The sequence below is a fragment of the Cyprinus carpio genome, unplaced genomic scaffold (genome assembly GCF_018340385.1).
Source record: "Cyprinus carpio isolate SPL01 unplaced genomic scaffold, ASM1834038v1 S000006579, whole genome shotgun sequence".
Lineage (NCBI taxonomy): Eukaryota > Metazoa > Chordata > Actinopteri > Cypriniformes > Cyprinidae > Cyprinus > Cyprinus carpio.
Window position 1 is genome coordinate 149,377 of NW_024879234.1, and position 72,089 is coordinate 221,465.

Here is a 72,089-nt window from a genome sequence, read left to right on the forward strand (position 1 = left end):
TTTGCATATGGGCCCGGGGCTGACTTGCTACGCAACTGGTTCCAAGGTTGGCAGGTCTGCATTCTGGCTGAGAGCATATTTAGCAATGGCCTTGTGAATTTCTTTTTCTATCATAATTCTTTTCAGATGATGAATGAGACGATGAATGCCCTCAGAGTGCGTTTAATTCAACCGTGACATTTCAGGAGCATGAATGTGCAGAAAAATAGAAAGCAGTGTAGCTTCTCTCTCCCCTAGCGTCACTTTTAGTGGATTTGCTTATAAGAAAGAGCTTCTAGCTTCTGCATGAGAAATTTGGCCTTGCTCTGGGTAAAACGAATGAGAAAAACAAGTTGCTGTTATGTAACTGCTTTTCTTTGGAGTTTATAAACCTGGTAAATGCTGTTTTTATTATGCTGGCTAAAGTAGACATAAGTTTCATTTCGATAATAGCCTTCACAGTGTGCAAATCACTTCTTTGGATAATGTACAGCGGCAGGGGGAGCAGCCCTGGTGTTTCACAGATCTTGAATGTGAGTATTATTAAAAACAGCAGTTATTACCCCCAGATAAAGCTCTTTATGGCTCTTAATTACATTATTCCGTATTATACCTTATTATTCTGTTTGTTTTGATCACATGCTAGGGTGAGATAAGATTATAATGACATGCGCATATATATATAAATAGCAGGGCTCTAGGTTAACTTTTCGCACTGGTGCGCCTAATTTTTTTCTCTAAGGTGCACCAGCACAAAAGTTAGGTGCACCCAAATTTTCGACCGCATCACATTTAACACCGCAGTTTTACTAGTTCACTTTTTTTTTAAATCGCTGTCCATATAGGCAATATTGACTTGTAAATGATTAACTAACAATCTAGTCAACATAAAGTTTTTTATTTGAAGCACAATTCTACAAGAAAGGTAACTTACTGAAAAAGTGTTGGTTTCATGTAGTTTGGCCTTCTTGATCTTTGGCCTTGGCTAAACCAGCTGGCCACACTCTCTCTAGCATCAAAATCTTCCAGACTTGGACCCTCTACACTGATTCTTATCAGATCTTTCACTGTGTCTGAATGAAGGTATGCTATAGTGACTGACTTGAAGAGCTAAACACTCCCTAAACAGCTTATACTACTGTCTCAGCTATTACAATAGTTCAGTTTTGTATGTAATAGCAAAGTTGTTATATTTCCTTTCGTTTTTTTATTAAGTTAATTTAGAAAAACGTTTGGAGCAGTTTTTGTTTGTTAAAAATAAATTTTAGTAACGACCAAGCGGCCAGCGTTAGACAGTGAGCCTATGTTTGATCAATTTAGCCTTCTCAAATCATCACGACTCGCCTAAAATAAAATCTACAGATATAAAAGTTCAAGCATATAACAATGTTTAAATGTTAGACCCGAGCGGCAACCTCCCGCTCTCTCTCTTGTGAAGCCAACAAGGAAGTGACTAAAACTGCAATTCATCGACTGGCCGCTTGAGGCTGGCTGCAAAAGGGTCCCATAGACTCCCCATGTTAAAATGTCCAACTTTACAGCAGAAAAAAAAACATGTTTACAGCCTGGTTCAAAAAAATTATTTTGGTCTATATAGCTAATTTTGCCCTTCATGACAACTGTGAGGGGGGTGAATTTTTTTATAAATACATCCGTTTAAATTATATTAAGCCTTAAAGTTCTGCATAATTAAGGGCATGGCCACTTGAGTGACAGGTGGATTACCGCTGCTGACAATGCCATCGCGCTAGGTGGGCGTGGCTTCAGCAACCAGCTCCCGCCTTTTTTGCCCATTTTCGATTTTCCGGGAGAGTCGCGCGGTGACGCACTGCCACGATGGCGACGGCCCGCTCTGCACACTTTGAGCTTCAAAACCGCTATTGAGGAGTCTGTGGGTGACGTCACGGACACTACATCCATATTTTTTTACAGAGACGCGTTAGACCCAGATAAATGTGCGCTATATCCAATAGAATGTGCGGAGACGCTTCAGGACATGGAGACACCAGCGTGATCATTTGTATTTTTTTCAGTAGATAGCCTACGCCGTCATTTTTGCACATGAAGGTAAGAGTAATACATCATTAGTAACTGCAAAGGGTCTTTTATTTGTGTGCAATCACAATATCAACAAAACGTTGTGCATTTATGAAATATAGAAAACAAACACGATGCGCTTTCTGCATCTCGTCTTTAACAGGAGTACAAAAATGAACCGAAACTCAGTGAAAACATGCCTCACAGACATGGTAAATATATCTATAGAAAGCTTTAAATGATTACTTAATGAAATAAAACAAATCAAAAACAAAAACTCTTTCGTTATAATCATAATCCATAAAGATGCACTTCTCTCTAAAGGCGTGTGTAATGAGATGGCGAGTCAGGATCAGCAACTCAGACTCGGAAAACATATCTCCTTACGATTTCCCTTGTCACATTTATGGTAATTACTTTTGCCGGTGCTTTGCGGCAAGCATGAGCCTATTGCGTGTATTTGAACGTGGAACTGTTCAGCTGCACAGTCGTGGTAGCACAGTCTCATGTTGTTTCCACCAGCGCAGGAATTTTTTTTTTCATCACTAATTGATGGATGTCTAAAATATAAAAGTAAGGAGAAGTCTAAAACAGGTGGGAGGCCTGGCCTGCGTCTGAACTATGACATGAAAATTATCCCGGGGTCCGTCGGGCTCGGGCTGAAATGCAGGGCTATAGTGTGTGTTGTTTAACCACAGGGAGACTTTCAGAGTCGCAGAGACTTTTTTTTTTCCCTCGAACGGCTGGTCGCATTGGTGCGACCTCTGATTTTTTTTTTAGTCGCACCATTGAGAAATTAGGTTAGGATTAATAATTTTCATTTGTATCTATACTATATTTTTATATTTAAATACCTAGTTTGGGGTCGTTCAGATTTTTCAGTGTTTTTGAAAGAAGTCTCTTATAGTCACCAAGGCTGTTTATTTGATCAAAAATTCATTTATTTGAATTTTCAGCATCATTACTCCAGTCTCCAGTGTCACATGATCCTTCAGAAATCTTTATGCTGATTTGCTGCTTAAGAAACATTTCTTCTTCTTCTTAAATGGTAAAAACAGTTGTACCAATTAATATTTTTGTGGAAACCCTGATACATTTTTCAACATTTTCTTATAAATAGAAAAGTTCAAAAGAACAGGTAGAAATCATTTGTAACATTATAATTTTAATTTTAATATAACTGTTTTAATTTTAGTTTTAGTCTAGTCTTTGTGTGAAGCTGTCATTTTAGTTTTTATTAGTTTTTTAGTTTATTTTAGTTTAGTCTAGTTTTAGTCGACGGAAACTGATGACTTTTTAGTAATGCCATTCTATTTAACCCAGTCAATATAATGAAAGTACCTAGTAATATAGACGAAAACCAACATTTTATTTTAGCCAAACCCATTTCAAACAAGGTTATCTGATTATATTATTGTTACCTTATAGACTCAAGAATACATCCATTCCAGACACGGAAGACACTCTGATTTGAATTTACAACATTTATTTTACCACCCAAACATGTTAGAAGTACACACACAGAAATGTAAATAAAATAAATAAAAACAATAAATAAAATAAAATAAAATCTGCAAATTTTTCTCCCAAAGATGAACCCCGGCTGGCCGGCCATTGGTCCCTTTCTCTTTGTAAAGGCTGTTTTATACTCTACGCGTCCGCAAGTTCACTTGGGTGAGTGCGGAAAATATGACGTCATTGCGGTGTTGCCGGAAGTTCGCTTTGAACTAATTTCTTGTGGCAGAGTGCACATCATTTTTTTTGTAACTTTCCGCATAGCTCCGCATCCGAACATGCACGAGTTCAGGGCGATTCAAGCCGAACATGCACGTCTGTGCCGGCGTTTGTGTGAAACAGAGGCAGTTTAATATGAAGTTCAAGGGAGAAGGGAGTGTTTGATGTGAAATACAGCCAATTGTTTAAGATTGTTTAAGTTTGTACATAAAGAAATTATTAATTCATCAACTCATTCATCACAAGACTTGTAATGGCAAATGACTACTCACCGGTGATTCCTGATGGTTTTAGAGGACAATTGCTCCTCGTCGCACCCCTGTCGTTTCAAAGAATACAACGGTGAACGTGACAAGTATAAAAGCCTCGTCCGTTCGGGAAGGTACGGAGCCAGGCGAAAGTATAAATCCTGCTTAACTTTGTTTTATTGTCATCATCTTAATAATGCCGTGAGGAAGTGCGACCTGATGCAGCCCTGAAGTGAGACGCAGGAAACAGAAATACTGCAAAATAATAATAACGCAAACTAAACGAGACGAAAATGTTATAACATTTCGTTTCATCTCGTTTTCGTCAACGGAAATGAAGAGACTTTTTTTTTTAGCAGTTTTTATTTTGTAAACCACATTTAGTCTCGTTTTTATTCGTCAACAATATTGCATTATACATTTAATTAATTAACTGAAATCAATCATTTTAAATGTTTTAAGTAATTTTACACATCACAATGTTATAATGTACCATATGAAAAATTTGTTTTGAAATTTGTCAAAGATTACATTTGTTAGATGACAGCAAATGTATTCTAAATGTAAGAATAGTGGAAATTAGCTTGCATAATTAAATATTCAATATTGACAATGTATATCCAATATTGTCCAATAAATAATAAATCTATTATCAGCCCATAATTGATATGGTACAAATATATTGTGCATATCTATTTAAATATATTGGTAATGTCTAAAGTGAACATGTTCTATAAATTTGTTCTAGATCATCAAATGTAATGTTTTGGTGCCTTGGAAGCTGATCTGAAACCAGTATCGTTAGCAAGGCAGTTGTCTCATGTTTTGCTAGATTTGAGAACACTGATGTAAACACATCTTACAGAGCTGTTTGATCTGTTGGTTTGAAATTTTTGACACAAGATGTTCTCTTCAGCTTTCTGACTTGATGATTTGAGCTGCAGGGAAGGGTCAAACAGTTTCCTCCTGCCTGTAACTCTGAAATAGATTTTGAAGTGACTTGACCCAGACTGGAGGTGTTTATTTTATTATCGAAGATTTCCCAAGTGTGCAAGCCTTGCTATAGAACTCTGCACTCATCTCAGTGGCTTACAGTGGATGACATCGCACTGGCATTTAAGCTGGATCCATTCCCCTCGAGAGTGTGCGTCTAATGTTTGTTGTGTGTAAGTGGGGTGAATGGGAGCAGAGAGTGGGAGTGCACTGAAAAGGTTAAGATTTGATGTGATAAGATTTTCCCCTCTCAGCCCCCTTCCTGCTCGCTGCACTGTTATGGTAATTAACAGACAACCTTTAATGAGGTGTCAACCTCGTTAGGCCCTTAACGAGGCAAATGTCACCCCGCTGTGGCATTCTAACAAGGAGGGGGACATTGGAGGGACATGTGGACATAAGATGATGTCACCGGGGTGACAGTGGTGTTGATCGAACAGTTTTTGTCTAAATGTCATCTGATCACTGTGTCCAGAGACCTCTTTAATGATGGAAATAGGGGGTTTGAATCAGCCCTCTGGCTCATAAATGCACGAGTGGCTTATGATCTCCAACCAGGTATGAGTTTGCAAGGAATTTGCTTGGCATGTGTTTTCTAATCTTTGTAAGCTCTTACATTTCAGCTTATCTGTAGAGTATGTATTCCAATCAGCTGTATAAGCTTTCTGTAAGACTGTTCAAAAAATCGAATACGATTCTCATGCGCATCTCTTCAGTAAAGAAGCTCCTGTGATTAGTAGTATATCTCCAGCATGTGCGTTCAGATCAGGGTTGCCAGGTTTTCACAACAAATCCTGCCCAGTTGCTTCTCAAAACTAGTCCAAAACTAGCCCAATCGTGTTTCCAAGAGGTTCCCCGATAAAAATTGTATCCCGGGGTTAAAATATACGTTTTTTTTTTGTCAGGATTGCCCTGGTAATATTCACATTTTAGGGGCTAAATATCACGTTATTGGTATTGGGGGTCGCTTCAACCCACGGACATGAAAAACAACCGCAGACTTGGCAACACTGGTTGACATTTACTACACAGAGCCTTAATTCACTGACAATCTACACAAAATCGATTTTAAAATCGCAGGCGATTCTTTGTCGATTTTGAAAGCGATTTTTGTGTAGCTTGTCGGTGGACTACGGCTCTGTGTAGTAAATGCTGCTCCACCTAAACCAGTGTTGCCAAGTCTGCGGTTGTTTTTCATGTCCGCGATGGTTTTTCATGAACCATGTTCAATACCAATAACGTGATATTTAGCCCCTAAAATGTGAATATTACCAGGGCAACCCTGCCAAAAACGCATATTTTAACCCCGGGATGCAATTTTTATCGGGGAACCTCCTGGAAACGCGATTGGGCTAGTTTTGGACTAGTTTTGAGAAGCAACTGGGCAGGATTTGTTGTGAAAACCTGGCAACCCTGATCTTAACGCACGTGCTGGAGATATACTACTAATCACAGGAGCGTCTTTACTGAAGAGATGCGCATGAAAATCTCAATTCATTAATTATTTACACAAAAATAATTCTGTAAGACTGTTGTTAATGAGGCCGAAACAAGTTATATTTTTTAATCGTGTGGACCAATATAGGAGGGTCCGGGATTAGTTACTTTCTAATTATTAAATGCTTTTTATTGACATTCTACTGACATTTATATTGTTAGAGTGGCATGTTAGTATAATGTTTATAAATTGTACATTTAATAGCCTATTATACAGCAAAATTTTAAAAATAAAACAATAATGAAACAATTCAAACATTTAAGAAACACTAAAAATGTAACATGTAGTATAATGTTTATAAACTACCGTTCTAAGTTGTTTTAAAGGAGTCTCATGTTCACCAAGGGTGTTTAATCAAAAACACAGTAGAAACAGTAATATTGTGAAATAGTTTTACAATTTAAAATATCTATTCTATTTCAATATTTTTTTAATTGTATAGTTATATAGTTTATTAATTATATAATTGCTGTTATTGATGTGGGTTAATTCAGAATCTCTGGGCCTCATTTAGCCTGAGACTTTCTCGTCAGATGGTGGAGATGATTTTAAAAAGATTAAAGTCCTAAACACAGTATTAACATTAGCATCAGCCTACATCATCATGTGGTTTAATCTGAACTTCGAATTTTAAAAAGATTAAAGTCCTAAACACAGTATTAACATTAGCATCAGCCTACATCATCATGTGGTTTAATCTGAACTTCGAGTAAGTCTCTACATAGATAAATGTGACATTTTATTCTATTTTAAACCAATTAATATGGATTATCATGATCAACAATCAATGAAATAAACATGTTTAAAAAAAAATTACAGCACATTTTGATTATTTATTATTTATACAAACTCTGATATATGCTGTTGCCATATACATTGTGCAGCCTGAAATAATTTTGCATGCTATTGTGACCACTCTGGAATAAATATCAGCGTGTGTATGAGAGTTTATTAACCTGCAGTATATGAGCACAAACACGAGGAGCTGCTGAATCTCCTGTGATGTCTCTTGAGGGCTCACAGTGAGAAGCAGTCTAGCTCAACCCCAGCTTTAGCCATTGTCCTTGCCCCTGGAGCTCAGCAACATAAAGGGCTGGATGAGGCTCAGTGTCTGCTCTCAAAGATGCCCCACAGAGGAGTCCATGCCAGACAGACAGTAAACCACAACCTCCAGCTCTCCCTCTCTGTGTTTTGCTCTCTCTGTCTGGAGCACGTTGACATTGCCACAGGGGTGTCTGCGTGGGTTCTTGATGTTGAGGTGATTGAGTCTCTCTCTCCCACTGTGTGCTCGGCCCGTTCGGCAGCTCAGCAGACAGGTGCCAATATGGACTGATGGAGGGCACTCAAGTGAGGAGTATGGGACCGCTGTAGGGCAGGACAGAGAAAGAGCAAGTAGAGCCAGACAAAGAGGGTTAAGAGATAGAAAAGATTAAAAATGGAGTATGTTTAAGAATTGGAGACATGGCTGGGTTACAGCCCATTGACATTTTTTTCTTATTTGACTTTTCTGTTGTTCTCCACACATAAACACTGCAGCTTCCATCCATCCATTCTTGTGACTTTATAAACAGGCATTGTATGCATCATAATTTTTCTTCATGCCTTTATGGGCTTTATTAGTTCAGAAGGCATACATAAAGCAATGTTGCATTTTGAAAATCCTTTTCAACATACCATTATTTGGGATGCACTGATCCTAATCTCACAGGAAGGACAGCATACCCTTTGTTTCCAACCTCCTTCTGTGTAATTGTATGGATCATACAGCAAATTAATGATGACATCAAAGGTGCCTTGTAGCCGTCTCATGCTGATGTCATTGCTGACATACACAGCGGTCCCCCTGCCAGCTCACAAATGCTTTGACTAATAGATACGTAAACCACAACAGATGAGCTACGCACCAACTCTCCTCCCCTTTCATCTCTCCTTCCGCTCAGGTCCTGAAGGGATGGATCAGGTTCATCTTTGTTCCTGCGGTAAAACAAGAGGGAGCCAAAATGCTAAAATCCCTCTTTTGATGTCGACAGCAAACCGTGGGGAGGAAAAGATGTCTGCTTATTATACATATTGTCATATCAGCTGTACAGACCTAAGGATTTAAAAGGAGCGTCTTCATTTCTGCTCTTTGTAAGACATAAATAAATGTGAGGCTGTCAAAAAGAATCACTTAAAGCAGCAAGTCAAGTTTTAAAGGGATATACACAATTGCATCTCGCACAATTTCACTCTTACTATCTCACCGCCATCGATCCGGCCTTATAAACACTGTTAACGCAAAGCATACTTTGGACAGAGGTACTCTGTCTTCCTTACACAGCAACACACTTGTGTGTAGATGCTGTAATTGAGTAAATCTAAAGGGCAGAGCTCTTAGATGTATTGTTCAGGAGGTTAAGAGCTTCCCCACTGCATGATGTTTTTCCCACAGTGACCTTCAGCTGAGGCTGAGACCAAAGAGCACTTGGAAACCATATTAACACTGAATAAACATGGCAGCCACATACACAAACACTTAAACACACAGAGTAAACAACTACCTTGTTGTCTCTATAGATCACAAAGATATTAGCAGAGTTTAATTTCCCCTCTGAAAGGGTAATTAGTGCCTCACTATTCTGTGTGAAGTGTGTATTCATGCCAGGCTCGTGTAAACACTTTCTTTGCTTATTTCTTGTGAAATGAATAAAAGGATTTTTTTTCTTGTCAAAATCGTGGCCTACCTCCCATCAAACACTGTGATTGACAGTCGACATGGCAACATGGTGCCATGGTTACAGTGTGGTCACTGGGATTGAAGCAGGAAGAAAATGTACCTTAGAAAACCTGTTTTGAAATGGTTTTTGTGGATACGAGAGGGAAATTCTGATTTAACACAGCTATTGATTTAGAAAGCAAGATGTGCTGTTGTTGAAGTCTGGGATCTTTGTCATTTCAGCTTAGCTGGGTTACAGAGGAATATCAAAAATGTGAAGAGATGTTTCTGGTTGTTAGACAGCACTGAAAGCACATTATCTGTGTCTAAGGAAAAAAAATTCAATAATATATATATTAGATTTAAAAACCTAAATTAATAAAAGAGAATTAGAAATGTTGCTTTGGCAAATAACTGAAATAAAAAGTTTATTATTATTATTATTATGTTTAATTACTGAAGCTGAAAAATAATTAAAAATTAAACTAATAATAAAAATGTATTAATAATTAATAACAATTAATAGAAGTATTTAAAAACAACAACAACAACAAAAAACAAACAAATAAAACAAAAAAAGACCAAAGCAAATAACAAAATAATAAAAACTTAAAATTAAAATGAAAACTGAAAAATATTAAAATAAAAGGCAATTAAACATCAGTAAATAGTACAATAGTATGTAATTAATACTAAAACAACACTGTGTGACAGAACTCCCAGATTTTTCGAAACAGGAACATTGAATGTTAGTTTTTAAAACAATCTAATGATTTTGTTCTTTTAGCTGGTATTAAAACAAGGCTAAATAAAAAAAATAATAAAATGCAACTGATTGTATACAGTAATTGTGCATAGTTAGGATGGCAAATATATAAGGATATACGAGAAAGGGGAAATTGCTTCCTGTATTTCTTGTTGGTGATATCAGAGTCTGTGCTTCCCATTAATCTCCACAGTATTTTGGTGCATATTTATGTGCCAAATTGCTAATTTGGTTAATGCGAATGGAGTGTAGCAGTGCCTGCCAACTTTTTCAGCAGCATTGGTTGTATTTTTCACGATCAATTTTTCCATAGGGATATTCAAGTCTTAGTTAAAGAGTTATAAGCCATGAACCAAACCAGCCAGCTGAATCGCAAATTACAAACTTTAATATGAAGCAAAAAAGTATTTGAAAATCAGAAAACAAAACTGTGTACTTGACTGTTTTAGTGAGGGGAAAGAACTACAATCCCATGAAGCATTGCAAATGACAATCAAATTAAAAACCTTGGGGAGATACTTTTTATTGAAAGTTGTTGATTATATCTATAGAAGCAATATATTTTGTTTATTGCAAAATACACATTTACATACACAAATATGTAAAAAACAACAACAACAACAACAAAAAAAAACCTTTTGGTTTAATTGGTTTACTGCATTGGTTTACAGAATCATGGGTAATTTTTTTTCAGGAATTATTATTGGTTATTTAAAAAAACAAAAATAATATTTATAAAAACAAACAAATGGGATTGGTGTTTTTTGTTTTTGTTTTTTATTTTTACTTTAGGGACTTGACTGTTGCACTCTGTATAGTCCTGTGTTTATTCCTTGTGCTGTATATCACACTTTTGCTTTCTGTTTTGCATTTTTAAAATTGGCAGTTATTAGATCCTGTGATGTTAATAGGTATTGTGTTTGGTCATGACTATAAAATTTGGGTTGTGATGCAAAACCAAACAGTTCCATTAAAATCAATGGCACTTTCTGCACAGAAAGAGCCCAGTGTGGTGGTGTATGTGTGGTGCTGTCCATGGTGCTGAACATCCTTCTGCTGAAGCTCTGAATCACACTCTGTTCAGCTCCCCTGGCTTCTGCTAGACCAGTAGGATGCTCATGTCAAATGTATATAGCCCTAAAACTGCTGATATATTTCTTTTAGACTTACTAAACATCTTCCTTTCCTTCTGCCCTCTGTCTCCAGACCTGAAACACATGCAGGGAATCGTTAATCTCCCTTCTCTTCAGACTCAGGGCCTGTAGCACCAAAGCAGAATGTACAATGTCGCAAAGATTTTCAGAAACAGCCTTGCTCTCTGCTTTCCTGCCTCCCCTGAGGTATTCAGTGCAGAAGAGCACAGAGAGAGTGTGTTCTTTGAATACAGAGTATCTGTTCTGCTTTCAGGCAGTCTCCGCAGGCACCCTGACATTTGTCTTGTGTTTATGGCGGCCCGTGAGCAGCCAGTGCTGTCCAGTCATTTACAGCGCACCTCTCCCACTCAATGACTTCCCCTACTAAATGTCATAATTGAAATTGGTGATGGTATTTATGGTGTGTGGAAGTGCATGGTGCATGTTGACTCCGTGAATGAGTGTGTGCCTCTTAAACAGTGAAATGTTTGTGTGTTTTCTCTAATAGAGATTGATTGTTAAGATTAAGGATATCTGGCAAGGGCTACAATAATGATATTAAATGCCAGTGTAACTCTGGCTTTAATCCTTTGATCCTCTCCTACTGAAATATCACCTTTCATAATCCTCTTTGTAATCAGTAGTGGGGATTATAATAATAATAACAATAATAATAATAATAATAATAATATAAAATTAAATGCTAATAGAAATGAAATTAATCATTTTGTTCCTTGGTATGTATCATTGCATTGTATTCAATCAATATAATTGGATTATTGTATATATCTTAATACATTACAAGTAATTATTTTATAAATAACTAATTATTACTAGTAATTAATAATATTTTTTTTATTATAACATCATCTCATACATAACATATATCAATATAATACATATTAATACATATTAATATACATTAATGAAATATACAGTATATTTTATAATTTTAATTAGAAACAAAAACTTTCATTTCTGTTCTTAAAAACATTCTTTGGTTACACTTTATTTTTAAGGTGATTATACATATAAGTAATATCAATTTACTACATGTACTTATTATATAGTTAGGGTTATGATTTGGGTTTGGCTTAGGGTTACTTGCCTCTAATTATGCATAATTAATTGTTATTAAAATAGTAAGTACAAATCATAACACGGACACCTTAAAATAGTGTTACCCTTTTTTTTATACTCAGTACTTCAACTTTACTTGGCTTTTTTATGCTTATGGTCTTAACTTCTTTGATTTGCCAGCATGCACAAACAAAAACACACATACTTTATACATGCTTTATAAGTATGTTGTGATTGAAGATTAATAATTACTTACTCTTCTGCTACTGCGCCTTTTTTCTCTCTCTGCTTTTGACCAAGTCTGCTTTTGAAAACAACTGTGATGGTGTATATTCGAGATTGAAAGCCACCCTAGCATGTGCTGAAGTAGTTTTCTGGGAATAATAAAGCCCACCGAATAGAAGTATAAGCCTACAGTTATCTGGCTCCTCTGAGGCCAGTATGGGTGCCTGAGGTTGATTTATAGCAAGCAAGGCTGTGCCTTAAACCTTCTGTGCTACATTGAGGTATCGGTGTAGCGAAAAGAAAGAAAACATAAATGGCACTGTGGAATTAAGAAGAGAAATTAAGAATTTAATGAGACAAATGTACTTTGTCACCCTGCTTATTTTTTGTGCAAAAACCTCTGTCATTAATGTGAAACATGCTGTTAAACAGTTAACTAGCATCTAAAGAACTGCTTATATCTGAAATCACCCAGGCAATAGTCAGCACATAATAATCAGTTTAACAACATATGCTCTTATTTCTGCTGCCTTGATCCCATCATTTAGATTTTAGCAGTACAATATATATATATATATATACTGTAGGTTGCCATAACTGCCATGTGGTTGAACACTGGAACAGTGTTTAAAGTGAAACTACAGCAAATAAGCCTTTTTTGTTGTTTTCATGTTTTTCATTAAGTATACATGAATTTAGAACCAAACATAGCAGAATTTGTTCTTTTAGCCTGAAGTAAGTTCTAAGTGAGTTATAGTTTCCCCAGAGTAAATTCTCTTGTTCCTGACATTAGAACAAAAAGTGTGTCAGTTTAGCACAGCCTCGGCTGTATTTCAGTGCTTGAGTTTACAGGGCAGACCCGTAGTGTGGCATATACATAGCGCAAGACCCATTTTTCACTGTCACAACACAGTGCAACACACATTTTTAGAGGAGACAGATCTCAAGGTATCAAGCGAGTGCATTTCTCCTGATAATAATACACAGCAAAACACTGTGTGGAAGTGACGGGGTGAATGCTGACAGCAAAGCAAGAGCCAACTTACTGCTTACAAACTACAGAGTCATTGTAAAAGTTTTTGGTGATTATGAAATATATTGCAAGTGAAACTGAGTGATGAATATATAAAGTTCATAAGAACATTGATTGTGTTGATTTTAATAAACTTTCATGCATTTTGTCAAGTGGTTGGGTTATGGCTTTACAATGCAGGCCATCGATTGGGTTAATTACTATATCATCTGGGCTCAATAAGGATGGTCTGCTGGCCCTGGGCCAGTGTGAGAGAGATTCAGGTCACTTGACAGAGTTGTCACAGTCTTCTGGGTTGCTGTTGCTTTGCCATTCATTGATCTTGTTTTTGTAAGTAATTTTCTCAATTTCTAATTTTTATACTTTCCAAATTGAACACTTGGTGCTCTATGTTGTACTCATACATTGTTGTTGCAAATACTCCAAGATAATGTTATCTAGATGGAGTTTGGTCAAAAAAAAAGAAAAAGGTTTTGAATAGCCATGAAAGCATCAATAATAATGTGTTAAAGTTCAAACCATTCTTTTTTTGCTGCACATCGCATTGTATTATAAGGGAGTTAAGCTGTATAATTTCCTTTCTTTTCCCCCCTTTTTTTGGCGATGTTTTTTAAAAGAATATCTTACCTTTAAAAAAAAAAAAAAAAAATGAATATATATATATATATATATATATATATATTTGTGTGTTTGTGTGTGTGTGTGTGTGTGCATTATATATGTATTGTGTGTATATATATATAAAATGTATTATATAATACATATTTACACACATACACACACATTGGTGTGAAAAGTTTTTTCCCCCTTCATTTTTTTTTTGCATTTGTCTCGCTTGAATGATTCAGATCATCAAACTAATTTAAATATTACACAAAGATAACCCAAGTAAATACAAAATGCAGTTTTGAAATAATCATTTAACTTATTAAGGGAAAAAAACCTGTCCAAACCTGCCTGGCACTACGTGAAAAAGTAAATTCCCCCTAATTCTAGTAACTGATTGGGCCACTCTTTGCAGCAACAACTGCAATCAAGCATTTGCAATAACTGGCAATGAGTCTTTCATATCGCTGTGGAGGAATTTTGGCCCACTCTTCTTTGCAGAATTGTTTTAATTCAGCCACATTGGAGCATGGAGTTTAAGGTCATGCCACAGCATCTCAATCGGATTTAAGTCCGGACTTTGACTTGACCACTCCAAAATCTTAATTTTGTTTTTCTTGAGCCATTCGGAGGTGGGCTTGCTTGTGTGGAGTTTGGGATCATTGTCCTGCTGCAGAACCCAAGTGCGCTTGAGCTTGAGGTCACAAACTGATGGCAGGACATTCTCCTTCAAGATTTTCTGATAGCAGAATTCACGGTTCCATCAATTATGGCAAGTCGTCCAGGTCCTGAAGCTGCAAAGCAGCCCCAGACCAGCACACTACCAGCATCATGTGTGGCTGTTGGTATGATGTTCAGTTTATAAAATCCTATGTTGCTTTTACACCAGATGTAACAGGACACACCTTCCAAAAAGTTCAACTTTTGTCACATCAGTCCACAGAATATTTGCCCAAAAGTCTTGGGGATAATCAAGATATTTTTTGGCAAATGTGAGATGAGCCTTTGTGTTCTTTTTGGTCAGCAATGGCTTTTGCCTTGGAACTCTCCCATTGAGCAGTTTTTGCCCAGTCTCTTTCTTGTTGAATCTTGAACACTGACTTTAATTGAGGCAAGTGACGCCTGCAGTTCCTCAGATGTTGTTCTGGGTTCTTTTATGACCTCCTGGATGAGTCATCGTTGTGCTCTTGGAGTAATTTTGTTAGGCCGGCCACTAGGGGTGTGACGATATCCTCGTGCAGACCTTTCAGATATATTTGCATTACACTGGCCATTTCACCAGTGTGTAATGTAAAGTATATAAGATATTATGTTCACATCAGGCAAGTGGCCTCATGATAAGCAGGAAAATTATGCAGTGAGGTCTATATCCAGTCATAAAAACAGAATTCAGTTTAACGTGGAATGTCACCAAATTAAGCAAAAGTAGGTCATTACACTTAAATCAAATCACGATATGGACTAGTATCTGTAAATATAAAGCCGCAAAAGTAGATTTAAATATAAATACTGCATGACGCATAGTTTACACACACACACACACACACACACACACACACACACACACACACACACACACACACACACACACACAGAAGCGCGCGTGATTTCAGCGTCTGCCGTCTCACTAAATAAGGACGTCTTAAACACATGAACAACATCTCCAGAACTGCTCTGAGAGTTACTTCATGAGCATTTTACCGTTTGATTTGAGTAGTGTCATATCACATACACATAACTGTAAAGTTATTCATGGCAACCCGTCAAAATAAAAGTGTGGTTTGAAATAACGACAATAGAATGTACACAGCCTACTACTACTACTATTGCTACTAAAATAAAACAAACATTATTTTAAATGAATAATCACACATTTCTTCCATGTTTTAATTTCAATAGTTAATTCCCTTTGTTTGCCAAAAAAAAAGTTTGCTTAATTTTCAATAATTAAATGATAAATGATGAAATTCATGTTTTATGCCTTCATTTGATAACCAGAAAAATGTCAATACACAACACAGAATTTCTGAGGGAAAAAATTCTTAAGGCTACTTTAAGAAAAAAATAAAATTAATAAATTAAGTTGTTATGCATTCAAATAGTTGGACATGCTAAAACACAGAATTTGGTAACAATAAGAAATATAAATAATATGGTGAGAAAAAATAAAACATTTCATAGGGCCCTGGACATGTATTTTTTGTTAAACTTTTAATAAATTGATGTTAAAATGTATATACTATTAAAAGCAAATATTTATTTATTAAAGTGGAAATCAGTTTACTAAATAATAAACTTGACTGACTGCTACTTTAAAGGGATATTATTTGTGTTTGTTATTCATTTTTATGTATACTATATAATTTTGTGCAATTACTTGCCTATCAGTTGAGTTTGTGGCAAAACCTTTTGCAGTGTTTACATGTTGTTTATACCTGCATAAAACTGATTAAAATAGATGTTTAATTTCATAAAGTACAATTTGATTTCAAAATGCACCTACATTTTTTTGCATTTTATGTTTTTCAGTTGAATAAAAGACAAATTTTCCCTATATATTTCATCATTGAGGATTTCTTTTAAAAAGTTTAAAAATCTTGTCTCGTCTCGTTCTCGTGAACCCAGTCTCATGTCTCGTCTCGTGGGATAAGTGTCTCGTCACACCCCTACTGGCCACTCCTGGGAAGGTTCACCACTGTTCCAAGTTTTCTCTATTTGTGGATAATGGCTCTCAGACTGTGGTTCGCTGGAGTCCCAAAGCCTTAGAAATGGCTTTATAACCCTTTCCAGACTGATACATGTCAACTATTTTGTTACTCATCTGTTCTTGAATTTCTTTAGATCGCGACATGATGTGTTGCTCTGTAAGCATGCTTCACTTTATCAGACAGGTTTTATTTAAGTGATTTCTTGATTCAACAGGTCTGGCAGTAATCAGGCCTTGATGTGGCTAGTGAAATTTAACTCCGCTTTCGAAAATAATGTGGTTAATCACAGTTCTTTCATGATTTAACAGGAAGGGGCATATAATTTTTCACGCAGGGCCAGGTAAGTTTGGACAGCTTTTTTCCCTTAATAAATCATCATTTAAAAACTGCATTTTGTATTTACTTGCATTATCTTTGTGTAATTTTAAATTTTGTTTGATGATCTGAATTTAAGTGTTACAAATATGCAAAAAATATAAAAAAACAGGAAGGGAGCAAAAACATTTTCACGGCACTGTATATATCTGCCTCAGAATTTTCAAGGTGCATTTTGGCAAAGCTCAGTCATGACTGCATGTTTGCAGGAGTGAAAATTCTTGCAACCCTCCTGTACAAGCCACATCTGTGGAGAATTTATGATATTGTTGTCACATGCACACAATGACCATCTGCTTCAAAATTGCTTTAGGCCTCTTGGTCGCCTCTCTGATCAGTTTCCTCCTGGCTCTTTCATCCAGTTTGTTGAAGTGACGTCCTGATCCAGGGAGGGTCTGTGTTGTACCAAATACCTTCCACTTTCTAATAATAGACTTCACTGTGCTTCTAGGCATTGACAAAGCATTTGAATTTTTTTTTGTATCCATCTCCTGACTTGTGCCTGTCCACAACTTTGCTTCTGAGATCTTTTGACAGTGCCTTGCCACCCATAGTTGATTGTTTGCTTCAGTTGCACTACCAAGGACTGAAATGCTCCAGGAAAGCTCTTTTCATGCTGAGTTAATGAAAATTACCACAGCTGATCACAGCTGAAAGGCTTTCTGTGCCATTGAGAAGGTGATTAGCACCTGAATGAGTTTACAAGTCATTTTTAGGAGAGGGGTGATCCTTTTTCCAACTCATTGATTCTCAGCCTTTGTTGATGATTCAGTTAAAAAAAAAATAATAATAATTCTGACATTTTGGTTTTTTATCTCTCACTTGGATGTTATAAGTTGCACTGAGTAAATGCAGCAATATAAAACACAAACTGTATCCGTCTTCATTTTAAGCTGCAAAGCAACACTGCAGTGCATTAATAATGTATTTAGACCCGTTGATTTTAAATTTTCAAGAGTTATTTTCACCGCTATCACAAATGTTTTTTCTTTGTCATAATAGAGTAAAAAGAGTGCAGATTGTGGGGTGGGGTGTGTCTGTGTGTGTGTTTATATGTGTGTTTATATATATTTCAAATTAAAATTATCATCTTTTTACATTTTAATATTTAACTTTGGTACGTTGGCTTTCTGCATGTTCTGCGTTACATCTGTAATCATGTATTGCAGGAGTGTACAGACAAATGCACGTCATTCAAAAAGTACTGTAAAGAAGAATCACAACCTATACTATCTGTCCCTGCTTCCAAATTCTGTCACTCAAACACGTCATGATAACATCGGAAGACAGACAAAGCTTTACAGGATCCTCTCAAACAAGCTTGAAACATTACCCAAGCAGTATTTCGGTGGTGTGTGCATCAAGGATGTCGTCAGATATTATCTTTTTTGAGTTGCCCAGTGATTGGAGTTGTCTGTAGTACCATGTCTGAACAGTTTGATCCAGCCACAGAGGGAAAGGCCTGTCTGTCAGCCTTTGCTCCCATGTGTCTGGATTCTTCTGGAATCAAAGCTCCAGGCTGCAGGATTCCTGCTGGGAGGAACTCTGTAATCTAAAGAGAAGTCTGGACTTCTGTTCTAGCTCTGGGTGGATCAAGCTCAAAGCAATTAGAGAGAGAAAAACAGCTGAATCATGCCAACATGTTTCATCAGAGATGGTCTTATTATTGGGAGATAATAAATTCTGGTGTGGAAAGAGTAACGGTGAACTTGGATCATGTGTGCGGCCTTGATAACCAATCACATTACAGCCTTGACCTCACTGAATTTGAATTTAAAGGTAGGGTAGACAGTTTCAGTGAGGCTAACAATAGCAAGCTAGCTTTGAAAGCGTAATCTCTTTCAAATATAGAATAAAATCCCTACATAATCTCTCTCCAACGCCACATGCACAGGCAAACCAAAGGCTAACCAGCGACGAGATGAGAAATGGCGTTGGTGAACAAAGAATTCAGAAAACCTCACATATCACCCAACAACTAAAAAACAAAACAGAAAAAATCACATATTAAAGCCACTAATCCCACTCAGTCTGCAATAGCATACTAGAAAGCGCAGATGACATATCATATCTGCGCAAACAGGGTGCACGGGGGTATGCAAATACATACGTTCACAGGCAGGTAGGACAGCCTATCGTAGTCCTCAGACTGAGGGATATGGTTACATGAACATTTTATGGTCCTACACCTTCCAGACTATATAAATACATGTAAATACATTTAGACCACTTAACTTAGTGTTTGCTATCGGAATGTGAAGAGACTTTCAACCAGCACAACAAAAAAAAGTTTTTGATCCAAATCACCTACCCTGCCTTTAAGTCATTGAATTTATGTAAGTGCGACAGTCAATCACTGTTTGCGGGTACCATAGAAATGAATGAGAAGTGGTGTAAACCATATCCTACCTGACGTAAAATTGTGTGTGACAGCAAATATTTTTTGGTGTGATTTTGCTATGATGCCCACTCAACATATTTATGATGTGATTTCATTCATATTTAGTAGATAGTCATACATTAAGTGTGCATGTACGTTTTTGAACATTTGGATAGACACTGAAACGTTCAATAAAGTTCAATAAACCATAAACTTTAGACGTACAGATCTTCATGAATGCTTTTGATGACTGGTTGAACCTAGAATTGCCAGAACCTTTGCAGTGGTATTGCTGCAGGTGACCAAGTTTAGTAGTCAGCCACATAGACCCTCATTTAGCAGTGAATAATTGATGAATTTTGACCAAGACTTTAAATTGTAGTAATGCATTAAATTCAGGTGGGTCTAATACAAGCACAGCCATTTCACTCTTTCTGTGCCTGAATGTAATAGTTATCATTTACCTTCATGTGTGTGTCACTAATGGTTTATTCTTTAGAGATTTTTAATTGGTAATGTATTAACTGTGTTAACAGTCAAATGAATTTGATAGAATTAAACATTTAATCTCATTTGTAGGGATGTAACGTTTTTAAACAAAATTATATTGAAGACCAACTACGAATGTCCTTTTATTATTGCTTGGACAAAATGCTGTATATTTCTTTGTAAAACTGAAATAACTATAATATACTAATATAGCACTTGCATATTATTGCTCTTTTGTTGGTTTTGATTGCTTCTGTTGTCCTCATTTGTAAGTCACTTTGGATAAAAGCGTCTGCTAAATGACAAAATTGTAATGTACATTGTAAATGTAAATAACAAAACTAAATTGAAATTTTAAAACAAGCCCCAAATCAAATAAATAACACAAATAAAATAAATCTCTTCATATAAACAAAATAAGGCTTTGCCTGTGCTCTTTCCATTTAAAATTAGAGGCAACCACTGCATTTTAATCATGATCCAAACAAAGATGCTGCATACATGAAACATGAGCAGTTTTTTATTTAAATTACATTGTATAATTTCGAAATTTTGAAGCAAAAACAGAATGGTATGGCTTCAGTTTTGTGAAACTATACATAAAAATATCTGCATGAAACAGCAGACGAGCTGAACGAGACGTAGATTCACTCTCTGACAGCAGGTGGCGCTTACAGTGTTTCCTTGGTTTCTGCTGTAAACGGAGCACAAGCGCTGCACTTATGAACTTTAAAATGCATTATAAAGAGGCAAGATGAAAAGAAAAAATAACATCTAAACTTTTCTAAAGACAGTAAGTTCCCCTCAGACATGCATTCATATAAATTCCTACCCCTAAATGAATTGCGATTTGTTTAGCATCTCAACCGAATTGAATCATCAAACATTTGAATCAATTTTCAACCAGCTCATGGTTAATCGTTACATCCCTACTCATTTATTATAAATACAATAAAATCAACCCATTTCATTGTGTGAATATGATTTTCTCTAATTTGGAAATATTTTCGTCTGTGCAGGTGCACATACATTCATACACATATTTCCTTTAGGATTTTTTTTATTTTTTTATATACATCATCTTTACTGTAACTTTGGATCAATTTAATGCATCCTTGCTGCACAATTAAAATTTTGTTGTTATTTTATCATTTATAAATCATACTTCAAACTTTTGAATGGTAGTTTATCAGTTTACACAAAAATATGAACTTAACTTTTCAACCTCGATAATGAAAAGCAATGTATCTTAAGCAGCAAATCAACACATTAGAATGAGTTCTTGTGACGGCTGAAGACTAGAGTAATGATTCTGAAAATTCAGCTTTGCATCACAGAAATAAGTTACATTTTAAAATACATTAGAAATGGTTTTTGTCTTTTTCTTTAATTGTCTTTAAATTGTTATAATATTTCACAATATTAGTTTACTTGGTTTTTTGATTAAATAAATGCAGCTTTGGTGAGCAGAAGAGACTTCTTAAACATTTAAAAATCCTACAGTATTTGTGTTTAACAGATCTTTACATTTACTTATACATGTACATTTATACATGGAAAAAAGCATAAATTCCTGATCTTGACTTGTAGATATTATATTTATCTGTTGCTCTCTGTCTTCACAGCATGTCTGTTACCTCTTGGCCACTGATATTGACTGCATGATGGGCTACTGAACATTTCATAATTACCCCTCCAATACAGCTCCAAGGTAAGAGTTATGTTAATTGGCAAATGATTTATTACAATAACCACCATTGTAGACACATTATGGGCTCATTGTAGAACAAGAGAGAGAGACGTGATTGAGAATGAGGTTTAATAAGTGATTTGTTTTAGTACATTAGTTTCCCTGTTAAACCGTCTCTTTGAATTCACAAACCTACGAATTCTGTTGGAGACACTGATGCTAATGTGAACATCATGTTGGCACATTTTCTATTGTCATCCTCCCTCCCCTGTGGGGATCAGTATAAACGCCGCCCACAGTCACCCTTCATACTCCATCACTGCTGCAGTGTATTCATCAAAACAAACACTGTCCAGGCTTAATAAACGATAGCCAATCTGTAGCTAGAGATAGACGATAGAGATCGATAGAGATCTGTAGCTCTCTACTTATGTAGTTTCTCTGCACTCTGCTCAAATGCCTTTGTGCCCCATTGAAAACACTAATGGTCTCAATAAGCACATGCAAATATTTACCAAAGAATGGCATATGTGATTTATGACAAGCACGCTTAATAATCTCTCCCCCTGCTTTTCATGTGCACGTGCAAATAATTGTGCACACAAACATATGTATTTGTGTGTGTATTAACTATGCATACCTGTATGTAATGTGTGTGTGTGTTTGTGAATTAGAGTTTATTTTAAATACAAAAATCTATAATATCTAATTTAAACTTTTTAAATAGTTTTAATAGATATGTGTGTGTATATATATATACAGTTAACATGAATATGTACATACACTACCAAACAAAAGTTTGGGGATGATAAGATTAAAAAATAGGGGTGTCAGAAAATATCGATACACGTGAGTATCGCGATATTTTGTTTGCCAATACTGTATCGATTCTCAAAAACGGAATATCGATATTTAAAAAAAAAAATCATTCAAGATTCATGGCAGTTTTTTCGTTTTGTGTTTACATCCCGACCGCTAGAAGGCAGTCTTCATCTCTGAACGAGAGTGAGAGTAAGAGGAAATACTAGCATTAGGGCATGCCACTAATGTTAGCATTAATATTGCTATTCGCTGCTAGTAATGGAGGATGAAAGAATTGTCCCTGTTCCTGGTTCAGTGTACAAAGATGAAGTGTGCCGTCATTTGGTTTTTTTTGGTAACGTCCACCGCGGTCCCGCCACGTCCCATGTGAAGAGGGGCTGGCGCGGGGCGGGTCGAGGTGGGTGGTAGGGTCGCGGTGCAGCGCGGCTGCAGCTGGCGTTTTGTACAGTTGGTGTGGTGCTCGCGTCGCGGTTCGGTTTTCACATTTATTTTATTGTTTTACAATTGTTTTGTTTTCTTTAGGAATCCTGTAAGCACTTTTTTATTGTATTAAGTTAATTTTCGATTCCAGATCGCATGACACAATTGTAAACTGAAACTGTGAAATATTATACAAACTAAAGGATCCTGCAAACGTTAATTCCCAACACCCCCACCCTGTACTCGTACTGTACTAAAATTGGTTCAAAACACTGATGTTACAGGTTTCTTGCAAATGCAGATCCCACTGTGTTCTGGTTAAATAATTTAAAAAATATTTCACAATATTACTGCTTTAGCAAATGCAACTTTCTGTATTTGTTTTAAATACAGGCTTGTTGAGGAAGTTCCTTTAAAAAACATGCACTTTTTCAAAAGCTTTTGACTGGTATTGTGTCATATTATAAATGAACATCACATGCAAAAGTTTATTTATTCTCTGAAGGACATCAAAATGTTTTGATGAGACTCATTGGAGTGTGTAGGTTCCTGAGTGGGCTGCTTATTTGCATTGGCTCGCTTTGCACATGCTCATTGAAATAAAAAAGAAGCATGCTTTGTAAATATGTTATTCACTATACTATTAATTTATAGAAAAAAGAACTACCAGGATCCTGCATTTACAGCTTACTTGATACATTTACGAGGATCCCGGGTATAACACATTCAAAATATTCCACCAGAGCAACAAAAGCTTAGTTACATTCATAAACACAGGCATGCTTTGTATGTAGACCTATACAATATATATAGTTATAAAACATATTCACAGTAAGGTTTTGTCTAATCATTTACTCGACATTACTGTACAAAATCGTATTGCTGTTTATGTTATAGAACATTTAAACATTTAAAACAACAAAAACAACAACAACAAAAAAAAAACTCTTACATAAGGCATGTGGGACGGTGAATGAAAACCTGTTTCACTTGATTATACTGCAGGAATTATAGCTTCAGTAACGTGTACAAGTTATGTGAAAACTTACAAGTAGGTAATATTACTCATGTTTAATCAGCACGCATCAATAATCGCGCTTCTTGTGGTGAATTCTGTCATTTTTGTCACAGATATTTCTGAGGGGGAATGAATTCCTTCAAGTGGATGATTTTAATATCAATGTGGGCCATTACCCGCCGCAAGCTTCAAGTGGATGATTGTAATATCAATATCATGCATTAGATATAATGAAGGGAGAAGTGAAAGACTAAACATCGCATTAGTTTCATATGGATTACTTTTATCACAGAATATTTGTTTTCGATAAAACTTGCTTAGCTAAAAGTAGACATGTCAAATTTTCTATAGATATCTCTCATGTCTCTGTGTTGAGTATTCACTGAGTTACAGTTCATTTTAATGACGCGTTTCTAAATGAAGATCACCGCAGACCAATGCAGCAGACAGCGCACCCTGTTTGTTTTCTTTATTTTATAAATGCACAAAGTTTTGTTGTTATTTTGTGTGTATACAAATAAAAGTAGACCCATTACAGATTCGACTGATGTATTGCTCTTATCTGTATGATCAAAATTGAAAGTGTAATTTAAGTTATTTTCGGTGTTATCAGGAGAAGATACCACAAAACGCGTATCCGCGTTAGTCGACCCAAGAGGGTTAATAGTTAGTAAGCTAGTTTTTAAGTTTAGGTATGGGTTGATTATGGGATCTAAAATATGGTCATAAACAACAATCCTAATAAGCAGCTAGTAAAAATACTTATAAACAGCTAATATGCTAGTAATATGCATTCTGATAAGCAGCTAATTAATAGTGAGAACTGGTCCTTAAAATAAAGTGTTACCGTATCTTGTATAGTGTTCTTGTTCTAAAGCAACTTTACAGAAATTAGAAAAATAAACAGGAACAAACACTTCAAGGCATGTTGAAAAGCATCACAGAGTTGACCCAGTGCCTCTCTTTTTGTAAAAAAATACAGCGTTTGCACAACATGAATCACAATTGCAGTGTGTCCATAACTCTGTTTTGATCTCAGAAATGTTGCGAAGACCCTTCAAACTACAGATCTGCACACACCTCATCAAAATATAATTATCTTTAATGAACAGCACTCTAACTATTCAGTGTAATAAAGCCCCACCCCATCCCATCCCTCCTTCTCGTCTCCAGCCTTTGATGTGTTGAGAATGGGGGTTGTCAATTCTAATTCCATTGCAGTTGTCTGGTAGCAGCCCCACTGTTGTTGACTTGTGTTCGTACCCTCTTCAATAGTGTCCTCTTAAACAGAGCTGGGCCCCATTTTAAAACTCATTTCAGCCATTAGGAGCCCCTTTTTTCCTCCAGCATGAGTTTTTGAAATGGCAAGAAAGTGCATCTACAGATGCATAGAGAGAGAATATTTTTCTGCCACTTCCAAGGCTTCTGTTTTATATCTGATGCAACAAATCAAGGGACGTTATATCAGTAAAGCAGGTCGGTGTGTGTGCCCTGCTGTTATGAACCTCAGGTGTTGTGTAAAACTACAGATTGATGCTAGCTTTAAGTAGTCCCAAAACCTCTCAGTGTGGTGTGAAAAAGACTCAGGGGTAGAGATAGATATGGATGTAACTGACCCCTCTGACCCCACTTGGCAAACTTCCAAGGATGCCTTAGGATGACTTAAAATTATTTAGCTATATTGAAAAAAAAGAAAGAGAAAAACTACCTTAATTAAAATGCTTAAAACACACAATCAAGATGTGATGCTTCTTTTTTTTATTGTCTCCCCTTCTGTGCCCCCCCCCACACCTACCAACCTTAGAACATTTTTTTTCACCTTTTTTTTTTTAATATATTGTTAAAAGTACTTTTGTACTAATTGTACTTATAAATCTGTTGTACTCATGTTACTGTGCTCCATGTTAAATGTGCTCCAAATGTGGGAAGTCCTTGAGTGCTCTTACACTCTCCACATTATATCGCAAACAGAAAAAAATCTACAACAAACAAAAAAATAAATAATAAAAAAAAAAAAAAAAAAAAAAAACTTGTTTTGAGAGTGTTGACGGGAAAAAAAGAAGAAATAAAAATTATCCTATGGCTGTTTAAAATAAGCCTCATTCCTCTGAATTTCACCATATAGTTTAAACACAAAATCAATGTCATATTTTTTACCCTTTTGTTCCCCCTAAACAATAACTTTTGAACAATATTTTTCATATTGTATTATATTCAGGGGTGCACATAAGTTTTTCAGCTTGGTTCTCAAAAAAGCACCTGGAGATTTGATTTGGTCCTCACACTGCACATAGAGTGACCCATTAAATATATATATATATATATATATATATATATATATATATATATATATATATATATATATATATATATATATATATATATAATAAATAAATATAAATCAATAAAAAAAAGTGATGATAAAATTATAGCACTTTATTTCTTAACAAAATAAAGTGTGGTAATTCTAAATTTAAATTAAATTTAAAATTTAAATTTAAAAATATAAATTCTGTTATCTTTAAATAAAAGGGAGTATTAAATAATAATATAATAGTAAACTTTAAAATAAAATGCTAATTTACTTTTTCATATGAATTTTCACAATTTTCGAACTTAAAATCAGCAAGCTTTTATTTTGGCGGGTTGTCAGCAAGTAAGTATATGTGCTGCCGAGTGAAGAGCGGAATTACAGAATTACAGTTTGTCGATCTAAAATTGTAATTGTGCATTAACAGCTGTCAACCACGTTGGTGCACAAATGTTTTTGCCCCCATTTTTCTTGAGCTGAACTCAAAGATCTAAGACTTTTTCTATGTACACAAAAGGCCTATTTCTCTCAAATATTGTATACAAATCTGTCTAAATCTGTGTTAGTGAGCACTTCTCCTTTGCTGAGATAATCAATCCACCTCACAGGTGTGGCATATCAAGATGCTGATTAGACAGCATGATTATTGCACAGGCGTGCCTTAGGCTGGCCACAATAAAAGGCCACTCTTAAATGTGCAGTTTTATCACACAGCACGATGCCACAGATGTCACAAGTTTTGAGTGAGCGTGCAATTGTCATGCTGTCTGCAGGAATGTCCATCAGAGCTGTTGCTCATGAATTGAATGTTCATTTCTCTACCGTAAGCTCCTCCAAAGGCGTTTCAGAGAATTTGGCAGTACATCCAACCGGCCTCACAACCGCAGACCACGTGTAACCACACCAGCCCAAGACCTCCACATCCAGCATCTTCACCTCCAAGATCGTCTGAGACCAGCCACCCGGACAGCTGCTGCAACAATCGGTTTGCATAACCAAAGAATTTCTGCACAAACTGTCAGAAACCATCTCAGGGAAGCTCATCTGCATGCTCCTCGTCCTCATCCGGGTCTTGACCTGACTGTAGTTCGTCGTCATAACCGACTTGAGTGGGCAAATGCTCACATTCGATGGAGTCTGGCACTTTAGAGAGGTGTTTCCTTCATGGATGAATCCCAGTTTTCACTGTACAGGGCAGATGGCAAACAGTGTGTATGGCGTCGTGTGGGTGAGCGGTTTGCTGATGTCAGTGTTGTGGATTGAGTGGCCCATGGTGACGGTGGGGTTATGGTATGGGCATGCATATGTTATGGACAACGAACACGGGTGCATTCTATTGATGGCATTTTGAATGCATAGAGATACCGTGATGAGATCCTGAGGCCCGTTGTTGTGCCATTCATCCACAACCATCACCTCATGTTGCAGCAAATGCACGGCCCCATGTTGCAAGGATCTGTACACAATTCCTGTAAGGAGAAAACATCCCAGTTCTTGCATGGCCAGCATACTCAACGGACATAAAACCCATTGAGCATGTTTGGGATGCTCTGGATCGGCGTGTACGACAGCGTGTTCCAGTTCCTGATAATAACCAGCAACTTCGCACAGACATTGAAGAGGAGTGGACCAACATATTCCACAGGCCAGAATCAACAACCTGATCAACTCTATGCAAAGGAGATGTGTTGCACTGTGTGAGGCAAATTGTGGTCACACCAGATACTGACTGGTTTTCGGACCCCCTCGGACCCGCAATACAGTAAAACTGCACATTTTAGAGTGGCCTTTAATTGTGGCCAGCCTAAGGCACACCTGTGCAATAATCATGCTATCTAATCAGCATCTTGATATGTCACACCTGTGAGGTGGATGGATTATCTCGGTAAAGGAGAAGTGCTCACTAACACAGATTCAGACAAATTTGTGAACAACATTTGAGAGAAATAGGCCTTTTGTGTACATAGAAAAAGTCTTAGATCTTTGAGTTTAGCTCATGAAAAATGGGGGCAAAAACACAAGTGTTGCATTTATAAAAAAAAATTTCAGTATAATTTGAACAAGCAGCAGAAACCAAACAAAGAAAAAACCTTTAATAATTATATTTTTTTTTTTTGAGTGTAGGACAAGCAAATGCAGTAGAAAAAAATGAAATGGACCTAACTGAAAATTTCAAGCACTACTTATCGGAAATAAGAAATATATAAAATTAATAATGATAACTGAATGATGCTGAAGTCCAGCATACAGTACTGTATGTTTTTACCGGAAGATCAGGTTAGGATATTTTGATTAAAAATTGTAAAACAAAAGAAAAGAAAAAGAAATGCATGCATGCATGCATGCATGGATTAATCATTCAAAATCATTTAAAAATCTTTAACATGCATTTAGAAAATAGAGTGATTTTATTATTTTGTTTAATGTCAGCTTTAGGTGTAAAAAATAAATAGTTTTTTAACTGGATTGAAAAAACATTGAATTATTGTCACTTCTGGTGTAATAAGTAAGTTGTATGACAGACATAGACTGTGTGCTGCATTGATGTGCTCAATGAAAGACAAACGGGTTGCTGCAGTAACGTTGTACAGTCAACAGACAGACAGGGTGTAAGGTGCTGTAGTAAGATTTTGTATGGAGGACAGACAGGCTGTGTTGCTATAGTAACATATGTGTTGAACAGAAGACAAATCAGTTGTGTGCTGTTTTGTGTATTTATAAAAGACAGGAGACCTAGACTGCTGTTACAGTAATGTGTCTAGAGTGCGTGCTGCTACACTTACTCTGTTGACATTTTGCAGCTTGACTAGTTTAACTACTTTTCATCATATGTAAATTTTTGCTCTGAGAACTAGTTTCTATTTGGGCTGGGCAACATATCGAGTTTGTACGATATATAGATTTTTTTTTATTAACTGTATAGTACCGTTCATACTGATATGTCCCTACAGTAGTTTGATACAAGCGCATCTGAAAAACAGCAGAGGACATGGATTGAGCTGCTGTAGGGAAAGTGCATAATCCAATTTGTTCTAAACATGAGACATGCTTTATATTAAGATCTTTTAAATAACTGGTAAGATACAGTTAACATATCTAGTTTAAAGGGGTTCAGCCCATCAGATGCTCTGACAGACTCATGTGCTGCTGACAGAGGCTACGTGCACTGTTTAATGCCTTTGAGATGTGCTGTTTTCCTCGGTGCATAACTTACATTTCACAGGCTGGGGGCAATTGTAACATTTTTTTTTTTATATTTTCCTTCATAACTCATAGATTACTTGAAATAGTCATCTTTTTATACAAGAAACAAATATAGGTGCACTAATTGATAATACAATTGATATATTTATTTTTCACTAATAAGAAAAAAGCTATAATATTAAGTTAAATGCAAGAAGTTAAAGTGTTGGGGGCGATTTTAACAGTGTTTGGGGGCAATTGTAACACTGAAAAAAAGTCATAACCCACTGTATCTCAAATAAAAGCCTACCTTAAAGTAATCAATTTACTGCTATAGTATCAATATGTATATATATCATATACATTCAAAAAGCACAAGTCTGTTTTTTATTTTTACAGAAGACGAGGCAAATATTCTGGTGGTAACTAGTAGATAGACATATAACAAAATAAGATCATGTTGATAATATGTTGTATTTTTTGAAAAGATTTAAAAGCAAGACATTGTTTAATGTGTTACACTAATAATTTTTAAGTATAGTTTTACATTTAAATATGTTCAGAAAAATGTCAACAGACAAACAAGGTGTTTTTCACTTAGTCATTTGGCTCAGTTGTTGCAGCTATGATAAATTCTCTTATGCTAGGCAGACACACCTATATTAGCATAAGTTTTTCATGTAATTTTTTAATCAATAACCTAGAGATAAAATGTATGTACATTTAAATTCAGTCATCTTAACTTTAAACAGCAGAAGACAAATACTGTACATCCAAAAAGTAACTTTTATCAAAATCAGTATTTTGTTGAAAACTTCTGCTGAGGTAAAATGATCATGCTGCTTTTCCACAGGCAGAGAGAGAATCCTGTTGAGCATGTGCAGATTAAGTGCCATCACTCTAGCTTGTTTCTGATTGGAGGAATTGAGTGTGTTACAATTGCCAACGGTCTCCCCTATATTCTCCATCTGCAAATGTTAGATAGTCATGTAAATATTTCCATTTTCCCGTCAGAAGTGGATGAGCTTCCTGCATGTGATTCTTTGCAAAACTTGACGGCTTCAGTGAACGAGCATGGACCATGTGCATGTGTGCCAAACAGACATAGCACAATGAAATAAGATCACAATAATTCTGACTAAAATAAACATTTTGCTAAAATATTTCTCGTTGGACAATAAATGTGCCCTATGTAGAATTTTAAACCTACAAGTAAGTGTATTCTTATGAAAGCAGTAGCCAAACTGTAAAGTTAGACTATTGTAATGCGGTAATCAAAATAGCCTAAACCATTTAGTCTGTTTAGAAAATTTAAAAGTTTAGTTTAGTAAGTTTAACTTCTGCCTTAAGAAGTATTGTATTTGTTTTTAGATTGTAATGTTGCAGTGTTAGAATATAATGTTATTTTAACCCATTTTATGCATTTAAGCTATTATATTGCATAGCCTACATGGTTACATTCACTAAATTTGTTTTAATAGCTTTTAGTATGAACATTGTTTTATTGGACAACAGTGGGCAGGGTGTAAAATAACATTTTTTAAAATGAATACAGAATTTTTTTTTCATCCAGATAGCAAAATGTTGAAAATACTGAGAAATATGCCGTATATCACAATTCAAATGTATGTGATTTTGCTGCCGAAACATATAGCGGACAAACAGACTGTTGCAGTTGCTTAATGTGTTTCTTCAACTTTGTGCACCATCTCTGGGGTTAATTTTTATTAACGCTAATTATTTTATGTGAACATAACATTAAAACTGCTTTAGAAGATTTGTTTTATTTGTGACAGAACTACGCAATGATGTATTCATATACACTATTAGATATTAATGAAAAAATAATAAAACTAGTAAGAGTATGAAAGATTAGTTTTAAGAGAGTTTGTTCTAAAAGACCATGGGGCCTTAAGTGCCCTTGTTGAAGAAACATGAATATGCATCACAGAGCAGACCAGTTGCTGCAATATTATGTTGTATAGCAGACAGACAGGCAGGCTGTGTTACTGCTGACACATGGTGTAAAAAAAGACAATGTGATGATTCAGACATATATCTATGCTATACAGACAGTAAAGGCTGTTTTGCTGTTCAGATATGTTATTTGATACATACAATTTAAAATTGTTTTCTTCATGGTTATGCATGCAGGTGTATTTGTGTTTGGTTGAAATGAATGCAGTCAGTCTCCTTCGGGCTGCTTTCGCTCTCCGTCTCATTCTCTGATTAGCTGTTTCTCTCCTCCATCTTTCTGTTTTTCTGCCCTACAGTTTAATTTATGTGTCTTCTGCCTGAGAGAGGGGAACAGACCGGCATTACAGAGGAGTGTAATTTATATTGATTTACCTTTTGGATGGAGGGATGGCTGAGGAAAGAGGGAGAGATGGGAGGAAGAGAGAGATGAAGGATGGTAAGTCTCATCTTTGAAAAGCCCATCTGTCTTTGCAAGGGAAGCTGTGGTAACCCTTTAACCTCCACAGATGAGATGTCTGCGTGTACACGGGGTGTGTGTGTGTGTGTTTATTGTGTGCATTTGTGATGTACCTTCACGTCTCAGGGAAATTGAAATTAATAGCATAAGGGTTGCTTACATGCATGCAAAGATTTTGCCTGACAAAAGAACCAACAAAAGCAAAAAGAACATTTGCACCTTACCCATTCAGGCATGAGCCAGTGTATTGTGAGGAAGAACTGCAGTACAGATCACACACACCATGCTCTTGTGTTTTTCCTGCTTCTTTCCCTAGACAAAGTAAACCATGACCATATAGAAACAAACACTTTTTAATAATTTAAAACAAGCACATTTATAACGTGTAGCAGCTACTCTGTCATTATGAAATGCCACTGAGAGGCTAAAACAGGAACTTAATGCTTTTGTGACAATTAAATATAGGTGAGGCAAAATTTATCTTTGTTGTCCGTCTTTATTGCACAGACAGTTTTGTTATATTGAATTGTGTTGGTCAACAAAGAAAACATTGTCCCTGATCATGCCCTGTCCTAGCCTTTCTAATTGCACAGGTGATTGATATTCCCATTCTTGCAGAAACACTTTTGTGTTCTACAACATGTATATATACTAGAGCACATAACACAGAGAAAACCTTTAGAAATACGAAATGAAATTCATCTGACATCCATTTAATCATGTGTATAATACAAATCATATGTGTAATAATATATATATATATATATATATATATATATATATATATATATATATATATATATATATATATATATATATATAATATATATATATATATATATATAAAATGTAACATATGTGGCCCCAGTTAAAAATAAACTGAAATAGCAGTATATTATAAATGTATTTATATATTACATAAAAATATTTTTTCAGTGTAATGTAATGTATGTAATGTATATTTTAATATACTACTAATACTACTAATAAATGTATTTTTGTTAATTTTTTATATTTATATCTTCATATTTTAATATATAATTTTTTTGGTATATATATATATATATACACACACACACAAACACACACACACACACACACACACACACACACACACCCACCCACCCACCCACCCATACATATATATATATATATATATATATATATATATATATATACACATACACACACACACACACACAAATTTGTAAAGATTTCTAGAAATTAATTAAAAATAAATGAATCTATATGTATTTTATATATAGTTATTTTACAGACAAAATTAAGTATATAATTAATTTATTAAAATAAAAATGTTATTGTTCTTATTTTTTATTATTATTATTATTATTATTTGTTTGAATTTCCATTCAAAATCTTTTTGGTTTTCAAGTATAAGAGGCATGTGTCAGCTTGAATAGACAAAGTTCCTGCTATAGATGCATCTGTTTGAAATGAAAATGAGTGAAACCACATTTGTGTGAAATATTCACAGAATCAATGTTTCTAGAGCATAGCTTTTACTGAACGTGTGTAATTTAATTACATCTGCTGAGGAAAATATTGCCTGTAGCTCCTAGTAAAAAGAGAGTATTTGTTATTCTCTCTTTTTTCCTTACACATGCTCTGTGTTTAAGGAAAACTGCGGGCTTTCAGTTTGGCCCTCATCAGCAGAAATGGCTGACTCCATTTAACCTCCAAAAACCCTCAGCCGCTTTGCCATGACAGACCCATTCCTAAAAATGTGTGCTTCTGCTTTGTCACTGTCCCCCCCCCCCCCCCACACACACACACAGCAACCCTGATGCATATTGTTCACAGGTTTATTTATTTATTTATTTTTTAGAAATTGTTTGTGTATATGTAAATGACAGCCATATGTACTGTCACTGTGTATGAAAAGTAAACCTTTATCATCATCATTTATGTCATCTCTTGAGTGTCTGTGACATAAAAAAGCGTGTCATATCCTTTTTTGTGTGTGAATGTGAATGACAGCGTTAGCCAGTGGCAGTGCGTCTCTTTTGGTCGCGTGAAAGCTGCTTCCAAGCATTTAGTTTGATGGTTGATGTCATGAAATTTTCCAAAACACAGTTGTGTGTCATTAAAGTTACTGACCAGTGGCAATATTTGTCCAGCTGTCAACTGTAGATGCAAAGAGGGGCAGTCTGGATTTTCAATGCTACAGCTCTGCAGAGTAGAGGTCGACTGATAGAGGATTTTACTGATAGCTAGGTTGGACCACACTTGCCGAAGCCGATTAATCAACCAATAGTTTTTAACAGATACTGAAACTAAAATAGTCATTTACTATTGCTTTAATACTTGACTATTTACAAAAAAAAAAAAAAAAAAAAAACAAGTGTGACCCAAACATGGAGCTGAACCATACTTTGTAAATGAAAAAAAAAAAAAAAAAATTGTTCATTAACTAATGATAAAATTGTAAAAGTTTTATTAAATGTTGAAATTAATAAATTCTTATTAATTTATTTAATGTCTAGGTTAACAGTTAGTTCCGGTTCTGGTTACTTTCTCTTTGTATGATTGACTTCAGAATAATTAATGATCAAAAAAATAAATAATATAAAAGTTAGGTCACTCTTTATAATAAGGTTTCATTGGGCAACATACAAAAAAGAACAGCATTTCATAATCTTAGTTGGTTAATTTCAACATTTACTAATACATTTTACAACATGAAAAATAACAGATGGACTAACAGTTGTACTAAAACTAACATTAAAAAGGATTAATAAATGCTGTAAAAAATAAAATACAAAAGCAGTAAGAGCAGTCAGTGCAGCAGAAGACTTACACCCATGTCGTTCCAAACCCATAAAAGCTTTGTTCGCGGCTGACACAGAAGAGCATATGCTGCCTGCGTTCAGCTCATATTCTCCGAAATGGTGCTACGGTGATGTGGAGAGACACAGAGGAGACGAATTGTTGAACAAAGTGGTTGTTTTTGTTTTCTTCGCATACAAAAAGTATTACCTGAAATGTGTTATTTTTAAATGACTGGGTTAAAAAAAAAAAACCCGCTGGACACAATATATTTTTTGAGCAACATACAGAATATTAGAAACAGTAGAATTAGTTTATTGTTTTTCTTTGTTTTGTTTCCTAAAAGAAAAAAAATAAGGACTGACATCTTTATTTAACCTAAATCTGTAATTACAGTTATTTAATTTTTGTTATATAATTCATATACATATCATTTATATCATTTCATATCATTTAGTTATATAACAATAATCATACACATAATTTGATTTAATAATAACCCAATTTGAAGCAAAAACAGAATGTTCTGACAAGCTTAGTGAAATTATACCACGTAAACTTTTAAGAAGACAGTTCCCTCAGAAACACATTTATATAAACTCCCAAATCAATATTGAGGATTATCTTCCAATAGTTTGTGCATCATGAACAGTGAGTGATCTGCCTGCTTCAGTATTTTTCTCTGTGCGTCTGTCTTCAGTGTCTCTGGCCTGTGTTAACGGGCGTTAACAGATTTCATATTTTCACATAAAGGACATTTTGGAAAATTATTGCATTGCAACGCAGTTTGTGCAAGTCCAGAACAGAGAGTTGCAATAAGGCAAAAAAAGTCTGGTTGCCGATCGCGTAAAGGCCAAAGTATATTTTGGCTGTCTGCGCACCGTCGGCATTACGTTATTTTCGTTATCAAGAGGGCTCGCGTACAGCCGCGCACCCCGTGGAACTGCGCGTGTCGAGCTCATCCGTCCATCTGCGGTTAAGTATACTTTTGAAAGCTGTGCGGACATGGCTGTGCGCGAGACGGAAAGGAACGCTGAATGTGAAGTGTACCTGGGTCATCCTACACACACGTGACTGAGTGCTCGCTCGCACCAACAGGAGGAGGAGGGGTCAGTGTTACTCTTTACACTGCACTCAGTCTGAGGGATTCCTACTCTTTCAGTCATTGAGGAGCCATGGAAAACAGCGCATACCGCAGGAACGGTATAATGGAAAATATTAGTGGTTTTGATACTGTGACATTATCAAATAGCGGTATACCTTGAAACCAGTAATCGGCCCATGCCTACTTGACAGTGTATTTTACTTGGCAGTCTATGGGACAGTCACAAGCCTCTCAGTTTTCATCCACAATATCTTAAACTGTGTTCCGAATACTAACAACGCTTTTACGTGTTTGGAATGACATGTGGGTAAGTGATTTAATGGCAATTATGGAGGTCACACGTCCAGAAGGTCAGTGAGCCAAAGGTAACTTAACTTTCCGAGGGAAAGTTTAGGACTGTTTGTCTTCGAACATGGTATTTTGCATATGTTACTTGATTGGGTGCTGATGCAAAAACTATTAAAGATTCTTAGAACACTAATATGTTGCATAGGTATCAACATATAATATACACTCTCATTTAGATAATCAAAATATGAATCCATATACATACCATGGTATCATATAGGTAACATGGTATAGGTGAGGTTACATTAACTAGTGGTTCTATCATAAGCATGCATAAAACACTATACAAAAGACAATATACAAGTAATAATCATACACACTATGTTCTGAAGATAGGCATGTTCATTCATGAAAGGTTTTCCATGAATGAATAGGGAAGAGTCAATTTTTATGGGCATTATGTGTCTTTCCTATGGGGAAATGGAGTGAAAGTTTCTCTGCCCACATTCCTTTGAGCAATAAAACCAGTGTTATCAGATGATTTGTCATTGCTTGCCATGGGGGCCTGTTCTAACCAGAGGCCTGTTCTGCCTTTTTGGGGTGTTAGTTGCTCTTTAGGGGTGTCCACAGAACTCTAACACATAGTTTGCTTTTTGGGTGAGGGGGTTTACTGGATTATTCATTAATTAATAGCTGTGTGTCTGATTGGTCCAAACGCTGCAACTGTTTAAACTGAGGAGTTATGAACTGCCTTTTTTTATTATTTTGTACTGTTCTCTGAGGTCCACTTATAATGTTGTCAAGATTTTTGAATCAAAAAAATCATAATTTAGAAGTAATAGACTATTTTCTGTCCTGTTTTGACCCCCTCATCAGAACGCTCTGTTTGAATAGGTGTGGCAGATTGTAGACACAGAAGTAAATGCCCACTGCTGTGATGCTATGGCTAACAGTTGTGTACGTTTGATAGCCTACTGTCTTCAAAGATGGATGCTGCTGTGATTTAGGTCAAAAACTCAGTTCATATCAAACGATCTGTAATAACAGACAAAGCAATAGTGACCACATTAAAAAAAAAAATAAGGTGTGACATTACTCTTGGATCCAGTGTAGTTGCACTGTATCATCTTTTAATTTCAGTCTTTCAGAAATCCGGCATCGAACAGAGTGGCACATTCCACAACCTGTCGTTTTGGCAGATTGGCTTTAATATAAGCTGTTATTAGACTAATGAGAAAGTTTTGTGTTATGAAACGTACAGGATGTTTTTATAGTAGATCAAGCGAATTTAGATTTCTCAGTTCATGACCCCTTTAATGTATTTTAATCAAATAATAATTCTGGAAAATTGTGTTCTGAAAGTGATTTCAATGATATTGTGCCTCTGTCATTCTCATAGAATTAGTGATTATTAAAACTTTATAGTTATCGTTATAGTTATTGTCCTTGGTGTGAATGGGCCTTAACTCTTAATTTTGAGAACACTTCAATATACTATGAATTCAGTTATTTGAATAAAATTAATAGTTATTTTAATTGAATTAAAATAAATTATTTTTAGTCATTTAAATTGAATTAACATGATTTAATTTAATAAATAAATGAATCAAATGAAACATTCAGTATTTAAAGCATTGATTGATTGACTGATTGATTGCAGTCAAAATCCACTTGGCAAAGAGGCACATTTGGGTTTTGGGGTCAAGTAAAATGTAAAATGTTTTGCCGTTTTCTCTTGATGAGAAATGGAATTGCCTGGAATGGAGCTGGAGTACAGTGATTACACAACACTTGTTGAGTGGCGCAACACACAAGGCTTGATGTTTGAAATATTTTTTTGGTGGAGAATAAAAAATATACATCAAGAAATGTGTGATGCCACAGAGATGGAAGAAAAGGAGCTGCTACGAAAGTGATAGATGGGTCAAATGTAATATCCAACAGTACTGTTCACAAAAAAATACATCCATCTCAGTTGGATTTTGAGTAATATAAATCTGCATGTCATCAGCATAACGACAATAGCCGAGACTGCAACAGATGATTTGACAAGGGGATGCGTGTTGATTATGAAAAGGAGAGGCCTAATGCAGGGGGACACCTTGAGTGAGGGCTGCGGTGAAGGATTTGTGTTTCTGGAGAGATGATAAATCATCTGTCAGCGAGGCAGGAAGTAAACCAGGAGAGGGAGGTGCCAGTGATACAAATAGATGAGAGTTGAGAAAAGAGTATGCCACGACAGACTACACTAAAACCTGTACTCAAATCATGCTAAATAAGAATACTAAAGTCCAGAGAGTCTGCAGAGATAAGAAGATCATTAATGACCCTGAGGAGAGCTGTCTGATTATTGTGGAATTGACAAAAAAACTGAAAGGTTTTGTCGAGGTTATTAGAAAGTAGGTGTGACTGCAGTAGCTCTTTTTGTAAGGTTGGCTAAAAGAGGGAGAGATTGGTCTGTAGTTATTGAAGTAAGCCAGGAATCTTAACAGTTTTGGCGACTACAGCAGATTTTGTGTTCAATGGAATAGTGACAGAAGCAACGCTTATTCATAAAGAGAGAAATAGGCTCAGAAATGTTGGACAGGAATGTCTCTATCAGAGGGATTGGGGCAAGAAGTTACATATAATAATGAATACTTGTTCAAATCTTTAGCTGATGTACCACACCAACAAACTCTTTTCTGCTGTCAACCCCTGACTTTTCCTTTGACTTGAGAGCTAAGCAACGATATAACTGACTAAAGCCACAGTCACACTATACTTCCATTCTTACACATTCAAATAGAGGAAACTGGAAGCACATGCAACTTTTGCATTTTGCTTTGTATGAACGTTTGGTAAATTCTTGCAAATTCATAAATGATGAGTGGATGTGTGATAAATAGATGATCTAAACAAGCTGCTTGGTTTGAAAGAGAATTCTGTCATGTATTGCAATACACTATTGACACATGACAATTTTTTCCCCAAAAATATTTTGCTAATGTGACCTCACCTTAAGTTAACTTTACATGCTCACAGACAATTATGATACCTTAGTCTGTCTAGTCTTAAGGCCTTTTCACAACATGAAAAATAACTACATAACAATAAAAATACTAGCATCTTTAACAAAGGACAATAATGTTGATTATTGTAAGCACTCTTATGTCATCTGCAGCTTTAAATGCATGTGCTCTTTAAAGTCATTTTGGTTCTGATATAGTTTATCAAGCTTGCAGCAGCTACACTAGTGAGATGATAGCACTAGAGATGCAAGCAAGTTGAGTGGAAAATGTGCTAAGCTAATCCCAATTGACCAGCTGTAGCTACTGTTCTACAGTAAGTATCAGCATCCACATGAAAACAAAATTGCCTTTCTCAGGTTACAGCTGACTACTCTGTCTGATACTTGAAACTGCTGTGTTTTTATTTTATAGAAACAAGGCATCCTGACAACATCCCATACATCACTAGCCTTTAAGTGCTGGTAGAGGTTCATGTTTATCTCCATATTTCAATACCACAGTGTCTGTGTAAGTCTGTGAGGTTTTATTTGGATTCTGGTCCTCAGCATGAGATATTGGTGTGCTAATGTTCTCATTCATCTTGAGTAACATCTAAGGCTTCTATCTAACAAGCAGATTTCAACCAGACTAGAAACCAGTTACCGTCACCTTCAGAAACCTGCCTGACCTATATGTAAATTCATGTAGATTTCAGTATAGTTGAGCCCCACAAACTAATTGCAGTTGGTACCAAGAGCAACAGGTACGTCTTCAAAGCCTATGTATAAGATCAAATCCTTGCATTCCAACAGAACTAGAAGACTAATTAGTCCAGGAACACAAAGCTAATACCAGAGCCAATATGATCTAAAGCCACAGCCAAATGCACACTCACTCCAGGAGGGATGTGTGTGTGGTTTCTCATTCCTCACTTATTATGGACGCATAGACATCTTATGAAGCCTTTTTCAATTACCCCAGCTCTGTCTGTTCTTCTTGCCTGCTGTAATTAATAAGCTTTTATGAATCCCAATCTGATCTCAGATTGGGTTTGGACATATTTGATAAGCAAAATGGAATCTGTGAAAGGCCATGCTGAATGGAAATGTAATTACCTCTGAGTCTGGGCATATACGTGAGCAGCCAGTCTGCACCCCTTCTTCTGAGCTCAGGTTAAACGTGCATATCATCCTCCGCTAATGAAGCACTGGACGCCGCGGCGCTTGAGCGATTTGTTTTGGCAGGTTCTAGATGTGCGCCTCTCTCTTATTTGCCTTGGTTAAGGGTCTCTAAAACAGCAATCGTTTAATCAGGCTAATGTTCCAGCTCGATAGTTCTAATGAACTTCAACTGGGTTGTGTCGTTGGAAGTGTTTTTCCTACGCTCGATTGCTTTAAGACACAGATTCCACAGATTCTTTCAGGTTTTGATGAGTGTGACATTGTCACCAACCCCTCCTGCTCTTTGGTTTGGCTAAACAATTTATAGTCCAGTAATTACAATTTTTGTACTAGCGTTCACCTCAAAACATCCTTGGTCAGGCGAGATGTTTTCCCAAGCCAGTATTTTTAAAGTATATTAATAAAAACTCTTTAATTACAGTAAATGTACTGGATTTCTTGATGCTAAAATTAAACATACTGAGACTGCTGGAGTACAAGATAATTTAGTTTAATTTAATATGTGTGTGCGTGTATTTCTGTATTGATTTTTGTCATGGCTGTTACTGACATGTCCAGCATATGAGACAGTATGACAGAAAACATCATATACTGTACATAAGATTGATAAATGCTGTGAAATGTTATTTATTGAACACTATTCATTGCCTTGCCACTGAAGCTGACTTATTAGACAAAATATGTTTTGGCTTTATGCATCGATTCAGTTTTTTTTTCTTTACATGAGCTTTTTAATAAATTATGTATAACCTTGCTTCTGTTTTTGTGATATTAACATTTTAACAAATAAAAAATGCCTTTGATACCTTTGAGAGAAATTTTAAGGATGGACAATTGTGTTTACAGGAATATAATTTGTATATGAATATGAATATTGGAAAAAATATTCTCTCTTAAATATGACCGATATGCTGATATGAATAAATATGTAGTTGTGATGAATATTCATAGTTTACATGAATATGAAAATGCTGTGGAAAATATGAGCAGTATTTTATTCAGAATTCTAGAAAACAAAATATCGGCTTAGTCAGGTTAATGAGTTTACACTTCTGCGTATATGTTTGGAATATTACCTAATTCTGATTGATATATTTATAATCATGTATACAAATTATATTCATGTAATCAGTGTCTCTCCTGTGATTTCTCATAGGTATGGAAGATATATTTTTTTTAGCCTATTTTAAATAAATAAATTAAATTTTGAAAATGTGTACCCAAAAATATGTGCCAGAATTAAATTCAAAAGATTTTTAATTTGAATTTTCACTGTGATGCATTTTAGTTATTTTACAAAAAAAAAAAATGTAGTGAACTCATAAATTCAGTTTCATTTTCTTTGACAACAGCACACAAGAGTGCAATGAATTCCAAAAATTTCATCATGAGACTTTAGGCTGTTATAAATGTAAGCCATAATGTATTATAATGTTTGTAAAATGTTATTAAAAAACAAATGTCCTCAATTAAAAAAGGTTATTTCAGTAACTAGACTTTTTATAGACATGCACAGTTGCAGTGAATATTAAAAATGTGTTTACATGACCAGGGGCGCCTACAGAATTTCAGCTGAGAGACGCTGTTTTTTTTATTTATTTAATTTTTCTTTTTTTAATGAATAGGTCTCTAGACACGTAAAAAATATTTTAACCCTGAAAATGGCATAAAAGCAATGAAATGGTCAAAGACATCCATTGCAGCATGTTCACATACAGTAGGACACAACTAAAAAACAGTGTAGGTGGACACAAAAACTCATATGGTCTGAATGGCCACTTATTCACAAGACTCAGCTGAATGTTTTAAAGTTTACTTTCAAAATGTAATCTTTTGTTGCAGTTGTTTGTAGTTGATTGTCCACTTCATCTAGCACAGTTTGGTCTCTTTGTTTGTGCTTGTTTACTGAATAAATCATATACAGAATACATTATCACATTATCACTGACTATAGTCTAGAATGAGTTTAAGCACTCTTAAAAAAAATCACATTATAATCGCTGATGCTGCCTACACTGAGAAATGAATCTCTTACTTGCATCGTACGTACATCTAAAACATGTAAGAAGCAATGATGCAATATGAGCAGATCTAAATGTAAAGCCGCAATCAACACTTTTCATTCCATTTTCACTTTCTTCTTGACACCCGTAATAGATTTAGGCCATGTTTACACCAGTGCGTTTTCGTTTTAAAACGGCGTTTTAGAATAAAAACGATCCTTATCTACACTGGCATTTCCTCTGCTTTTCAGAAACGATCTCCGTCTACACTACACAACCTAAAACGCATGTCACGTGACCATTCATGCAGGTACAGCCATAGAATGAATAGGTAGATTCCCTGTTATTTAGATCGCGGATGCGTCTATGTGCTTGGAGCGATCAAATGGGGAATCTACCTATACATCTATGGGTACAACAATGCGCATGATGTTATTGTTTACACGGTCATCAAGGATACGCAGAGTGAATGTGGGCAGCCACGCCATCGTTTTCAAAAGTGTCCGTTTTGGTCCGTTTACACTGAAACGGAACACCGGAGTTTTCAATCTAAAACGGGGACTGCAGCATTTTCAAAAGTCTCCGTTTCAAGGGTTGAAAACGCCGGAGTAGTGTAAACAATAGGCGTAACCGTAACAAAAGTTATGCATTTTAAAACAAAAACGCACTAGTGTAAAGGGGCCTTAGTTTAATTGCGCATTTTTGTCAAATTTGGTGGCATTTTAGCTTCAAGCACTCATTAATTTCAGACCCATGGCCAAGGGAAGCTATATGATTCAGTGAGAGTGCAGCCCAAACGTGTTTTATACTAAATGAATACATTGCAGTAGAGCATGTGAAAGCACCTGAGTCATGTTTAATCCATATTTCTCACCAGACAATTCCCTGAAATGTTTTCCTGTCTCTGGACCAGACAAACGGTATTTCTGGAAGTCCCAGGAGGAGTAAAACCCATGCATCAGGGATACTGCTGGAATGAGGTAAGGTGGATGAGACCAAATGAAGGAGCCACTGTAAAAAATAAAAATAAAGAGCGGTGCTGCTATTCCACAGAATAAGGTAGAGTGGAGTGAAGGCAGGAGTAATGTGGCCTGGTGCGTGTGTGTGCAGAGATGGGCGTGTGTGAGCGCGAGAGAGTCTGATGCTGCTGTTCCTGCAGTGGTCCTGTAGTCACCCTCATTGAGCTGGTGAGGCGGTCGGCTGCTGCTGTTGCTGATACTGCTGCAGGAGAGGATTCCTATCTGATTATGGGATAGTCAGATATACTACAGCAGAGAGAGGTGAAGAAAGGCTTAGGTTTCTGCTAATCTTCCTTGGCCCCGTTGATACCCGCATTGTTTTTACGAGGACAGAGGAAAGAGACTCTTCAGGTGTGAAAAGGAACTCTGAGAGAGGAGGCGCGCTTGGCTGGACTGCACTAGGGGGTGAAGGTAGGGGATCTTTTCTTTGGTGGAGTGGATGGGGGGAGGCGGCAACATGACAGTGTGTGTATTTGTGAAAGTAATGGGACAGTGTGTTTAAAATGCAGTAGTTGCTTGTGTTTGTGTACGGCGTTAAGATTAAATTTAAGAGATTGTATTAAGTCTGAGCTTTGTGGGTACACTCCAGGCACCGTGTCAGGGGTTTTAGCTCAGAGTAGCAGTGTAGAGTTCAGAATGTGTGTGTGTGTGTGTGTGTGTGTGTGTGTGTGTGTATGTGTGAATCAGGTTTCCCTACATTTAAGTGCACTAAATGTACTCATAGATAGAAAAAACAGAAATCAACTACATTATTTTACCAGGCAAAAGTCCCAGGGAGGAAAATCTGTGGAATTTAGTTAACCAATTAAACAAATAATTTTTTTTAAACAAAAAAACATTTTAAAATTATATAGTAGTAGTAGTAGTAGTAGTAGTAGTAGTATACAGTAAAACACACTGTTTAATAATAATAATAATAATAATAATAATAATAGTTTAATTTTTTATGAATTATAAATGATTTTAATAAACAATTACATTTATTTTTGTTTATTTTATTATACAGTAAAACAACAACATTTATTATTATTACTATTATTATTATGAAAGTGTGGATTTTACTGTGTCTTTGTAAATTAATGGGAGATTTTATGGACTTTTTATGTAAATTTGAATATTTTAATATTTTTGGTGACCACCACCAACAATGATAATTATATAGAGCTATTTGGCTGCAGAATCAACCAATCAGAATCAAATGTTCCAAATGTAATACGAATTAAATGCAAGGATGTGTAGTTGTGTTTGGTTATGGTAAAAAGTATATTTATGTCTTTGCATATTTTGGGAAGATTCATATACACTTGAATGTATAACAAAACAAGTCTGCGTTGAAGTTTGTTTTGTTAAAACATTGCCAGATCAGATCTTTATTGCTGTGTTTATGCATGTTGTGTTAAGCATCAAAATGTACTTAAGACTCACACAAAATGCTAAGACCTACAGTATACACCTACATAGCCAATTGTCTTTTTCTGTTTAATGGAAGACAGATGGGTTGTTAGGTAATGAGAGCTGGGTTATGCATCTGAATGCAGAAAGCAATTAGGATACACAAGGTCAAAAAAAAAAAGGGAAAACTCTAACAGTCGTTCCATCTGCTGTGAGGTAGTGCTGAGGTGTCTGTGCATAAATGCCCTCATGCTTGTGTGTAATGGCATCACTCCCAGCTGATTGATTCCTCTTACATGCTTTGTTGAAATGGGACATGGTTGGCTACACTCAACATGGTTTTTGTATCAGTGTGTGTCTCAGACACATCAGTTAGTTTCTGTTGCAGCTCGCTCCACTGTCTGTCAGTTAATGCAGCAGGTACTGTGCACCACAATACACCAATACAAATGCACACACAATACAATTTATGAAGACAGATTGTAAATATCCAGAGGCGAACTTGAGTGGAATATCCTCCACAGGGTCATGAATGGAGTTGAAGGGGAGGAAACAATGGTACAACTAGACTATGCAGAGGAAGAGAAACTAATTAAAGTGGGCAAAGTGTTATGTGGACCAGACGATCTTGTGTGTTTGCTCTGCCGATGATCTATTCTCATGCATGGAATCTTTTTTACATTGTCAAGGCTACCACATTTCAATATTATGTCGCAATGACTTAGCAGAAACCAAGGTTTCCCAAACAACATGGTTATCAATCTTTCTACGGCTACATGTGCAGGAGCCTTCTGACAGCTAATGTTAAATCATTTTTGGCCACAAAATGCACTAACTGATGGTACAACATATGGTCTTTGTACTGTAGACTATCACAGAATTTTGCACAGCCAGTCAAATAAGGTAATTTCAAATAGAGATTTTAATATTTGCTCTTTAAACGATGCTGAGATGGAAGGAGTTTGATGGTGATTGCTGAATATTGATACTTATTCAGTTTGATTAAAGGGAACCCTGTGTATTAAGACTTGTATGGCCATGGCCTGGTTAGAGAGTCAGACTTGTAACCCTTGTAACTCGTGGGTTTGAGTCTCGGTACCGGCAGGGATTGAAGGTGGGGGGGTAGTGAATGACCAGCGCTCTCATCCACCCTCAATACTATGACTGAGGTGAGACCTGTGAGCAAGGCACCGAACCCCCAACTGCTCCCTGGGTGCTGCAGCAAAAACTGCTGCCTACTGCTGGGTGTGTTTTCACGGTGTGTTCACTACTCACTGCTGTGTGTGTGCGCTTAGATGTTTAAATGCAGAGCACAAATTCTGAATATGGGACACCATACTTGGCCACATATTACGCCAAATATGTAGTAGTAAACCCATAAAAAATTTGTTATTTAAAAAATCCACATTGTTTTATACATATTTTAGACTATGGGGGACGCCATTATTTCGAAGACTTGAAATGGTTGCACTCGGAAAACTACTGGCGCTACTTGATGCTATTCTTAATGCAACACATCTTGGTATACACAACTCGGAAAATAAAATAATGATTTGATGCCACATTGTGCGGCTTTTGGTTGTAATTTTCAGTCGAAGGGCAACAAGAGAAGCGATGTAAGTCTTCGCTGCTTTCCTAGCGATAACAAGAGAAGAAAAAAATGGTTACCTGTGGATGAATAGAACTTCCTAAAGACCTGCATCTTTGTTTTCTCCACTTTAGCCCTAATGCCTTTGAGGCTTTTAGTAGACCACGTCTACTGAAAGAGCTTACAAATGGCATAGACAAGAAATGCTAGATGCCATCCTGGCAGGATGTAAACATGCTTGTCATGACGCTGCAGCCGCTGAGGTAAAAGGCTAAATACAAAAATATTATTTGAGATTTAGAGAATGTTTTTACAATGTAAAAATTTCATCCTCTGTGCTATAGCTGTGGCTATGCATAGCTAAGTGGGTGTGCACTCTTTCAAAATGACTAAAACCAATGGATAAAGGCATGAAATCAAATCATGTCCAGCCACAACTAGCCAGACTAGAATCAAATTTTCTGGTTTGAACCTCTCACAAATCTTTCAATCATTAAATGGCCTGTGAGCCGTGGAGTGGCTATCCATTTCCTGAGTTTTAAATGTTTTCCTCCCTTAAGATACACACACACACTGACTGGGCTTTAGTTAGTGTGTTATTTGTGTGTATGAGTAAAAGCTTTCTCTGTGATAGATATTGTATCCCACTAGGTCATTATGTGAATGGTCTTTTGCATGTTTTCTGCCAGGCATTGTTCAAAACAGAAAGCACTCAATCCAATATGGATGCCCACTTTTTGGATTTTTAAATATATTTGATAGAGCTACGAGCTATGAAAACCAGCCTGTCTGTCTATATGTCCGTTCCTCAAACGACACACGTCGTTTACCTTTCTTTTCATTCTCTGCCATTCCTCCATCCTTCTGTCCACCTATCCCAAGGCCAGGCTTTAAACACATGCTCAGGAAAGACAGATAGTGTGTGAAGGAGTATACGAGAGGAAGCAAAAGAAGGAAACCACATTTCTTCATCAGTGATTTGCACTGACAGTCTCTCTAGGCTTGTGCTAATGAAGTAACATTTATCTCTGGCCTGCCTAGATTCCATTAGCTTATGGCTAATTGTGTTAACTCTCAGTCTGGCCTTAAGTGGGCTACGGTGGCCTTGTGTGTATGTAAGACTGCAAGTCTGTCTGTCTCTCTGTCTGTGTGTGCCACAGCGTCTACCGGTTCAATTCTTGTGTCTTTATATAATTATAGTATAAGTTTACTGTAGTTGGTTTTATTAGCTGTATCACAGATTTTTTTTTTTTTTTGCAGACCATTGAGAAAAATAAGTACTCTTCAGCATACTTTTGAAAAGAGTATAGATTGTAGAAACAACATTCTTTACATTGAGTTTGCACTTTAGTATTCTTTTAAATGTTTTTGGAAACTTAGTTGAATGTATTTTTCAATTAAATTAAAATTTATTTATTTTAAATATAATTTATATTAAATGTAATTAGCTGAACTTTATAGTGTTTTTTTGGAGTGCATAGTGCTAATTTAAATGTAATATTGAACAATGCACTACAGTTAACAATCATGATTGAGTACTTGATGTGCTTCGGTATGTTACTCAACAAATCAAAATAAGTGTACTTCTGTGAAGCACGGCAAAGGATTATTAAAACATAATGATTTAAAATGTACTTTAAAGTTAAACTTAATTTTTGACATTTACAAAGTGCGCATTTTAAAAATTTATTCTAGTGTGTTAGAAAATACAAAAAGTGTACTCTATGTAAACTTAAGTGGACTTTTATTTCTTTAATATATTATCTGCAATTACAAAAGTATACTTTTATGATTTGAAGTACACTACAAGGGCACATTCAATACAATTAAGTGCACTACTTTTTCTGCCATTTTGGAAAATCCCACATTAAAAATGAGAGAAGTCATTGAGATAGCAAGTTGAGAGTAATAACGTACTTGGTTACTAACGTAACCTTGGTTCCCTGAGATATGGAACAAGTACTGTGTCTTGTTAAAGATGCTTATGGGGAAAAACTCCTTTTTCTCAGATGACTTTTTTTTCTTTTTTAGTAACGCAGTGTAACTGCGTGGACATTGGTTTGTGCAGTGAATATAAAATGAGCCAATGGCTCGGCAGCAGAGGTGCATGAGCCTATGGAGGTAAAGCCGCCAAAGCCGGCCAGAATGGGCAGGGGCATCTGGCTATATAAGCAGCACATCACGTTGCTACGTCACTCGTACTGCGTCTTGTTAAAATCAGTTCAAACCCCCGATGCTATGCTAGGGGAATGACTAATACTTGAACTTGCCTTAGGCACCCGACGGGGCCCAGGTGGACCAAGTATTCTACAGGGAAACCCCGCAAGAGACAATAGGGCCTAATTCAGAGAGGTTGTCCCGGCCTTGAATAATCATTCCAGAATAATCAGTACAGCCTCGGAACTCACTGAGGGCCAAGAGCGTACTTGGAGGAAAACTCCAAACTGGTAGTCATATGACAAAGTGCCCTGCTATGCAGAAAGGACCCGTGCCTGTAAGGTTGGGACGTCCAGACTGTAAAATCTGGTGAATGTGGATGGTGAGGCCCAGCAGGCCGCCGCACAAATTTCTGCAATGGACACACAGCTAGACCAAGCCCAGGAAAAAGCCACGCCTCTAGTTGAATGGGCTCTTACTCCCATGGTGCATTGAAGGCCCAAAGAAGAGTATGCTAGTATGCTAATAGTGTCAATTATCCATTTTGAAAGTCTCTGCTTTGTGACCGGAGACCCCTTGGTGCGGCCAACAAAGCATACAAACAGCTGATCAAACCACCTGACTGGGGCGGAACGCTCAACATAGACTTTCAATGCCCTAACGGGGCACAGTAAGTTTAACTCTTAGTCTTGCTCCGAAGGAGGAAGCGCCAATGGAGTTAATACCTTTGCTCTAAACTGAGTTGAGAGCACTTCAGGTACATAGCCATGCCTTGGTTTCAGGATGACCTTGGAGTCGTTGGGCCCGAACTCGAGGCAGGTGGGGCTCACTGATAGCGCCTGCAAATCTCCCATACGCTTTACCGATGCTAATGCTAGCAGCAGAGCAGTCTTAAGTATCAGAGAACGAAGGTAAATGGATTGTAGCGGCTCAATACTGTGAGATATTAGCTCTTCCTCCGACTGGGCCAGAATGAGCCAGTCGTCAAGGTAATTCAGAAAGCAGATTCTTATCTGTCTCAGTGGGGAAAGAGCTGCATCCATGCACTTTGTAAAAGTGCGAGGAGATAGGGACAGCCCAACGGGAAGGACCGTGTATTGATAAGCCACTCCCTCAAAGGCAAATCTCAAGAATCGCCTGTGACGGCGGGCTATCTGGATGTGAAAGTAAGCATCTTTCAGGTCCAGAGAAAAGAACCAGTCCCCCTGGGCATACTTGTGAGAGGATCTGTTTCAATGTGATCATTTTGAACGGCCATATCATTAGGGCCCGATTCAAGTGTCTGAGGTCGAGGATGTGCGTTAGGCTGCCATCCTTCTTGGGTATGAGGAAGTAACGGCTGTAAACACCTGACTCGCTCTCGGTTGGTGGAACCGTTTCTATGGCTCCTTTTGCCAGCAAAAAAGCATCCTTGCATCAAACCGAGGTGGAGACCACACCGCTGAAGCGTGGGGGTCTTCGAGCGAATTGGAGTGTATAACCTCGTTTTATTATCCCCATAACCCAGCTTGAAGCCCCGGGGTTGGCCTGCCAGGCCTCGGCCCATGTGGCAAGGGGCTGGATTGCTTTGAGCAGTGGGTCGCCTAGAGAGGACCCGATGCTCACAGTGAGTGGAAGAGGAAATTTTTAAGAGGCCCCTGCCCATTCTGGCGGGCTTTACCACCAATGGCCGTGCCGTTACACTGCGTTACTAAAACAAAAAAGGCTTCAGTCATCTGAGTTTTTCCCCATAAGCTTCTTTAACAAGATGCAGTATGAGTGAAGTATCGACAGGGAACTAGAAATCTTAGCCATATTGTCATTTATCATAACACGTTCCTCTTATATAGACTCCACTCTTTCATGTTTAGCCCCTTTTTCTTAAATTTAAATCCTGTCCTCCTCTCTATACCCCTTACCTGTCATATATAGGCTCCTCCTTCTCATGTAGTCCCTCCCTTTCCTTACTTGTTCCCCCCTCTTACGCTATGACTCTTGACATGATACTTGTATTATTTTGTCTCATTACACTTTGGACTAGGATGCAAGGACACTCACTTCATCCACCCTCTAGAGTACCTTTTACTAGGCTGGGTTTAGTAGGTGTCCACAGCCCATGCCTTTGCGTTGTCTCTTTCTGTGCTCAGATGTTAATTACCTTATTGAAGTCATCGCCTTTCTATTCTCTTGCCTCACTATCAGCCGCAGTGAAACACCAGAGAGCAGGGTGTCCTTCTAGAGCACCTGAAGGGCATTCATGACCAATGACTTACAATTGCACATCTCCACAGGGTTTATACAGTTTAAAATGACACAATGTGACACTTCCCAATGCCACACAGCACTATGCATCAGAGTTGAGAAAGGCTTAATTTTCCAGAGGGATATCTGGACAGATGCCACTGTTTTCATTGTGTAAATCACTCATATAGAATCAGGTAAGACACATGATAGATGCTTTCTGTTGGATTTTGGTGACTCACTTGAGAAAGCTGAAGTGCACAACAAGAGGTCCTTGGAATGCTTCACAGGAGCCATAGGCAAAGATTAGTGTGTGTGTAAGAGATGATGAGAGCTGAAATAGGTGGCAATGGTGTGTGTGCAGTGTGTGAAATTGGAAATGGGTGACTAGTGTTGTCAATCTCCACATGTCTCACTGCTTTCACTAATTTGCTTTTGTCTGCGTCATTTCCAGCTGCTGACCATGGTCTAAAATATCAATGAGTGTGAAAGCGTTCAGTGAAATCTATGTACAGCAATAAACAGCACAATGTTTACAGCTTTGAGACATTATAACATTATTAATTGTTCCACAGCAGGCAAATATGAAGTGTGCTATAGAAAAATGACCATTCAGGATGAAACACATATTGTTGTTGACATTGTGTAAAACTGCATGGAGAAACATTTTTTCCAACCCGGGATCATTTGAAAAACATGCCTGTGGCGACATTTCAGCAAAATGAAATGTCCAGTAAGTGCTGAAGCAACGGTGCCATTTTAGCTTGCTTTTATGAGTCTTCGAGCTCTTTTATCATGACTCGTTTCATGGGACTCTTACCTGAGGGCTCCATATCACAAGTGCAGTGCTGTACCAGGTGTGCATCCAAGCAAGTTTAATACATCAGAAAAGCCATTCATATGGAGCTGGTTATGTGATAAAATGTGTTAGTTTTCCAAATAATGCAATATAGTAAAAGTGTTTTGAGGTCAGGAAGTGAAACACCATGGGTCATTTGAACATTGCAAAATACGTTGAGTGGGTGACCTGCACAATCAGAATTAAAGCACTTTTTTTTTGAAAATTATTATGGGCTTCATCTCATGTCAATGTATACCGTTCAGATGACTCTTTACAAAAACACATTCATGTCTAAAACTTTTTAAAATGGCACCAAAGTACAGAGTGTTTTAAAATTAAGTACAAATGTTGTTTAGTTGGCACATTTGGCAAATGTCTTAGATCATCTCATTTGTATCTGTAGTTATTTGTCTATATGATAGCAGGTTTAGGTAGACACTGAAAGTCATATTGAGAGATATTGCATAGGCATAGGCATATAGGTTGGTTCTTTGGTCTAATGGCTCGAAATGCATTCTTACCAAAAACCGAACCATTCTAAATGCCATTTATGTATGCGCTTTATAACTGGGTTACACAATCCCACAAACTAACAGAGTTCTAAAGTCTGTGCCGCTAGTGTGATGCCATCCACTGGATGTCAAGTAGCAGCTGATTACCACATGCTGCACTGCATAATTGCACCTCTTTGATTATATCTTCAAACAGAATGAGTTCTAAAGGATTTGTTTTTCCTGCATGTTGATGTGTGTATACTGTGTTGACCTCTTTTCTGTGGGATAAAGGGAAGCATACTTCATATATGTTGATTTTGATCAGGTAAGGTAAATACCATGTTTCTGCAGTGGATTACTTTTCACTTGTATTACATTTGTATAATCAGAGAACAGATAATTGATGATGTTTCTAATATTTCAGGTTATGAATAGTGAATTAACAGATGGTATATTTTATCTTGATTTATATTTTACACAAATCCTCAGTGCTTAGATTACCTACTGTATTCTTCATGCTGAAAAAATTATCAAAGGCTTTTTCTTGAACAGTTTTTCCATTGTTTGCTTTCGTCTCCAAACACAGCTTGTGTAGTATTATTGAATGCTAACAGTGTTAACTTCTTGTCTGTGATCCTATCTGTTTCAGTTTCACCAATGCTTCTAATTCTGAATCGGATTCTTTTCCCAATTTTATAATTATTATTTTTTTTTATAGCTGTCCTGACCTTTTTATGTAGAAACACTAAATATTAATGGAATAGTGTCAGCTACAGTCACACTAGTGGTATCCTGTGCAGCCAATAGCCTGTGTCCTACAGATGGTAGACAACCAAAATGGGTACTACCGCCGCCGCAGGGCCGCGGCGTTAACTGCAAGTCAGTCGCGTGTTAAATTCATTCGTGAAACTACCGCCAGGTGGTGCAAAGGGACGGATTGCGAACTGAATGTAATTGTAAAATGAGATAAAAGTAGGAGGTAAAACAATCATCTTTAAAAAACCATTAAAAAATGTACAGTAAGTTAATTTCAAAATGTAGGATAGTCTTAGGCTACTGTCTACTCATCAAAAATTAAAAGAAGACCTTTACACAAAGGATCTTATGCTTGCTATTGTTATTGTAAACAGTCATAAATATAGGCCTATATATACGGATAAAAAGCTAAATGTTTTCATTTCGGTTCATTCTTGGTTTAAAAAAAATCCTTCAGGTTCCATTTGCAGATAGAAATGAGAACGGTCCAGCATTTAGCAATAATTATTATTAATTCTGTTATTATTCTTGATTTTTCAAACTGCTAACACTTTGCACTTTTGAATTATGCCTTTACTGTGTGACCAAAAATTTAGCATTTTCTGTTTCAGCTGTTTGATCGCGCTGGTGCCTCGTGCACATTCATTGGAAACAGTAGCCGTTCACCGTGCCATTCGGCGCGAGCAGCGGTCCACTTGGGCATTTTTTTTTTTTTTTTTTTTTTCTTTTCGTCGATACTGAAACACGCATGAACTACAAAGCCTATTTTACCTAATGAATAATAGTTAAGCTTGAAATAGGCAACATCACGAATATGGAAACGTTTGGGATTTCTCCTGAATGAGAGCCCAACCTTACCTTATGGTTCGCTTTAAATTATTATTCAATTTTTTTTTTTTTTTTTTTGTTTATAGCTAATCCTATATTATTATATACTGCAATTTTATTTATCTATTAGAATTATATATTTGTAATTATTGTTCTGTTCTGATAAATTTGTTAAATTTAAAGGATTTGTTGTAAAGTGAAGAGAACTAAAAATATCCTGTTTGCACATTATAACATTATTAGGCCAGCCGTTATTATTTCTGAATGTAATACAATGCAACTTATACATGACATATATATTTTTTTCCTCTCACAAACTTAATTAATTTTTTTAGCCTGTTTTAAAAAATAAATAAATAAATAAATAAAATAAAATAACATGTAGCAAACGAAAATAGGCGATTAATCGGTTAAAATTTGTTACTGTGGGGTAATTATAATTATTATATACTTAGGAACGGAGTCTGGGCCTAATCTAGGCTATCCAGGGTTTTTTATTTTTTTTTTAATTTTCATTTCATCTGAAAATTCACATTCAGCACATCCACTTCGCACGCTCAACCTGCCTCGCGCGTTGCTCAGCTGTGGACGATTTCAAAATGTTTGATATAAAGGTTGCTGTCCCATTTTATACAGGAATTGTTCATTTAAAAAAAAAAACCAATTATATTGTTAGTTCTAATTATATTGTTTACACAAGTTCATTTAGGCTATTTAACATGCACTGTGACATTTTACCCTTTTTTAACTTATAAACTCCTTGAGATTTTTAAAGTCAGTTTAATAGTATTGAAGTTCAAGTTTTTAAAAAAAGGTTTTTTAAATGCTTAAATTATTTATATGAATTAATAATATGTTATCAGGTTTTAATTGCTTAAATTATTTCTATGAATTAATAATATGTTATCATGTTTATTCTTGTAGAAAATAAGTGTTTATTCTTTAAGAAAATAAGGGAAAAATTAAGGGACGATCCAAATATTATTCATATTTGTTTTGCTTCACCTATTTATGTAAGCTACAATTATTCTAAAAAAAAAAAAAAAAAAAAAAGCATAATGTAATTAAAAGTGCCATCGCCTGAGTAAATTTGACCATTATAGAATTGTGACTTTAAAGGTTAGTGATTTAGGAGGTGAAAATACTGTGAAATTTACAAATGTTATGGGATTTTTTAAAGCATAACAACTGAAGGTCTATGAAACGTTAGCCAATAAAGCATTTTTTTTTAAACAATGGCACTTAAAGTTTTAAACTAGCCTAAAATATTATTTCAACCATATAGCCTGTGAATAAACAAAAAACATACTTTTCAATGAAAGAACACTGAGAGAGTGTAGGTTGCTTCTGGTGTTTGGATTTGTACTTCAATATAATGAGGTCCAAGTTTAGGAATAGCCAACATGGTTTTCTCTCTCTCTCTCTCTCTCTCTCTCTCTCTAAATTTTAACTCTCGATTTAACAGCATTAACTCTCTCATCTCCCTCTCTCTCTCTTTCTCTCTCTCCTCTCATGATCAGTAGTTGTCTCGTGCCTAGCTCAAATCTTTAGTTAAATCAAACACTTGCGGACTTTGAAGCTGGGCAACGTTGGTCCGTTAGACGCGAGTCTCGCGCGCTGTGAACAGCATGATGGACTCCGACTTGGTCAATTCCGCAAACGTTCACACAAATAACAACGATTCCGTTCAGGTAGACTGATATTTGTTTTTCTGTCTTGCTAAATATAATATGGGCTGCGGGCAAATGATGAATAAAAAGAGTAGGTCTGCTGTGAGTGCTCAATGTTGGATTTGACAACACACCGTTAAACAGCAAAAAACTTGCGGACTTCAGTTCAGCTGGAGGGGGTCAGTTATAGCGCGAGGTCTCGCGCGCTTTAATGCACAGTGGAGGGTATCAAACTGATGTTTAGATAGACTCCGCTTTGGTCTTAAGGCCTTCCGCAAACGTTGACTACTTCACAAATACAATTAGTTTTATTTTCGTAAAATAATGATTTTTTTTTTGTAGCCTATTTACAATGCACAAACAGAAGCAACAATATCTGCAGAGATTTTCTCAAAAATATTATTTTATTTTAATTTTCGTTCTTGTGATAATAGGAAAAAACATAGTTAAAGCATGGGACTGTTCGGAAGAAAAAAATGATATAAAGAGTAGGTCTGCGATGTGAGTGCAGCATGTCTTCCCCCCAGTAAGATTTTTCTATTACTAGTCGTCAATTAGTTCTTTGTCATTATTCGTAATCCTCACAGCTCAAAAAATGAGACCGAGTTTCAGTTCAGAAACATGCATGAGGCCCCAAAGCACAGGCAGGTAGGGTAAAAACAAGTTTTAATTATATATAAAACTTTTTGTCGGGGTGCGAGATAAATTCACAGTGCTGAATCTCTTGAACGCTTTCATATGCACAGATGTCTTATTGATTGGTTTAAAAGTATTTCAAGCACTGTGCAGACACACAATTTGAAGTTTAGTATCAGGAAAAAATTCAAGTGATCGTCTTGTTGGTTTTTAATAATTTTCGCAACAAACTTTGAAGAATTCACATTTTGCGCTATCCACTTCAAATGTATCCAAATATAAAACCAACCAGATTTGTAATGAGAACACTAAATACAAATAAGAATAATGCTATACTCAGCATCATATCTTGCACGCAAGCCATTTTATTTAAATGCGGCTCTATGCTTGCGCACTTTTATTATAACTACAATTTCAGAGGTAGTTGGCCTTAACTCAAATAAATATTTTTTTTTTTTTTTTTTTTTACAGTCATTGTGTAGCCTGTGATTTACAATGAGTTTAATCGTGAGGACGTTTATTACCGTCCATTCTTTAGAATTATCACAATGATCATTAGGCTAAATCGTGAGAAGTTTACTTGTTTAGTTTTAATTACAGGCCCTAAATACAATGGGAACAAAGTATACAGTGCCAAAAATAAAGAAAATAATTTATAAAACACGCAACAATTTCTTACAGACAAATATATTTTCCCAAGAAGTTGTCTGTCAAAATAAAGGACAGGTAACGAATCAACAAAAATGGCATGTTGTTTTATTAAAAGAATTTGAAAATATAAATTAAAATATAGGCCTAATATATGAGAATATTGACATTTTGCATATAAATCCATGTAGCCTAGCTCACTAAAATAGGCTACCACTTTTAATGCTCTGATGCAAAGTAAACTAGTAAAATTTCTTTTGAATAATATAACACATAATTCATATTATATAAATAATACTGCAAACCTATTAAATGTGTCAAATCTAAAATATGATGTAATACTGTGTAGCTTAGAGAAAATATAAGCACAGGCTCAGGCACAGGCTTGACATTTATCCTGCTTGAATTCGTTCTAAGAAATGCACATAACTTCATAATTACCAAACTTTCATCTGTGAATATTAAATATTTTAACTATAGTGTTTTTCTTTTCATTTTCCCCTGACTGCTGCCGTCAAATGTAACACATCAGCGAGGCAAAACTGACGTCTATTTGCGAAAATGTGCTTTGATGCGCTTGTATGAAAACTTGTGATTAAAGCGCCACTCAGCGGTCAAAAGCTGCAAATGCACTTTGCAGACGCCGCGGCGGCGGTACGAGCGGCGGTAGAAGTAACATTTTGGATGTCCACCTACTGTATATTAAAAGCATTTTTGACTCTTTGATACCCCTGTACTTCAATGCAGCCAAGCAATTTTCACCAAACATTGATTGGTTACAATTTGTTTGGACTCTTGTAGAAGGAAAGGCCTCCAGATTTTAAAATGGCGCTATTTCCTTGGATAATCGCCTGCAAAAGAATAATGGGAGCGACAAACTCCAAACCCTTAAAAGAGACTGTAGGAAGAAATATATAATGAAGTATGTCGTAAAAGGACATAGTGTGTGTGAGGTAGCGCAAGTAGCGTAGTAACAATGTTACGACGATGACACATCAACCAGTGAGTTGATGGATTACCTTTTGGGTGGAAAAGATGGCCGTATGTTGATTTGATGATTTGATCCAACGTATTGAGCATTGCACTGTCAAGATTGACTGAATCCAAATAAGCTGTTCTGAAGACAAGACGGAGCTGTGTTCTTTCTGTCCTGGTGCCTGTTTGACGACCCGCTGCATTCTCACGCTATCTAACTGCCAACCTGCAAATTTGGTCAGTGTACCATACCCTGCCATTATACATAGCCACAATCTCACACTACTACATTCGTACTAGACTCAATCACATTTTACATTACAAGAAAAATATTTCTGTGTATTAAGTATGTAACAGGTGGTCTTTAGCTTCTGATTGTTTGCTATTCTGGGTTCATTTAAATTTTGACAGGATTTAACCTGCCTGGTGCCAGAAATATTTTGAAAAAGAGTTTATTTGTGTTTTGGGTGGCTACCAGAGTGGCGCCCAAACAGGGACCAGAACACTTGAACATTTGATTGTCAAAAGTTTTGAAAGTGTTTGTGACTTGTTGAACACTTGAATTTTGTCTTAAGCCCTATTCGCATGGGATTATTATTACCTGGTGACCTCCAGTCATTTGTAATGATTGCGGAGGTTGTCAGTGATCTGAATCCCGTGCGAATCGGCCATGTCTGTAATTTGTAAAGTAAAAATTCCCCCGCAAATGACCTACCATATTTCGCCGAACACAGAGGTCCTGTGATTAATATTAGTCCCGTGCGAATCGACATCTCTGTGATTTGGCCAGCATTTGGCAGGTCGTATATCGTTTTTCGAGGTTTTTGTTTCCTGTGCGCCTTTTTATCCATCTTTCACGAAGAATGAAGCTGCGTTGGAGTGTTTGATAGTATTTTGGGAGCTGTTATATCGCTTCACCATGTTATATCGCTGAACCATCTTTTCAGAAAGAGAAAGCTGAAAAGGTTTTTTGAGGTTAATGTGTTACAAATAAATCAAGCATAAAGCTTGAGATATTATTTTAACCTGGTGAAATGTAAATGACACGGCACAAAACTATATTAGTTTCTTTCTTTCTTTTTTAAATCCATTTAACTGGACCATAGAACGGGACTCTCAATCGGGACATCTGGGAATCTGAGTGACAAGCCAGTAAATTCAAGTAAAATCACAGGCTTAGCTTATCCCATGTGAATGCACCACACGAAATTCAGATGTGGGGGGCTAATTTTAAAATCACACAAGGTCCTCAGATAATACTAATCCCGTGCGAATAGGGCTTTAGTCTCTGAAATCTTATGATTGTAAACTTTTGATTGAAAACTGTGTTTAAATTGGATAATTTTGTTGGTGAAACAAAGAAATTGCATGAATTAACTGAGGTGTTTTGCATATGGTAAAGGGTTTGAAGGGTATTTTTGTGTGATTGCTAATTCAGTAAATAGAGTTGTTATCTCCAAGGTGTCACAGTAATTGAGAGAATTAAATTTGTTCTACTTTGAGATTGAAATTGATACAATGAAATAGTTTTTGATCTGACTGTTTTGGGGAAAAGTATTAGTTTACCATTTGTGAAAAGTTGTATTTTGTTTTGTGGAAATCTTTGGTGGCCAAAATACTCAATTAGTAATCACAAAATAATACCCCAAGTGGCCAAAATACTCAATTAGTAATCACAAAATACTGTCTCAACTCCAGTATTGCCACCAGCAGTGCGACCTCTGGGGCCTCCAGTAACTCCACCTGGTGGTCCTGCCTGCATTGTATAATACCCCTACTCCATTCAGCCCTGTGCATCCTGGACCCCATGTGCCAATGTCTTCTCCTGCTCTGCCTGGCAGCACTCCCATGCAAACTCTCACCTGGGCACTATAAGTGGATAACATGCAACTTTGCACTTCATCTGAAGGCACAACATGACCTGCCTAACATTCTACCAACTCCTGGAAAGGAAATCCAACAGTTTTACTGCTCAGGTAAAAGGGAACTGGGATTTTCTATTTGACTTCATGAAGAAACAAGAAAATGACCTTACCCAGGAAGTGAAGGTCTCTTCTTCCCACCACAAAAATCCAATTGCTGACCTTGCAGCAAAAGTGAGGGATAACAATAGTCTACACATTTTTGACCACCATTAAACAACAAGATGAATCTGAACCAGACAAGCTGACTAAAGCCATGAAACAAAGGATTTAAGATAAACTTTAAAAGGTGGAATCTACCTTAGTGTCGGAAATGTGTCAGAAGTTCAACAGGACATCAGAGCTATTCAACACACATTTCAAACAAGCCATGAACTCCAACAATGTGACAGCCAAATTGACCATTTTTCCACGTGTGTAAAGGAGTTGAAAAATGAAATAAAGAAAGGATTTCAAGGTCTCAAAACGCAAAGTGAGAAGCAACAAAGGCTAACTTCAATCCTGCCATCTGTGCTTACACCAGCGATTCCTTTGATTCCTTCAACTTCTTCAACCCCACTTCCCACATCTGTAGTAAAAAGTGACCATATCAAATTACCTTTTTTGTAACCACTCCCCTCCAACCATTTGCTACGAGCAAGATTTGGAGAGGAGGAGTGCGAAAATAAAATCCTCTATTCAGTATTCCGTTTCACATGGAAATGCATCATAATACTGAAGTGAAGTTGGTAGTAACTTCTAGTTAATGCATACTTTAAAGAATGGTGTTATACTTCGAAAACAACAAATACATTTCTTAGAATTTGGCAAAACTTCCTTATATTGTACTGTAGTCTGAATGTGATTTGTTTATGTATTTGTATTTGAGCAGTTTCTATTTAGCCAACTCTTTACTTTTAGCCAAAAAACATAATAGTGTTAGAAGATGAGGGAAAAAAACAAAAACAAAGGATCTGGGGTCATTGGAAGCTCTGCTGCTGCACACGCACCAATGAGTAATGACTACACAAAAGGAGCGTCTGATGGGGCAGCCACTCTGTTTGACGTCACCATTAACCAGAGTGAGATGAGGGTGAGGGTGAGGGGTAGGAGAAGAGAAAGACGAGGAAAAGAGGATCTCTCCAGATTTGACATCACCATTTACCAAGGTACAGGAGAGTGTGATGGATGAAAGAGAAATGGAGGGAGCACAGGTAATAGTAGGAGAGGGAGAGAGAGTTGATGTGTGGCTCTGTCTGCAGTAGCAGAAGGCCAGTGAAATGGACTGTGATATTGGCTTTTAATTTCCCCTCTGCCTTCAGCAGAAAGAACAGAAGAGAGGACAGCAGAAGGAAGGAGAATGAGGAAATTCACATTTCTTTACTGACAAACACAGCATAATCACTGCCGTTGCACCTAGTAGTTTCAAATTCTAATTTTTGAACAATGAAGTCGCCTGTATTTAATAAATGTGTATTTAAATATGTATTTATAAAGCAATTTATAAATCACTCAGTCATGGTACTGTCACATTTACTGTTACTTGGAAAAATCCAGTCTTTTCAATGGGGACTTGCATCATGAACAATTTCGCCTGATTGCTTTGAAACAATCTTTCTGTAATACTTTTTTTGATTGCCGACCAATAGCAAGCTGCTTGGTTAGGCGGTAACCTGTGTGTGGGCAGAGCTTTGTATATCTTCACAACAAAGCAAAGCTTAAGTTCAGCATGGACGAGACATACAAAACTGGCTGAGTAGACACCACCAGAATGAGTAACACTTCACTTCAGTATTATTAAATGATCCATAAAAAAGGCAGTTTGGAAAGAAGTTACATATTGGATCATTTGCTAGCTGGCAAAATATCTGCTTATTTCAGTGTCATTATTCCTACAGTATATCATTCTTTTTTTTCCCCACATACGTTCCTGCTTTCTTTCACCTGTGAGATTTTGCAGAGCAATGGTAAATCTGACAGAATTAAGCTATGAAGGTATGCTGATACAGTAATCTTTGAAAATGAAACACAGACCAAGTTTAATCCAGGAATTACTCATCATAGCTGACAAACGGATGTGTCTCTATACTGTGTCATAATTATGTATTACTGTAGAGTGGTGCAGGTATGACATCAGAACCGTTGGTTACATTGAGATTTTCCTACAGGGTTTTATAATTGGGTTTTTCAATTTATTAGTATAATACAGCCTGTGATAAACAAAACTGGACGATACTTTGACATTTTGTTCTACAACACTGCACACACTGACATCCCAAACTGTCTAATCTAGTTGCTTATTAGAGGGATATGTTTTCAAAAATACTCATAACTGCTTCAAAATTCATGTTTTGGTATAGGTGCATGGTTTATTTTTTTTCTCTTTTTTTTCTTCCGGAACTGTACTTTGTTGGCCCATTTGTATTTGTTTTGCTATACTTTGCTTGTTATAATTAAATTTTTTTAATGTGTGGTTTCATTCAAAGTCATCCCAGAATGAATTTTTGATATTATATGAATTCCCACTATGCCCATTTTCACATTTTAATGCATGATTGTGTACAGTCAGCTGGTTATTATCACATAATAAATCCCAATTTATGGAAAGATGGCTGTTGTATCAGCCTTACAATAGTGACTGGCTCTCTGTACATTACTGTATATCGCTTACTACACAATTACTTAACAAATGAATGAATACAGAGACAAGTAGAGTAGTGGACAGTATAGCAGTCATTATTCTGGATTATTTGACTATAAATGCTTCACTTGACCAATCAGAATTTGGGTATTCCAGAGCAGCATGGAGGGAAAAAAAACCCAACAACCTTTAAACAACCTGTTGAAATGGATGATCATGTGAGCCAACACTAAAAAACAATGCATTGCATTAGTGTAGTCCAGTACAGTTCACATGATTTGACAGAGTTCCCTGATTTGCTATGTGTGTGTGTCTGTGTATTATTATGTGCCCCAAGAGTATTGATATAATACACATAACCATTACCAGTTATGCAGTAGGCTACCAGTTGTTTAAAATGTGTATAACAGAATAACACTACAAATGTTGTCATCTGGTAATGTTTGGTTTCTAGGTCACTAAACAAATAATCATATTCTGCATAAAAGCAGTTCTGTCACAATGTGTCCGTACATGTGTGTGAGGAGCAAGGAATGCGCTAATGGAGCATAAAGTGGCATGTGACATTTAGTGATCCAGTGATTCAGACGTGGAATGTTCTGTCGTAGTCACACACATACAACCTCAGGATTTCAGTTCTTCACCTGTAATGACACAGTCAAGCCACCAGAGAGTCCAGCACGCACTCCATCGTCATGGTAACAGCCTCACTGCTAAAAATAGTGTGGATTTATGGTGATCACGTGGGCCTTGGGGATCTCTGAGAGGTAGATGGGGTCAGTCTGGAGGGTGCTGAGGTTCCATGGTCCATTTGAGACATTTGGAGTTAAAAAATAATAACAAAAAATAGATAATAACTTTCTTTGCCTCTTTGCCTTCGCGTTGCTTGAGTGACGTGACATTCAGCCAAGTATGGTGACCCATACTCAGAATTCGTGCTCTGCATTTAACCCATCCGAAGTGCACACACACAGAGCAGTGAACACACACACACACTGTGAAACACACACCCGGAGCAGTGGGCAGCCATTTTATGCTGCGGCGCCCGGGGAGCAGTTGGGGGTTCGATGCCTTGCTCAAGGGCACCTAAGTCATGGTATTGAAGGTGGAGAGAGAACTGTACATGCACTCCCCCCACCCACAATTCCTGCCGGCCCGAGACTCGAACTCACAACCCTTCGATTGGGAGTCCGACTCTCTAACCATTAGGCCACGACTTCCCTTGAAGGATATATGAGGCTCTTAATGCTACACTATGTAACTTCTGGCCATATAGCGGTTGAAGAATAAAACTAAAGTTACTTGCAGGAACATTATTACAGTAATTACGGGAGTTGTTTTTGGCTCTGCTATTCTGCGCAAATGAATCTTATGGTTTGAGCAACACTGTGTCCGTGGTTACAGATGGATATCAGTGTGAATGTCACTAACAGCAATAATGAAAGCTATCTGAAAAAAAATCCTATGAGCATGTACTGTAAGTAGCTTTTATGCCATTTGTTTTTGTTTTTTTGTTTTTTTACTTGAATCTTTTTTCGAAAAATAAAATTTGGCATAGCTAACATTTACGTTATATATATTTATGCGATTGCTATTCAGGTATTGGTGGAATCTATAAAATCTAGGCTATTTATAGGGAAATAGACCAAAGTAGTAACTGTGTTCTGCCACCCTGATACACCTAATAAATAAATTAAAATGTTACATAGAGTAGCTTAAAACTTTAATTTCTCTTTTATATCTAGAAAGTCATAACACAGAGATCTAATTTAATGAGTTTGATTGAAGAAAGATACTTTTTTTGCATGCAAATGATGTAGTTACAATGCCTAGCAGCAGGGGCTAACAGGATGATGCTAACCAGCCAGACCTTGACCCCCTGATGTAAACTTGCAACTCATGAAAGTAGAGTGCGATGAGAGCAGTTGAGAGTGTCTGTGAGGTACTGCAGAATGTGGGTGACATACATAGATAAAGCAGCAGGCTCGGAAACCCATTTTACAGATAGGGCTCTTGGTACTGTCCAGTGGGATAGACGAACACTTCAAAGCGTAATAAATAACAAAACGAATTATCACAACTGTGGGTAAGCCGAATACAGCTGTCTTTTCCGTTTTATTGCTCTCTTCATGGTCACAATGACTGCAGTGACAAGTGCTTTGAAAGTAGACATGGTAGAGAGAAAGGTGATAAGGTCTGCTTTACGAGGATTTCTACCCTTTTAGTTTTCTCTCTCACTGTTTACATACACCATTTGTATTTTGGGGTTTGCACTATAACAATATAGGGCTACAGCTAACCAGTAATTTGATTGTTCATTAATCTGTTGAGCATTTCTTTGATTCTTTGTTCGGATATTCCACATTTTGCTTGATGTCCATAAAAAAAAAAATCCAAATCTAAGTTTATAATGTATGCTATACATTGTGTGCAAAAATGTTTTAAAGTATTAAAGAATCTTTTATTTTGAAGGGGGTAAAACATACTTTTATTGTTTAATTTATAGTCAGTACTTGATTTTTGTTTTGTTTTACATTGTCTTTCTGCCTCTGACCACCATTATGTTACGGGGCAAACGAGACATGGGACGTGGATCCATTTGCAAGCTTTAAGGACGTGGTCAAAACAGGCGAGGGTCAAACAATGGCAAACAGGTAGATTGAGGGCAAGACACAAGAGTAGTCCAGTGAACGGGTGTGGTCAATCTTCGGCGAACAATGTACAAACAGGATAATCCAAAGGGTTAATCCGAAACACAGGTGATGGTCCAGGCGAGGGGCAAACAGTGTCCGAACAGGGCAATCCAAAGACAGGCAAGATAGCAACAACCACAACTAGGCTAAACAGACCAAGACAAGGGAAATTCAGGAAGGCTCTGTAACGTTACTATCACAGACTAGTGATATGTACAAACAATACTCGGCAACTAGATCAGGATCTGAGTGTGTGTTGTATAGTGGGTGTAATCGCTTTCAGGTGAGCAGGAGATTGGTGACAGCTGTGTGCAATCAGTGCATTCAGCTGTGTGTGTGTAATCAGTGCAGTGGATGATGGGAACTGTAGTCCGGGGTGAAGTGCAACAGTTAGTGTTGTGCAAGAGTCCATATGATGGATGAGTGACCTCTGGTGGTGGTCGGACAGAAGTCCATGGACAGGATTCCTAACACATTACATCTCAACACTCGTTTCAGATAGTGTTTTTAAATGGTCAGCTTATATGGTCAATTTTTTTTTTTGCTTTTAGTTTTGTTTTCTTTCCACTGAAACTGTACTCTGTTGGCCCATTCACTCTTTTACCTCTGACTGCCGAGTCATCTCAATACTTGTTTCAGGTAGGATTATAAAAGGCAAGTTTCAGTTTTTTTTGGTTTTGTCTTGCTTTACTTGTTGTGCTGTTTTGATTTGTTTTGTTTTGTGTTTTTCTTTGTTAGGATTTTCAAAGGTGATTTTTTTTTTCACTCTTTATTACAACCTCTAAACTTTAGTACATCTTATCACTTGTGTTTCAGAGAATTTTCAGTTATAAACTAAATTTGTTTAACAATGGCTATTTTTTATTGAAATAATTGCATTTCCTTTCTGCTGTGGCCTGTATTTGATGCTCATAGAATAGGCTACTAATGTGTAAGAATTCTTCTTTTTTTTATTAATAAGAATGTGATCTCTGCGCTTTGTGCAAAATATTGTTTTATTACTAATGTTCAAAGTTCACTGCTAATTATTTTCATTAGCAATAATTATACATTTTAGCGCTTAATTTGTTGCATCCTTAGTTTGCGCTATTTCTCTGTTTCACTTGAACCTACTTTCCTCCTCTTTTTTTCCCTCCTCTTACCGCAACCCCCAGAGGTCTCTTTGTATTTTATCCTTAGTCTCATTCAGGTGAGAAGTGTTTTGATGCTCTTTTGTAACCCGTCTGTCAGTGCAGACTCTCTCTCTTTCTTCCTCCCCCATTGTAGGAAATGATTAAGTGCATGTAGAATGCTGACATCAGATAACACATTGGCAGTCCATGTGTGACTGTGCTCTGGTCTAGTTTTGCATCTCATTTGGAATTCAATAAACTAAATGGACCTGTACCCACACTGACAATAAAAGGGGCCATAAATATAATACTCCTAGTCCTGACTGATAGCTGTGGAGATGGCTGGCAGGTCCTATTTCACTACAAAAATTGTTTAATTGATTGTTGTTGTGCTGTTATTTATAGTGGTCGACTTATATTTGATTGTTTTTTTTTCCTGACAGACAATGTCGATACCGATATCTTAGAGAGCAGGGTGGCTGATGGCCGAACTAAAGCCTTTATGCATGCATGCGCACACACACACACACACACACACACACACACACACACACACACACACACACACACACACACACACACATATCATTGGCCTATTTTTTTTTTTTTTTTTAATTGGACGAAGGAAACACTTTGCATCTTTGTTTTATTCGCACCAACATTATTTGATTTTAACATTTTGGTATAATGTATTAATGGCATACTTTTATTTAGTCTCACTGGTAAAGACCTTTTCTTTTAATTTAAAACCAAATTTAAAAACTAAAATACTGAATGCTGATTAAGAAACATCTTATTGAATATGTGTTGATTGTGTTGTTTGGACTGTAGAACAATGCAGTTATTGCCTTTAATTTCACATGGTTACAGTTAATCTTTTAATTTAAGGCCAGTTCTATGTAGTTTCAACCCAAATTAAAAAACAAAAGCTAAATGCTGATGTCTGTACCATCTATATGTTTGTATTGAATGTAGGCTACTTACTGTGCAGTTACTGCCGTTAATTTCAGATGGTTACGGTCATTGCTTTCAATAGCCAAAAGCCATCCATGGTCTATTAAATACCAAAAAAACATCTTGTTTATGCACACTTTCCTTCTTTTTTGTTTGTTGCTTAAAGATTAAAAAAATCAGAAATCAGTACCGGAGTCGGCCAGTTTGCTTGTAAAAAATCGGTATCGGAATCGGCCAAGAAAAATCATGACCGTGCATCCCTATTATTTATCTTATCCACCCTGCCAGCAAGAGACGATTTTAGATGATCTTGTTTCTGTCAGTTTGTGACCTCAATCTCTAGCATGATGACTTTGGATCAGAAGCTTCTCACTATGAACTCAGCTTGAACTCCAAATCTATTTGTGCCAAAAACATATTCAAACCAGATGCTGCTGCAAAAGTCCTGCTACATTGAACAATAAATCACTTGCAGCGGTAGCTGAAACATGCGGTATATGTGCCACTCAGGAACCAGGACAAATGATGCACGACAGTCTCAAAATAAAAACGTCTATTTCATCTGTGTGTTTTCATTTCGCTATGATATCAGTGAGTTCTTCCCCTCTGTTGCTTCTACTCAAGATTATTTTCCTGACAGGTCGGAGCGTTTTCAATTACGACATTCAGGGTGTGCAACAGTGGGCCTGTGCCCCACTAGCGTTGCTTTTATTATTTGCTAACCTTTCTAATTTCACAGTTGTTAAATTTTCATGTAAAAGCCCTTTAAAGAGAGAGGCTTAAAGAGAGCGTTATGTGGTTTCAAATCTCCGGGGGGACTTGAGTCTCTGAGGCTTGAGATTTGTAATGAGATGTGTTTCAGGGTTTTAGGGTGAAGCAGGGTGCTGGCTTGGATCAGAGGTGAATTGTAACTTTGGATAGGCATGCTCATTCTTTATAATAGTTTTTTTTTTTTTTTTTTTGCTTTGTTTTGTTTTGCTTATTTTTTGCTTTGCTTTGGTTTTGTTTTATGTTGCCTTTTCTTTCTTTTTTTATCAATAGAAAATAGAAATAGAAAATTAATATAAATTTTCCTGCTCACCTGAAAATTAATATAAATGTGATCCCTGTGATAATAATGTCATCTTATTACTAGTGTTCAAGTTTCACTGTTTAAGTTTTAACACTTAGTTTGTTGCATCTTTAAGCTTTTGTCTAGACACAATGGACATTCTCTTATACAAATTCAGGAGTTGTTCACCTACTACTATTTCTTTCTTACCCATATTTTGACAAGTCCCACCTCATGCATCAGGATTGGCTGATTGTGGTCCGTGATTGGACATTTGAAATAGCTATCATTGTAAACAGATAAACAGCAGCTGTTCAGTGTAGATTTACATTATTTTAGCATAAGATCTGTATGAGATATTCCCCTGTTGGAATATTAACACTTGAATATTAATAATGAATATTAACATTTGAAAATGTAACTTAAGCTTTCCTATATCAATATGAAAACATAGATTTTTGACAACATTAGAAAAAAATCTGCAGTTTTATGGCATTAAATTTAGTGTTAATCTCAGATACACTATCAACTTCAGTAGCCTAAATTGTATTTTTACAATTATATTTTCACTTTGTTTTAGTACAATGATGATGATAAAAATAAATGTAATTTTCTTTCATGTATAATACCATTGTAAATAATCTTATTTTTTACGTTTTTGTAGCAGAGTAACCGGTACTCCAGTTTACTTTTGTTTTCATGAATGGCGTGAAAAAGGCGTGTGTTAATAATGAGAGCAGTGAATAAAAGGGTGGGAATGGTGCCCCTAGGAGGAGTTGTTTCTGAGACAGATCACCTGCAAGGAAGGCAGCTAATAGGATGAATAAATTATGTAAAAAATAACAAATTATTACATCCTTTTCCATCCAAACGCTCCCAAATGCACTCCAAAAAGTTGGGAGAAATAGCATTTTGTACCTGCATGTTCAAGCTTCACCCAAGCCGACTCTGGTTTAAGCATGTTGGCACAGCTGATGCAGACACATTCTCATCAGTTACACTTCTTCATTTCCCAAAGCACTCATCACTAAATACACGATCTGCTCAAACCTGATCAGTGATTTCCTGCTTGCTCTGCTCAAAATCTTAAATGCACACACACACACACACACACACACACACACACACACACACACACACACACACACACACACACCACACACACACACACCCACCACACACACACACACATAACTCTCTAACCTTAAGCGTATTAGTTTGCTCTCTCTCTCTCTCTCTCTCTCTCTCTCTCTCTCTATCTCTTTCTCACACTCACACTCACACTCACTCAAATGTGCACACACATACCTAAACACATACATTCATTAAAACCTTAAGCGTATTAGTTTGATGTTTTGGAGATATATTTTTAATTTTTGCACCTTTGCTGTAAAGTTTGTTTAAACTTTTTGTTATCTATGTTTTTCTTCCCACTCTTTACATGGCCAAATATGGGAAAATAGTTGTCATGAATCTGCTTTTTGTGGAAAAAAACGCACTGTTTCCCTGTGACAATTTCGGGATTTATAACCATGATCTGCATTGACTTTTGCATGAACTTTTTGTTATGAAAAGGACTCTGCATGATGAGTTACTTAACAGAACAGACACAAATTACTCAAATACATCAAATGATTGATATATTGTGTTATCTTTGTATTCAAAGTTTTTTTTTTCTCTTTGTCGTTTGGGCTCATGTGATTGATGTTGCAACCCTGATATTTTGTTTTGGGGGAGTGATCTCTGAACTTTTTCATAGTTATTAAACGAAGTTTTGAGAGATTGACAATTTGTGGGGGTTTTTTTTCTTCCTTTTTTGTGATTTGTTCTTAAGTTATTGTATGTAAAGCCAGGCTTTTGAGCTATCTGGGAAAACGTAAATTTGAAGATGAATCTTCTAAAAATTGTATATCTGGGTGTCACCACCGTTACACATTTTTAATTTTCTGCATGGAAAATGTATTGCTGTTTTTTACATTTTAAGAAAGGTATCTCATAAGGGGATCATCCTTGTCTTCTAAATTTTGGAAACCCCTGATTTAGGCAACATTTCTAAAGGCTGGCTGCTGGGCTGGATTGAGGATTGGTGCATAAAACTGGGTGCATATTTTTAGAGGAATTGTGTCAGGTATTTGAGAAGTTGTGATTCAAGGAAGAAAGGAGATGATATCAAGAAATAAATAATAATATATACGTAAATAACAATACATACCTAATAAAACATCAACACACACCCCAAAAAAACTTTAACTCACTACCCCAAATTAATCACTTGGCTAGGTTTAATTAATCAGATGAATGGGTTGGCGATGGTATGAGTCACCTTTCCAAAAAAAAAAAAAAAAAAAAAAAAAACATTTCCACACTCTTTTGTCCAACCAACAAATAATTTTTAATAAATCATAAGAAAACTTTTTTTATGAAGTACACTCATTCAGGGACTTGTTTAGTAAGATTTCACCAGAAAAGATTTTAGAATTTTTATCATGTTAATTTAAAAATCTTGTATAATTTTAAGTGCTGTATTTTTCTGTTTGCTTGGTTTTTATTTTGTTTATGTATCTATCATATGATAAATGTATATACACAATCAATAGTGTTGGAATCACCACCAGAGGTCACCCGCTCTCCACATGGACTCTCACACTACACAGACTGTTACACTCACCCTGGACTCCATTTCCCATACTCCATTGCACTAATCACAAGCTCACTTGAAACCAATTACACACAGTTGCTACCAATTACACACAGTATATTAATCAGTCTCACACCACCATTCAGGGCCGACTATTGTATGCACATATCGCTAGTTGTGATAGCTGCTTTACGGAGCCTGCGTTAAGTTTCTTAGCCTTAGCCTAGTCTTGCCTTGTCTGTTTCCTTATCTTCTGGTTATTGCCTGTGTACTTTGGATTACATTTCTCATCTTGCCCTGCACCGATACTGTTTGCCCCTTCCTAGACCTTTTGCTTTGTACCTGGATTACCTCTCTAGTCTCGCCCTGTTGGATTCTGTTCGTCGTTGACTGACCCTCTCTTGTTTACCGGACTGCTCTTGCCTTGCCTTCTATATGACAGTTTGCCATCGCCTGAACTATTCCTGTTTATGACCACGTCTTTAATAAAAAAATTTGCACATGGATCCGCACGTCTCACGTCTTGTTTGCCCCGTAACAATAACATTGCTCAGATCATTTTGGAAGAGTTTGAGCTCATTGAAACATTTGACATTTGATTCCAGACTTTGGTGACTTGGCAAATCTGAGAACAGCCTGTGCTTACAGAGCTTACAGCTCTTCTGAGGCTTCAGAGGAGACGTGAGGTTAGAAAAAAATCCTATAACCAGGAAAAAAAAAAAACTAATAACCATTAGAACTCCAAACAAAAACTCCACTTTTGAGGAGAAACGGTGAAAATATAAAATTCAGTACATTGGAAAATATAAAATGATTTTTCTTTCCTGTAGGATATAGCTCACATGTACTGGTAGTCTTGTTAGTCTTCAAGTGGCTCAGTTTATTGGATTCTGTTGGACTATTGAATATCACCCTTTCACTGCCATTATAAAGCTTGGAAGAGCCAGGACATTTTTAAATGTAACTCTGTGTTTGTTTGAAAAACAAAAGTCATATACATCTAGGATGGCTTTAGGGTGAGTAAATCATGGGGTAATTTTCATTTTTGGGTGAACTATCCCTTTATTAATGATCTCTCTTCTACACCTAAACTAAAACCTTACAAAGCTTTCTACATTTTTAAATGTTCATTAAGGCATGATTAAGTGTGTTTAAGTTGTTTTCCTCATGGGGACCATCGGCTGGTTCCCACAACGGAGGTGATTTCAGATTTTACTATCCTTGAGGGGACATTTGATTCCTACATGTAGACACATCCTGACCCACACACACACTCTTCATCCCCTCTTCTATTTCATGTTCACTGTCTCCCCCTCTCTTTCTGCTGGTGCTGCATTGATTCAATACACCTTGCAGTGTATACATCCCCTGCACTGCAGTGCTGTCTGGATCTATTCAGGAGATTCACAAAACTCACAGTACACAGTCTAGACACAACCCAGTCAAACTTACACATACACAGTTAAATCCATTACACAATATTACAATATGTTTGTAATAAGAATACAGTATGATTACAGTATTTTTTTCTGGTGGAATTTAAAGGCAATTTTTGATCAACACAAGTATTTTGAACCGAAACATGTGAATACTATAAATTACTCACAATTAAAAAACAATTACAAAAACCGTAACAAAAAACACTGAATCATTCTTAGACTCAT

General features: G+C 36.5%; 1 long non-coding RNA gene across 1 annotated transcript; it reads left to right on the forward strand.

Annotated features, from left to right (window-relative positions):
- The first annotated feature begins 21,600 nt into the window (after nucleotides 1-21,600).
- On the forward strand, nucleotides 21,601-43,984 carry LOC122144032. Its single transcript, XR_006159502.1, has 4 exons — nucleotides 21,601-21,690; nucleotides 31,697-31,836; nucleotides 43,089-43,191; nucleotides 43,322-43,984. It is a non-coding gene; the product is annotated as an uncharacterized LOC122144032 (long non-coding RNA).
- Nucleotides 43,985-72,089: the final 28,105 nt, after the last annotated feature.